This window comes from Thamnophis elegans, chromosome 10, assembly GCF_009769535.1.
Source record: "Thamnophis elegans isolate rThaEle1 chromosome 10, rThaEle1.pri, whole genome shotgun sequence".
NCBI classification, from domain to species: Eukaryota; Metazoa; Chordata; class Lepidosauria; order Squamata; family Colubridae; genus Thamnophis; species Thamnophis elegans.
In genome coordinates this window covers 38,308,382-38,380,470 of record NC_045550.1, presented here as the reverse complement: position 1 = coordinate 38,380,470, position 72,089 = coordinate 38,308,382, and the positions used below count along the sequence as shown (strand labels likewise).

General features: G+C 37.3%; 1 protein-coding gene across 1 annotated transcript; it reads left to right on the top strand.

The window, feature by feature from the left end:
• The first annotated feature begins 38,685 nt into the window (after positions 1-38,685).
• Positions 38,686-71,601, top strand: SERPINE2 (serpin family E member 2). Its single transcript, XM_032225985.1, has 9 exons — positions 38,686-39,088; positions 57,075-57,349; positions 59,331-59,558; positions 60,504-60,701; positions 62,702-62,900; positions 62,987-63,087; positions 65,282-65,368; positions 66,191-66,274; positions 71,008-71,601. Exons 2-9 carry the CDS (start codon positions 57,094-57,096, stop codon positions 71,043-71,045), a joined length of 1,191 nt encoding a protein of 396 aa, XP_032081876.1. The 5' UTR covers positions 38,686-39,088; positions 57,075-57,093; the 3' UTR covers positions 71,046-71,601.
• The last annotated feature ends 488 nt before the right edge of the window (positions 71,602-72,089 follow it).

The window sequence follows — 72,089 nt, the reverse complement described above, 5'->3', positions numbered from 1 at the left end:
GAGATATGAATTAGTTGAAGTGAACAAGCTATTTGTATTGACTAAACTCCAATAACATGCTTTGTTGAAGTCTTATGTGAATATTCTCTTAAGAAAGCTGCAAATGAAATCTGATGAAGATTTATTTGTTGTTATTGCAATAAAGTTGCATCTGTGATCAAGCAACACTTGGGCATTTAAATAAGGCAAGACATTTAACCAAAGAAGACTGGATGGAAATATATACAAATGAATTACTTCCGTGCAAGAATACAGAACCAAGATTCTCCAAATATTTTTAACTGTATAAGTATAATCTTTATTGTCATTGTACTTAAATACAACAAAATTGGTTTTAACCTCACTGTAACAGAAACGAAAAAAGAAAGAAAAAGGGAAAAAACTAGTGTATGCATGGAGTGATTGTGGTTGTATTTAAAAGTCTCACACCCCAAGAATAGAAACTATCTTTAAACCTGTTTGCTTGGCTGGTTATACTTTGATGTCTTCTGCCTGATGGTAGAAGTGCAAAGAGACACTGACCAGGGTGTGAATCATCTCTGAGTATCTTCCTTACTCTACTAAAGCAGCAAGATCTGGAGAAGTCATCCAGTGGTGTCAGAGGGCAACCAATGGTTTCTTGTGCCGAATTGATCACTCTCTGTAGTGCCTTCCTGTCTGGAGCTGTTAAACCAGCATACCATACTGTAATACAATACTCTAGCACTCATTTTTCCTAATGGCCATGTAGGCCTGTAGGCAGTTGATATTTCAGGGAAAATTAAACATTTTAAGCAAGAAGTTGTTGGACAAGAGGAAGCATTCCTGAGCATGGTATCTGTTTTAAATTATGGAACTGAATTGTTCCAAACATGAAAAAAGCAGAGCAAATTATGCAAGAAAGAAAATATAGAAAAATTATACTCAAGCCCCAATGGATTATTTCCATCAATTCCAGCCAACATAAGATGATGGGACTTGTTGCCATGCCTTGTATTTTTGAATGGTACATAGCCGGAGAATTTTGCTATAGTAAAATTTGTTCCATATTTACATACAATTTGACTGGAGTCTAATTGTATATTTTATGCAGCTGAATCTCTGCTAGCTGAATGTATCTCTCTATCCTACCAAGATGAGAGTGGGTGAAAATATTCTGTTTAAAAAGCAACAGCCAAAAGCTCCATCAAAATGTAACCAGGTCTATGCCAACTGGTGAATGGAAGGCTTGCCTGCATTCATTAGAATGTAGATCTGCTTGTTACCATATACTTCCCAGAAAAATGGACCTTTTTTTTTTTTTTTAGTTTGGTGGGCTTTCCATAAAGGTCATTCTATCCATTAACACTACATAATTTTTTTGAAAATAAATGAGATGACATAATCTCCTAAACAAAACTTAACAAAGTAAAATGTTCTCACTGTGGTTGAAATGTTTTGTTAACAAGAAGTGTTTCAGAAAGAAAAGTTCTCACAGAAATGTCAAAAAGGTCGGAATGGAAATAAGTGTTTTTTTCCCCACTTCCAGGATTGCTTCATTTAATATTTCCATAGACATAATTTTCATGAAGTTTTTTCCACATTCCTAACAATTCTGTTCATTGGCTCATTTGGAAATGAAGCCACTGATCTAAAGTGACTTCAGTTTAGAATATACACCATTATGCTATTAAATATCAGTAGGTTCTGGGAAATGAGGAGGTTTCAGTGACATATTTCTAACAGCTATAACTATTCAGATGATGAAAGTCTGTTTCCATTCATTAAACATTACAGTAAAGTTCCCATTAAGGCACATTCATTCTTTTTCTCTTGTCTATAATTTGTCCCAGCTACCCATTTCAAGCAATTTAAATTAAGTTGCCAAAGTTTAAATTGTACTAGGCTGCCAAAGTAGCTTTAACTGGCCAGAAATTACACTTGCTGGAGGAAGTTGGGTGAGAAGGATGGTTTGTTCCATTGAAGACATTAATTATTGCATATGCAATAGAAGATCCAGTCTACAATGGATATACCAACAATATAGCCACTTTTTCTTTATTTTTTTAATTAAAGAAGAAACTAAAATATGTGTTTTCCTGTTGGTTGGTTGGTTGATTGATTTGATTGATTGGCCAGCCTGAAAATCAGTTGAACATGTGTGAGCTTAACCATTTGTATATTTATCCTGTCCAATATTATGAAATATAGCAAGCTTAGGCAGCTTCAGTTGTGACTTTTACCAATAAGAGGGAAACAAGCTATGGAAATACAAAAGTATGGATACAATTCCTAATACTTTTCTAAAGTTGTCATTAAATGGCTTTTTTTTCAAATGAGAGAAAATAGGAATGGTTTAAGACATGTAACATAATCAGATAAGTTACAATTAATTGATTGATCTGTTTACAGCTAATAAAATCAAATATTGTTTTTTTCCTGATCCTATCCATTTTTTGGAAAATGTATCACAACATAATGGTCAAAAATGCAGTATGGCTCTCTGATAGGAAAGGTTATTTACCCTGTTCTTCATTCTCATGACTAGGAAGTCCCTTAATCAATGTCTACATTTACCTCCATTTCCCATTTCCAAGCAATTTTAAATTAAAGATAAGCATTAAATTGATAAGATAAGTCACTGCATTCAGTAGCTATAAGAGATTTCTCTTCCTCCCAGCTTTCCTTGTCTTTTATGACACATAATAATTATATCAGGCATTAGACTGTGTAATAATCAAAACTCAACTTGTATATAATTTTTCTTATTTCAAATTAGAGTTCTTGTTCTATGGTTTATGACTGTTCCTTGTTATAATTCCAAGATTTAAGCTATGTAAACGCTAAATCAATTTTATAAGCTTGTAATTTATAAGTTATCTACGGATAACTTTAGATCTGTATTATAGGACAGAAATATAGTGCTCAGAAATGTAATGTCAAGTAATGAAGAGCTATATATAATGAACAAAGAAACTAAAGACACATTGATCGTAAAAGTACTATATATTATTTTCTCTTCTACCATATACTTAGGATCAGGGGTGAAATTCAGCAGGTTCTGACAGGTTCTGGAGAATTGGTAGTGGACATTTTGAGTAATTTGGAGAACCAGCAAATACCACCTCTTCCTGGCCCCGAGTGGGGTGGGAATAGAGATTTTGCAATATCCTTCCCCTGCTACGACCACCAAACCACACCCACAAAACCGGTAGTAAAAAAAATTGAATTTCACCAATGCTTAGGATGGCAATACCAGTAATTAAGTTTCAAGAGGATTTGTTTTAACAGATAACAGAGTCCAGGAAGATTTTTTTTAATAGTTTGTAGGGTTTTTTTCAGTCTAACAATGTTTGATAGGGCAGTGCAAGGAGAGGAATGAATGACAGAATGACGTTTTAAGACTGTTCACAAAGGAATACTTCCAGAAACCTGTAGACCAGTTAAATGGACTCAAGCTACATGTTGAGAAGAAGATATATTTCTAGTTATTACTTGGGTCTGGGTTCTATGGTTTACTGAAAGAAGTGACAAAATCAACCAAATATGTTCTTCTCAATTGCAAACTGATTTAAACATGAAAAAGATGAAGCTTTCTCCTCACAAATAGCTTTTGTTTTTCCTCAATTCACCCATGGATGGGCCTCATTATTCATCAAATAATTACAGTTGCCATTAACTCAATGGGCAGGAAATAATGCAGCAATGATTATACAGCAAGGACTTCATAGATGCAGCATAATCTTCCCACATTAAGTAAAAGCTAGCATTCATTTATATCTAACAGCCCATCCCTACTCATTTCCTTGTCTCTGTGATATGTTAGACATTTTGGAAAACAAAAGATTCTGGATAGATTGTCAGACACTTTCCTGTACTTGGTGCCTTTATGATGTGTATTGGACTCCCATAATGCTCAAATATCATAACATGAACAAGCTGTTGTGGATTATGAAAACTGAAGCAAACATATACAAAGGGTGCTAGTTAAGGAAGTCAGTTGTGCTCCTGGCATCATTCATTACTTTGTGTGTGTGTGTGTGTGTGTGTGTGAGAGAGAGAGAGAGAGAGAGAGAGACATATATTTCATTGGCCTTGTATGCTACAGGTAGTCCTCAACTTACAATTATAATGAAGCCTGCCCCTACTTAGTGTGTGATCCTCAATGTAACTACATCTATTTGGAGGGAAGCATGCAGTGAGGAACCCCAAGATTTTGTCTTGGGCCCAGTGCTCTTCAACATTTTCATAAATGACCTGGATGGGGGGATTGAAGGACACTCATCAAATTTGTAGATGATAGCAAGCTATTTAATCAAAACAAAAAGCCCACATTGTGTTTTCCTGACTCTTTGAATTATCTTGAGTTAGAACAGCTTTAAGGGCTGGGACCACATTTTGAACCAAAAGACTGATCTATTGTTGAGCAAGTAATTAATTACAGTTTCAGTGAACGTAGCAGGAAATTTTATAAAAGACTAGTAACTATTGGCTGGCTTCCAAAAATGGCTCAAGCAGCTTTGAAATAAGATCACTATGATGAACTATGACTAGGCTGGTGCTCCTTTTTTAGAAGCCAAATATATCTAATTTGACCTCTCTAAAATGGATTTCTACCAGAACATAAATGAAGTGCTTGCCAACAACAAAATAAATCACTTTCTAGATTTCTGCTTTTCTACATTTTGGTAGCTGTTCTTTCAGTGAATCAAGATTCTTCCCCCCACCCCTCCTTACTTCAAGGACAATATATGCAAACTCTCACATATTCTAAAAGAATTACTCGTGCAAACTTGTATTATCTGACAGTTACAGGAAGGCATTTCAAAGAGCACTGATTAATATTAAAATCTATATTGGACTTTTTCAATTTCACGTTTAAATATTCATTTTCCTATTTGAGCAACTATCATTTATAACAGCTGTGTTGGATGTGGGAGTAGTGTGAGCAGTCAAATGTTGGCATTTCTCCAATTTTAAATGTGTTTGGGAGAAGCAAACAAGTAGAATGATAAACCTTCAAAACATATCACATGAAAAAAAACATTTTCCTATTTTTTTTAAACAAAATAAGCCTATATGGCAAGAAAACTCTGCTCCAGCTGTTCCATTCATCAGTATACCATCACTTCTTCATTAATATATTATTATGCAGCTTATTTTTCCCTCTGTTTTTCCTTATTGATTGCTACATTGAAAAAGCAAAGTCTATGATTCTGATGCTGCCAAGCATCAGGCAGTCTGATCACATCCTGTCACAAGGTGTATTGGTGGGAAATGAGATCTACGGTATTATTATCATAGCTAAATTTGTTGACTTTGAGTGGGACCATAGATTTTTCTCCCTTCTACTTAGCTGTGAGTGGAAGTTATGAAGCTGTAAATGGGCAAATATGAAGTTTTTGGCTTCTGGACTAGTTTACAAGAACTTTTGAGTTTATCATTAACTGGAAGGTGGGAAATTGTTCCATTTGTCCCTCTAAATAAGTTTTCTGGTGAAGGTAGCTTACATCCTAGCCTTTTGAATTCTAATTACAGATATGAATACCTCCCAATGCATGATTAAAAGGGTCTCTAATGTGTCCAGTTCATTTAGAGTTTTGATTAAAATCATTTGAGCTAACCACATGTAGAGCATCTTTACTTCTTGATTATTTCTTTTGGACCTGGAAGTGGCTGTTAAGCTTTATAACTGAACAGTTTGTTGGAAAGTCACTAACATAATGACAAATTACAGGCAAAACAAGAATTGTGGAACAAAGAAATGGAAAATGCATTTTTCAGAATAGAACAAAATGTGCTCCATGTGCATTCAGAACTTTTTTTTTGCTGGAGTTAAATTGCAGAGTCATATAAGAAAAATCACTGTATTCTGCTTTCTATACACCCACACACACATGTGCAAATCACTTGTTTGAAAAGCACAGAAAACTCTCTAGAAGATCTTGGCACACCAAAAGGCCTCAAAGTCCTCAAATCTACATGGTATGATATTGTTTAATTGTAATCATGCCTGCCCTAACTTGGTTTGCAATCCACTTTTTTACTGACTGCTCAATAAAAATGGACTTTCTTGCAAATAGCTAGGTCAAAAATGGTACATGTGGATGAGACTAGAGTTCTAACTGAAAATTGGGAAACTACTGTTTTGTGCTTTCCTTCAATGGGGATAATGGCTTATCAAAACAATATACAATACTATCATGCAGCAATGGGCAAAATCCAGCTCTTGGTTCTAAACTAGTCTGAGGCCATGCATTGATCTATGGGGCCTTGTTTTTCTAAAACTCTTCCCATCTTCCTCACGTGATCTTCTTTCATGCAATGTGGCCAATACAATGTCGTCAGTGTTCCTAAGAGACTGATCTTTCACCACCTAACCCGCCTCCTTTCTTATAAGGGAGACTCTTGATCATTTGAGAGAAGGAAATTGCTCCTTCAAAATGGATTATACTGTATGAGGGGAGATAAAGGAGAAATTAACTTTTGGATCACCTGGATTCAACATTATAGTATTTTCCCATTGAACCCAACAGATATATTTATTCCTTGGAACTTGTGTACTTCTTGCATCATTACTATAAAATCTGTGTAAAGAATAAAGATTCAATAATCCTCAGGATAAAAAGCAAAACTTGTAGAATTAAGATAGGAGTTTTGTTGCACATTCTGCATTAAATTCAATATTGTTTTGCCTACTTGAAACCATGTACTTATGACTCTCTCTTTATATAAGGCTGAAATATTGAAAACAGAAGAGTTGTCAATCAAACTTATATTGATAATTTATAAAGGAAATAATGGTTTATACATTTCCAGTCCAGTCTCTGTTTTATTTCTCTCTGCTTAAACTATTACTGAAATCTTTATTCTTTGTTATAGAAAAACTATCTGTAAGAACCATTTGAAATAAATTAATTCTTTACGGCCAATTCAGACAAATATATAATTGTTTCACTTATTCTGGATGATTTAGAATGTTCAACTTGTAAAGTAGCTCTCTGGGTTCATTTTTTTCAACTTGTGTTTTGGTTCTCAGAAATATAAATATGATCTGAAAATAAATAATTTGTACCATTCTGGGGAAAAAATTGCCAGTTCTTGCTTATTATGATGAAATAAGTTGCTTTTGAAATTTCTTTCCAGGAAGAAGATGGGTTAATAGAAATGTTCATGGTAGAATGTAATGTTCTGATTGCATTACGAAGTGACCAATCTGTTTTCATGGATATTCTATTTGATTATACAATCATCTGTCTTGTGATATGAAGACTTCCTGTCTTCCCATGTTTCAATTAGATCTTAACAGAATTCATAAAGAAGAATTTCCCTCATTGCCTTATTGATATTACAAAATGCGGATAGCAAGAAGCCTTTAGAGTGATGGAACAGTGTGTAACAGAAAACAAAAGTTCTACCCATCTTCAACAATAAAGTAAAAATTTAAAAAATATAACTAAGAGGAATTTGGAAATATCCTCAAGCAACCTGAAAATAGTATAGAAAAACAGAAACTGTTTTTCTGGAGAAGGAAATGTCTTAGATAATTTGATATTGCATATAATAAACACATTATATTTTGGTATCAAAAAAATATTTTTCTTTACAGCTTAATCCAGAGTATGTTTATTGAAAAGTCCATCTGTATATTCTCAAGTAAGTCTGTTTGGAGTTATGGCCTATTCCCCCCCTTCCTCTGGGTGTGTTCTCCTTTAGATTTCAAATAATGTTGACAATTGATTAGATTAATAATAAAGCCAAAGCAACTATCTGCAAAGAGATTTGAGCTAATACGTTTTTGGAGCTTCTGGAAAATTTAGATCAGTATGTATCATAATATGCTTTATATCTAAATGTGAAAGTGTTTTCTTGTCCTGTGAATGGTTTTGTAGTTCATGTGGAGTATTTTATATAAAATGTTTATAAACTGTAAGAAAAATTATTTATTCACTTGCATATATAAATGAAAATTCAGCATGTGAAGTAAAGGTGACAGATGCCAGAGGGAGGTTGTTCATGATTGACAGGTTCAGTTTCATACTTTCCTTTGAATTACTAGTGACTTTAATGGGCTTCTCAGAATTTTAAATTAAAGCTCTTATATAGCAAATGGTTTAAAAGTTTATTTAAACCACTAGCACTGATTTTAAACTATATAGATTAAAAGGATTTTTTCCCTTTAATATAGTGAACAATAAACAGCTGATCATCCACAATGCTGCGCTACAGGACTTGAAGGACAAAACCCTCATTTCTGAGCCCAAATCATGTCCTTCTCCTTATCACATTGTGCCTTCTGTTTGCAACATCATAAGATTTAGACTCAGTTCTCCGTCCTCTATCACTTGTCAAGTATAGAGGAAAGGAGAAGATTCTGATTGGATAGCTACTTCCAATGTCTTCTAAGGTGATCCAAACTACATAGATCAGATCAGGGGTGGGTTCCACCTTCTGTTACTGCTGGTTCGCTCAGGGACATGCTTTGTGCATGTGTTTGATGTGCGCAGGCTTGATGTGTGCTACGCGCACATGTGTAGTAGTAAAAAATGCTTCTATGCATGCAGAGAAGGAAAAGATAAGATGGCTGCATCTATGGTGCCGTCAATTGAATCAGTTTGGGAGTGTGGCCAGCTGAGTTACTACCTAATTGGCCAAGGTTCATCGACAAATGTGCGCTCGACAAAAGCGCGCCGATGAAACCGCAGAGAGAAAACCACGAGTTCAAAATCGCACTGACAAATGAGCGCAGAAGCGCGCCAACAACAGCGCGCCGACAAAAGCGTGCCTTCAACAAACAAGTAATAACAACCTAATAACCCTAATCCTAATCCTAACCCTAACCATAAACCTAACCCTAAACCTAACCCTAAATCTAACCCTAACCCTAACCCTAAACCTAACCCTAGACCTAACCCTAGACCTAACCCTGAACCTAACCCTTACCTTAACTTAAATTGCGCTTTTGTGGGCGTGTTTTTGTCAGCGCATTGTTGTGGGTGCATTTATGACATCGCGGTTTTGTTGGCGTGGTTTTGTTGTGCATGCATTTGTCGGGTCACGCTTGGGTCACGCTCGGCCAAACCATTCCAAAGCAGTAGGAACTCACCTTTGAATCAGATGCAGAAAACAATATTTCAGAATGAATAGTTATAGAAGAAAAGAATAAATGAAGGCAATAACAGGTTCAGCCCACCTGCAGCTGAGACTCTAAAATTCAAAAACTCTGGGGAGCCACTTCCAATCAATACCAGCAATATTGAGTTGAATAATTCAGTTAGTTAAATTTATAATACAAGAATATCCAACACATATTTTGTGTGAACTCAGCCCTTATGGTTTGTTCAACAGACCCAGTTTTAAAACTAATCATGCTTAGCTCAATATGCAGTGCAAGTAATTCCATTTTAAATATAAAAGCTTCAGTATTCTGGTCCTCTACTTTATCCACTCAAAATACTAATTTTGAGATAATGTCTGTTATCACCCATATTCTTTTTCTTCTTTCTATTGGAATATTGGAAATAAATTCTGCATGATTTCCCTGTGTTTTCATGATTGGTTGTTTTCATTTCTAAGCAAAAATGTTGCGGTTCTATTATATTATGCATTAATGAAAAATGTTTATTTTAATGATAAATATTTCAGTATTTATAATATATTTAATATCAGTGGATCTTGGACAGCGAAAAAATAATAGCATACTCAAATCCTCCCATTGAAAGAGCACATTATATAATCCACTATATAGAAACAGTAAATTTAGGCAAACCTATGGATATTAAGAAACAAAAATTACATCAATAGTCAGATCATCACTTTCATTCACAAAATAAAACCAATTCTGGAACTAATTTTGGAAAAATACTTCTATCTGGAGTTAAACTTAAAAATCGCTTACTTTTATGTTCCTTGAATTGCGTGCATTTTAATGCTTTTAATCATTCTGCATAAATTAAAATCACCTCTCACTGCACATTTGTTTTTCTACTTCCACTTCAGCAATTTTATCAATATTGATGGTCTACTAAGTATGTTCTAGAAAGGAACAGCCAAAGCTGTTCAAAACTTCAAATTAACAGAACCAGGCAAGAAGAACATAATCACCCACATCACCAGCAAATGTCCATCTGCTACTGTGATAATTAGTTCAGTGTGTGTTTTGTACATCAAGAACATAGCAATTAATATATTTCATGAGCTGATGAGCATGAACTCTTTCAAATACTGAGAGATTCTAAGCCTGCACCTTCCCACCTTCTAAGCCTGCACCTTGTAGTGGCTCTCACCTTTATAAGGGATTTCACACACAATATTAAAACCTTCCAGAATTCAAGCTACTAATGAATATATTCACAGAACGTGATAAATCACATTTAGTGTTAGTTGTGGTTATGAAATTCAAAAAAATAAATCTTCCATACATGGCAGAGCACATGGAGAATACTTGTGGATTTTCATGTACTCTGTTGCTTACTATTCCCACTTTGCATGTTATGTAATTATCTGATATTTCCTGGAAGGCAGGTATTGGGCTGGCTTTTTTTTAATGTTGGAATTATTTTTAAAATGTGATGCCTCAAATTAAATTTGAGTCACAATGGGATGCGTAATTAATTCCCTAATATTTTTGTTTTCCAAAGACCTCCTTCATGTGTGTGTGTGTGTGTGTGTGTGCATGTGTGTGTATTCACATTTCACAAGCAACATAAAATACTATTACAAGGACAGCTGTTCTTTACAATTATTCATATCTGCTTTGGTTTAATAAATCATTGGTGCTTTAGCAATAAATTATGCTGTTTATTGTTCAACCCTTCATATCTGATTACAAAAAGGTATGCTGCAGGAACAGAAAAGCAATCAATAACATTTTAAAGCAGTTCCATCTTTCCCTGGGATCATCATTTGAAAGCATCTTTATGGAACTGAAACCATTTGTTCTAATTAAGATGGCACACCTGACTATGGCTTAATCAAGCTAACCTACAGCAAACCATTGACATAAATTGTTAAAGACATTTCTAGGTTAAATGTAACTTAACCCAAGCTCTGGGTTTCAACAAAACAATAAATAAACCACAGTTTATTAATATGCCATACAAATCCATTCTCTGTGTTGGGAGGAGGGTGTTAAAATGCTCTGAAAAAGCACTTCTTGGAACAATGTGCTTGGAACTATCCAAAGTCCTGTAATTCCAGCCCAATGTCATTCACCTGTTTGATTAATCCACCCAGATATCAGTGCTTGGGGTCCTGTTCTCAAAACAAGATTTTAAAAAAGAAATATATTAATGAAATTGAATTAAGAAAAATAAATATGCAATGATTCATTTTTATAGTTGTATGTTATGTAATTGCACATAAAATTATATTAAATAATCAAAATTTTAATAAGCTATAGAACTGTAGAAACTATAGTAGTTTATATTAGTTTTTAAAGTTTTATATAAGTTTTAATACAAATACAAATGCACATGTATATGTGTATGTATCTATACGTACGTACGTACAGACAGACGGACAGACAGACAGACAGATAGATAGATATAGATGATTAGATATAGATATAGATATAGATATAGATATAGATATAGATATAGATATAGATATAGATATAGATATAGATATAGATATAGATATAGATATAGATATATAGATAGATACACACACACACACACACACATACATACATACATACATACATACATACGTACATACGTACGTACGTAACAGAATTTGAAGGGACCTTGGAGTTCTTCTAGTTCAACCCCCTGCTCAAGCAGAAAACTCTATACTATTACAGACAAATGGTTGTCCAATCTGTTCTTAAAAACCTCCAGTGTGGAAGCACCTACAATTTCTGAGAGCAAGTCGTTCCACTGATTAATTATTCTGATTGTCAGGAAATTTCTCCTTAGTTCTAGGTTGCTTCTGATCTTGATTAGTTTCCTTGCTTCTTGTTCTGTCTTCAGGTGCTTTGGAAAAAGGTTGACCCTTCTTCTTTGTGGCAGCCCCTTAGATATTGGAACACTGTTAACAGAAGGACTATAGTTATTCTTCATTAAAATATTTCGATTCCTGCAATTGTTCTTCATATGTTTTAGCCTTCAGTTCACCTAATCATCTAGCAATAACAAAAGCCATTAGACTTATATACCACTTCACAATGCTTTACAGCCCTCTCTAAGCAGTTTACGGAGTCAGCCAATTATTACTCCCAATAATCTGGGTCCTCATTTTATTGACCTCAGAAGGATAGAAGGTGGAGTCAACTTTGAGCTGGTAAGAATGAAACTGCTGTCAGTCAGCAGAATTAGCTTGCAATACTGCATTCTAACCACTGCACTACCACGGCTCTTCAATTTAATCCCTTTAAATATGTGTGTGTTTGTGTACACACATGTACATACATGTGTATGTATATATGACATTTGGTTTGAATTATAGTAGCTACTTTATGTAGTCAGCAATACAGCAGAGTCAAACAACCAGGTATCATCCAGAAGAACTGAGCTATCGCTCTCATGAATAACATGTATGCTGTCAATAATCAGGAATGGTGAGAATTACTATTACTGCCATTATGAACTAGGCTCTGTGATAAAGAGTCATATGGGACCATATGGGACCATTTACTTATCTATTTATTGCATTTATATGGCCATCCAGCTTAGACAATGGGGTAAAGAGAGAAAAGAAAGAGGGAAAAATAAGGCCAATAAATACAAACCCAACACATTTTGTTAAACTAAGTAGACCATACTGTAAATGGTCTACTGAAATTTATTATAATTCCTAAAATGGAGATTCTGGTTATTCTGGCACAATGGCCCAGGGGGAAAAACAGATCTTAACCACTTTCCTAAAGGCCTGCAAGGTCCAGTTCACCCGTATACCAGGTAAAAAAGTGGTCTAAACGATAAAAGCTGCACTGAGAAGTCATGGCTGTTGAGTAATAAGAAGTCCCATTACTTCAAGGAAGGACTTGAAGTGTAACCTTTATATTGGAGCATATGGGATAAGAAAATACTCTTGGAAGCAGATACTGGTATGTTCTACTCCAGGTATCAGATAAACAGCCCTTTGAATTGCATTAGAGAGCAAAGGTGGGCATAATGAGAAATGGCCATAGCTATTTGTACTGCTTTATTTTGGAACAATTGCAGCTTCTGGATGATCTTTAAGGACAATCCTGCGTAGACTATATTGCAATAATCCAGTCTAAATGTCAAAGGTATCAATGATCATGAGCAAGGCACCATGGTCCAGGAATAGGCACAGATGGCACGCTAAATGCATTTGTGCAAAGGCCCCTGACTACAGCTACCATGTGCTATTGAAGAAGGAGCCATGAGTCTTGGTAAACCTCTAAATAGCAAACTGAATAAGAGCACAAAACGAGGCTACCCTACTCAGAGTAAAGGATTAGTACTTCTCTTCTAGAATTTGAAGGCACTCACATAGCACCTAACTAATGAAGTAGAACTGCAATTGTATATTAAATGCATTCAAACAGCCTGATTCCTTTCAAAACTTTTTCACCCAAAATCGCTCTCTATTTTATACAATTCTGCCTGTGAAAATTGTTGTCTACCACAAAGCCAGGTAGTCCCCGACTTAAAACAGTTCATTTAGTGGCCATTCAAAGTTACAACAGCACTCAAAAAAGTGACTTGGGACCATTTTTTACACAAATGGCCATTGCAGCATCCCCATGGTCATGTGATCAAAATTCAGATGCTTGGCAATTGACTCATGAGGTCATGTCCCAAGGTCATATGATCGGTTCACCGACAAATGCGCGCACAACAATACCGCGCTGACAAAACTGCGGCGATTAAAACCGCGATGTTGAAATCGCGCCCACATAGGCGCGCCGACAAAAGAGCACTGACAGAAGCAAGCCATCAACAAACAACGTGAAAACAACGTAAGAACCCTAAACCTAACCCTAACCCTAACCCAAACCCTAACCCTAACCCTAACCCTTACCCTAACCCTAACCCTAACCCTAACCCTTACCCTTACCCTTACCGTAACCCTTACCCTAACCCTTACCTTAACCCTAATTGCGCTTCTGTCGGCACTCTTTCGTGGGCACGCCTTTGTGGGCGCGCTGTCAACATCACGGTTTTATCGCCGCAGTTTTGTCAGTGCGCTGTTGGGCGCGCATTTGTCGAGTCACTCACATGATCGCCTTTTACAACATTCTGATGAGTAAAGTCAATGGGAAAACCTGATTCACTTAACAACCGTGTTAATAACTTAACAACTGCAGTGATTCACTTAACAACTGTGGCAAGAAAGGTCACAAAATGGGTGCAAAACTCACTTAACAAATGTCTCAGCAACTGAAATTTTGAGCTTGATTGTGGTCATATGTTGAGGACTGCCTGTATGTTTATTCAAAACTACATCCCCAAATTTAGAAAGTTTTACTCCCTAGTATGTGTTTAAGTGAATGCAACTATTATACCTTATGTAAAAAGTGGTAACCTTTCCTAGATCCACTATTTAAAACAGTATGGGGCAAGTATGGAAACAAAATGAAAATCATTGAAGACATGCAACTATAATTATAGCAAAGATTATCACTTGCCTATAACTGCAACATAAACCCTTCCATGTAAGGGATATTATATAGAGGAGAGCCCATTTTCAGGAAACAAAAGCTATGTGGGTGTATTTAACTTGCCTTAAGGGATCAAAATGCAGCCTTGGGCTATTCAGAGAAGTTGTTAAAGTATTCTGACTCATATTAAGGTTGCAGGAAGTACAAAGGTTACAGCAACACACTGATTTATTTTGCTTTGGCATAACAACTACCTTGGAAATTACACACATACTGGATTTTTAAAATGACTCTTGCTTTAAGACTAAGATCAACAGTTTGATATCAGCAGTGGGATTCACTTATCTTCCCTACAAGCTCACAAATGTGAGCACACACATCGCATCTGCACATGTGCACCTCCTTCTGCACATGCAGAGTTCTCGCGCATTATGTCAGGGCGGGCGGGTGGAGCTTCCTGCAGCCTCCGCTACCAGTTAACCCAAACTGGAGAGAACTGGCTGAATACCACCTCTGTTTGATATGCTTTCTTCAGAGATGATGTGTTTTGTGTATCATTATCTAGTGTGACATAAACAAATTAGCAATCTTAGTAAATGGATACTTTCACTTTTAAATCCCAATATCCTAAATGCAATTGAAAGTTCTATATATCAAAGGGAACAATTTTACTTTACTTAAACATTTTTTCTGGAATTTCTTTTTTTTTTGAGGGGAGAAGGATTACATATAGTTTTTGCAATTCAGTAATACAATTCAGAATAACCTAATTTAGGAAATAAATAATGGAAGCATAAGAGAAATCAATGCAACTGTATTGTTGTACATCCGGAAGTATTTAAAACTAAAAAAATTAAAGAACTGGAACTGCAGTCATGGATGGAAAAATCCATGCAATTATACAATAAAAGGATAATTGTTTCTATAATTACATGCTCCTCCTTCCTTTCTTCCAAATAAGCTTCATTAAATCATAATAGTTCAGATTTTAAATTATTTTTATTTATCCCTTGAAAGAATGGGCAACAATTTGGTGGGGACTTTTTGGAGGCATCTGGTTAGCTTTTATGGCAAAACAAAATAATGAAATAGGAGTGGAATTGTCTCACTCAGTAGATCTCTTTTTGCTTCCTTTCACTTAAGTTAATTTGTCATGCAAAGAAATAGAATTTTTTCTATTATGCAAGGATACTTCTAAATATGCTGATTATTCAGCCTCTTTAAGCTCAAAGATGCTGAGTAAATACGCACAAAATGAATTTATAGCAGCTTCTGCAATGTGTTATTTTCTAAGGATGCTGAATGATAATTCCCAGAATTCCAGGTTGCCATAGCACGGACTAGATATTCTAATACAGGGTTGTCAAACTCAAGGCCCATGGGCTGGATGTGTCACACACTGGCCACGCCCATTCCCAGCTTAGCAAGGGGGGGGGAGATGCAATACGTCATGTGACAACAACGTGACACCACAAATTTGACACTCCACTGGCTACCTGTCGATCTCCGGGTACGCTTCAAGGTGCTACTTGTCACCCATAAAGCCCTTCATGGTAGTGGATCTGGGTACTTGAGAGACCACCTACTGCCAATCACCTCCACTCGACCTATTAGATCCCATAGACTAGGCCTCCTCCGAGTTCCATCTGCCGGTCAATGTCGACTGGCAACCACGCGGAGGAGAGCCTTCTTGGTGGCAGCTCCGACCCTATGGAACGATCTCCCCGTGGAGATTCGTACCCTCACCACCCTCCAGACCTTCCGCACAGCCCTCAAAATCTGGCTATCCCGCCAGGCCTGGGGCTAAAGACTGTAACCCACCCGAATGGTACGAATGTTGTGTTTTTTAATGACGTATTGTCCTATGTGTTAAATGTTTGTTTCCCCCCCTTTTTGAGTTGTAAGCCGCCCTGAGTCCCCCCAGGGAAAAGGGCGGCATATAAATAAACTTCAAATACAAATACTCCTGTTTTAGCACATGTATAACTGCAACATGTTTGGGACATTCTGGACAAAAGACATTTTTTAACAGAGGCAATTTAAAACAAGATCCCTGCCTTATTTTTCCTTTACAACTCAAACGAAGACAATGCTTGTCATAGTATATGCAAACAGCTTGACAAACAGCAGTGAATATTCACATTCTGAGTCCATTTAGATGTTAATATTTTACAAGCAAACCATCAATCTGTTTTCCCCCTTCAAGATTGTCATAGACACTACACAAAACTTATTTCCCTGATTAATTGCATTTTCTGTATTCAGTGAATGAAGTTATTGGAAGACTCATCCTTGATATACGTACTCCTAAAGGTAGTGTGTTTACTTATTTATTAAATTTATACATCACCCATCTTACCATTGAAAGCAACATTTATCAAATCAGAATGGACTAGAGGCCTATTTGGTCATCACTGGACTTTCAATTTCTGTAAGACAGAGATTGCATGGACCTTTAGATTACTACTGCATGGAAATATGCTGGAAGAAACAGAAGTGAGTACATGATAGAGGCCAGTTAGAAAACAAAGGCCACAACAGTGAACAAAAATGCCTTTAAGAAGTCAGAGGAACATATATAATTCAGACCAAGCATATAAGGTTACCAAAGGTGTCATTAAAAAAAAGCCAGGGAACAACAAACTCCAGAGCAGTGGCTGACTTTTACGAGAATCACATTGTGAGAAACAGAGCCTGAGGGGAAAAGTAAGCAAGGACAGCCATATCCACAAGGCTTTCAAGATCAGATTTTCAGACTCAATCACCATGAGAATCATATGAGATCATGTTCATTAGTGCAAGGGCCATGATGCTCAAACCTTTTCAGCTGATTGATATCAATATCTAGTGAATAAAAAAATAAAACATAAAGATTTCACATTAAACTGTTAAATACAAATACATTTTTTAAAAACTAGGAAAAAACCTGTTTTCCCTATTTCCTGTGACCATTTATCTGATAGGATTTTCATTAAATAGAATATCCATATTTGGTTTGGTTGTTGTGAAATGAAAATATAAAATCCTTGAACTTAATTTGTTGAATTTTAAAAGGATTTATTCTGTCAAAACTATGCCTGATAATAATTTCCAATTCTGCTAAGAAATATAGATGTTATTGGCAGTTCTCACAGAAAAAAAAAACACATTTGTCTAACTTGGTATATGTTGATCTATCATAGCGATATGATTCTTGCAAATTTAACTCCATTTAGATTAGCTAAATGTTGATTAAACAAAAACTTTCTAACATAGAGGAAAAAAGAAATCACTTTTGATGTTTCTAGCTTTAATTAGTGGAAAGTATGGAAGCTTGCAATTTCAAATTGTTTTAGTTTTAAGTGGTCTCACAGAGTGGTCTCACAGAGCTACATTATAGTATTTATTCATTTATTTATTTTGTCAAAACAGGTACAGGTAACAGGTATAGGTGCACTTATGCACGCCCCCTTACAGACCTCTCAGATTTTAGATCTTAAATCTGGTCAAAACAGTCAGATCAGATGGATTGGTTCAGTTTTTGGCAAAGTGGTACCAAATATATCCTATTTAACTCCCAATTCATTATTCAAATTGGTGTGTTAAAGTATGCTAATTCACAAATATTAACTGATTTCAGGAGGTTCAAACAAAAAGGCAAGGAATTTACTGAAATTCTATACAGTAGAGACGTCAACATCCAAGATACCTTGGAAGATATTACCCACCTACATGAACCTCTAATATTATGAGATGAAGTTAAATCAGCACTTTAGTTAATACCAAATTGGCAGGAATTGATGAAATATCTACAGAAATATGGCAAGCAATAAAAGAAGGATCAGTAAAGATTCTAGCCAAACTGACCAGCAAGTCTGAAGTACAACACAATAGTAACAGATTTGAAAAGATATTCTACATAAAATATTAAAGAAAGGAGATATAACAGAGTGTGCAAACTATCACACAATATGCTTAATTTCATGTGCTAGGAAAATAATATTTTGGATCATTCCCTACAGATTAGAGCCCTATAGAGAATGGGCACTGCCAATTATTTGATTGGCTTTATTTTAAAAAAAGCAGAAGAGTATAAGGTATTATTGATGATTCATGCTAGATAGTTGAAGGAAAAAATGGGATACGCCCAGTGGTGGGATTCAAATAATTTAACAACCAGTTCTCTGCCTTAAAGATTTCTTCCAACAACCAGTTCACTAAACTGTTCAGAAAGTTAACAACCAGTTCTCATGAAGTGGTGTGAACTGTGTATGCCACCTTGTTTAAATTTGTTTAGAGATCTATATCGTAAATTTGTTGATGATAGTATTAAACCTATATGCTGAATATATACTGAAGGAAGCAGGATTAGAAGTTTTGTGCTTCTTTAAAACTAGGTCAGTAATTGGTGCTATGCCAATGACAGTACTGTACTCTGATATTTCAAAATGCAAGTGACCTGCAAGTTTTAATTATGAAAGTCAAGAAACACACTAAAATAATGGAACTAATACTAAATTAAAGACAATACCAATAAATACCACAATCATCCTTAAAATTGATAATAAAGATGCTGAAACAGATAGCTTCTGCTTTTCAGGATTGACTATCAACAATAAAGAAACCCGAAGCTAAGTAATATGCTGCAGATTAGCACACGGTAGAGTAACAATGAAGATCTTGGAAAAGATTATTCAGATGCCATGATCAGTCTATGTCTAGATCAGAATCATGCAGGTGATAACTACCCATGGATATTCCTCTATGGAAGTGATTTTGAAGAAGCAGGCTTTGAACTTTGGTGTTGAAGAAGACTTCTGAGAATAACAAGGATAGTCAAGAAAACAAATGAATCCACATGTACAAATTATCAGTTTCAAATTATTGTACAAATTATTCATACATTATATGAAGAATTAGATTTCTTTTAAAAATATATAATGCTGGAAAAGATGGAAAGAAAAAAAGGATAACCCAAGGAGCAAGGTAGATGCATTTGAAGATATAAATGAAGGTGTAGGTAAAAATGACCTGGAGAAACTCTATCCACATGGTGATTAAAAATAGCTATTGGCTTGAAGGCACATAATAAACCCGGCAGTCCTACTGGGGTGTTTATTGTAGTAGAAATAGTTCTTGCCCTTGAATACTCGCAACAGTCTAATGAGGTAAATTAATATAAATCAATTGCCACAAGAATGTTCAATGAATTCTGTGCCACAATTAGGATTTGAAACCTGGTCTCCCCCATGCAAAACTCAACTGCTCCAGTTTTCAGTGTTAGCAAGAAATGTCTTTTGTCAATTACATGGCTTTCTTTTTCCTTAGCTCTCGTAATTCAAACCTTAATTAAAGCACTAATTTTTAAGAATTTTTAAAGCACTAATTTTCAAACATTGGGGGTGGGTGGGTGGAGAATATGTCCTAGCAGTGGTGAGTTGGCAATTTTTTTTGCTTCTGCGCTGGCTCCCACCCATGCACGATGCCTCTGTGCATGCACGGAAGCATCCAGGAGGGTGGGCAGAGCCTCCTGCTGCCACTACTACTGGTTCACCTGATCCAGGCCGAACTAGGAGCAACCTACCTCTGTGTCCTAGGTATTCATGTAAATGATTGCTGTAGTCAGGAGCTTGCCCGCGCACAGAATAACTCCCAGCAAATCCAAATAAGGCAGAAATGATCATGTGGCACATGCTTTCTGGTAATCAATGTTACTAATTCATTAGCTCAAGAGAACAAAGTTACAGTTTGCAGCGGCCACAGTCAAGAAACTGATTACTAAGAAAAAGAAGAAAGTGTAAAGCAATGTTCACCTTACTTTCCAAAAGACCTCTGACTGGCAGAAAGGTTAATGAGGCAATATGACTCATTGGCACAGACTGCAATGATATAAACAAGGTCAAGTTCAGAAATCAGCCCATGCAAAGTAATAACCTTTTTTGGGCATTGTTAAATGCAGACTAAAACATATGCAGAGTTCAGTAATAATAAATGAGATAACAATTCACAAGCCAAAAGAGGCAGGCAAGCAACGACATGTGGTCAGTTGATCCTCAACTTTCCTTTCTGTTCTGTGGGAAGTTATCATCCAGCCCTCTCCCAGAAAAATAAAATATCCTAGGAAATATTGAAAAGGCAAAATATTTCTCTGGATGTAAAAAGAAACATGTTTGAAAAGACAGAATAGTTGCCTATAGCTTTCTGCCCATCCCCAGCTAATGGGCCATTAAGATGGCCAGGCTAGCCCACTTTACATAATAAAGACTTATCCTCACTGCAGCTGTAGGGGGAAGGGATATTACTCAACTGACCACAAGGCAACTGAGAACTCATCACAGCCTAGAGAGTAGTCCCCTGCATGGCACCATGGGAGTCTGACAACCAGTCAGAATACATTTCTTACACAGGAACAGGAAACAGAGAGGTGGGACTGAACAGGGTATAAAAGCCTAGCAAGCCCCTTCCTCAGCCCTTCTCTTCTTCTCCATCAACATTGAAACATGTGATCCCCTTTTCTGGTCAGGGCTCAAGCCATGTGGCCCTGTCCAACAATAAACCATCTTTCCAAGCAGCCTCCATGTCTCTAGTGTCTTCTTCCCCGCTTGGAGCTGAACCCAGAAGGACATTTCTTTCAACAGTTCTGTCAGGACTTTGAAGTTGTTGGCCAGAGCATCCATATTGCCAGGGTGGGGTTTTGTTTTGTTTTTTGAATTAGTACACTTCGTAGGGCCAAACAGGATGAGTGACTGGGCCCATCGTTTAATGCAGTGGTCCCCAACCTTTTTATCGCCGCGGACCAGTCAGCCTTTGATAATTTTACCGTGGCCCGCTGAGCGCGCGCAGGGGTGGGGGGGCATTGTTCGCGACGACACATTGATTGTTTATATATCAGATTGTTTTGATTAAACAACTTTTATTTTATTGTATTTAAACATGCCTTACAAAATAAAATACAAGAGCGCGGAGCACGCGAATGCCGTGGAGAGAGAGAAAATAAATATATATATAAATATATAACTGTTTGGGAGTAAAAGCGGGGGGGGGGCGCACCCGGCCGGGGGGGAGGGGGAGGAGGAGGAAGGAGGGTGGGAAGGAAGCTGGCAAGCGAAGAACAGAAAGTAATTAGCAAGGATTAAAACGACCTGCCGGAAAAAGGAGAGGGGGGGAAAAAAACACCAGATCTGACGGCTAGTGTAGCCTCCACCGTAGGGGCTGCAGAAACACACACCGCCAGTCCTGTCCTTCCTTTCCAACCAGTCTCTCTCCGCGCGCGCATACACACATACACACACACACACCACACAAACACACACCCGCCGGCAGATATGCACGCACACACACTTTTTTTTTTTTGCAATTGGCAGAACTACGGTTTTCTTTCTTTTAAAAAAAAATAATTAAATGGAGGTGGGGGGTGTGTGGAGAGAAAGGGAGAGAAGCGGACACATAAAACCGAGCCGCACTCGCGAACCACAGCATGCATCTGGGTGACAAAATTGCAGGGAGAAAGCAGGAAAAGCCGAGGAGAGAGCAAAAAAAGAAAAGAGCCAGACCAAGCGCGGCAGGGCGGGTAGGAAGGCGATGATGATTGGGGGAGGTTTGAAAAAGCAGATCCAAGCGCAAAAGTTACTGAGTCATTTCAGCGGCGGCTGGAACAGTTTTCTTGACTCCCTCCCTCTCTCCCTCTCTCTCTCCTCTCTCACTCTCTCACTCTCTCTTTCCCTGGCGATGGATCGGTGCGGGAGGGGGGAGAGAGAAGGGAGGAGACAGCGAGGGAGGGAGGGAGAGAGAGCCGAGGGTGGGACCAAAGGGGGGGGGAGAGAAATGCATTTAAGAGGAGCGGATTTAAAAGAGCGATCATGGCCCCCGCCGCTGCGCGGCCCGGTGCCAGGTACTCCACGGCCCGGCACAGGTCCGCGGACCGGGGGTTGGGGACCACTGGTTTAATGTACATCTGCATCATTTTTTGTAAGAGGTTGTAAACCTTCATTTATTGTTGAGTTTTAGTATCTGATTTTTGTAATGATTTCAGTAAGAGTCAAAAGTATGTCTTGACAAAATGCAAGTAAAAAATTAAGATTCCCCCCCCCCACCTGAACTTATGTTGCTTATGTCAGTAGTCCAGGTTCACAGCTGAACAGGACAAAAAGTTTATTTAACTATGGAAACTGTGGAAGGAATAAATGCCAGAATTAAACTATGATCAGTGAATATAAAAAGCAAATTTTGTCACAGTGAAGCAATTTTTTCCTAGTATGAAATAAAGATTCTTATATAGCTCTGTTTTCATATTAGACAGTCTTTAAAAATATTTTGAATTAAATCCTTGTCAAGCCATGATGAGTTGAACTGAAATAGGCCCAGGAAATGCTGCCAAGATCTGGTCAGCACTCCTGACAGACAAATCACTATTGTATTTTTTTGACCACAAGTTCTCCAATAATATACAATCATCAGTTGCTGGGATCAGGGTTGATAGCTGCAAAACATAAAATATAATAGCTGTTTTATTTAAGCATACCATCAATTCTCCAAGGTAGATCAGACTAGGAAATCAAAGCTACACATACTAATATTGCTTTTGGTATAAAATTATAGTTACAGAATCTTGCTTCCTACAGATGAAATTCCCTCATAGAGAAAAACAGAATTATCTTTATTTCTTATTATTTCATTCCTGAGTGTTAGAAAGAATCCTAATCCAGTGAACATACATACAGATTTGTAAAAAGCACTAGAAGAGACAGACCCATATCTCAACCCAAGGAAAAATAGCTTCCTGATGAAGGTAAGAAGGCCTTCCTCATGACACACTCCCCTGGCTCCTTAGCTTGCCTACTTGCAGTTCCTACTTTGCCCTCTAGCTGCTATAACAGAGCCTTGAGTCAAGGCCCTTCCCGTCATTAGTCACAGTGGTATATGCCCCTTCCACTTCCCCATGCTGTACAATTATGCAGCAACCAAGGACATAGAATCTCTTTGTTCTGCCAAGGTCCCCAACACCCTACATTTATAGTTAGCAGTGAATCTGAGACTGCCAATAAGACACGATGGGTGGGATTAGCCTTGGACCAGACTTGAAAAGTTCTGCTGCCATCTCTTCTGAGCAAGGAAGCTGGAAGACCCTGGTAAAAGGCCAAGTTTGCTCAGTAATAGCTAACCCTCAGGTAAATACTTCGGCAATGTTAGAAAGCTCTTCATCCAACTTTCTTCCTAGCTTTAGCTATATATGGAATTGCAACAGATATTTTGTATTTTTACCACTTTATTGTATTACTTATTTTGTGTGTGTGTGTGTGTGTGTGTGTGTGTACTACGAACTGCTTAGAGTCTGGTATAATTGAAGCAGTATAAAAATTCATCCCTAAGTAACTGAACAAATTTCTACTGTTATTTACAACAATCTCACAAAAGCCACCACATCTGTGAAGAATTTCATAGTCCTCTGATTTCATTTCCTGCACCAAAGTAGTCTTTGCTTAATTCGTTAATCTGCTTCAGTGGAATAATTCAACTGAAGTGGCATCAAAACAAAAGACCCTTTGAAGTTTTGCATGGTTCTATTTGCCATTCTAGGAAATCTGCTTTATCTTTTTCATTCTTTTTCAGCACCAGGTGAGTGGTGAAAGCCATTTCTTTTTACAATGATGAGGCTGTGTATCCTAAACTCTCATTCCATACAGCTTCAACTTCTGTTTCCTGTTCAGGAAATGCCCTAAAATAGTTTTGTTGGCATTGTGCTCCACAAGGTTGTTGCCATGCCACTTTAAGTTCTGGATATGCTGGGATCATGCATTTCATAGAGGCGTTAATCTATTACCATAGTGAGCAGAATGCTTTGAAGTTTCTCTTCAATTGCTGTTAGTGTCAAAAAAACATCCTTTCCCTGGTATCCTTGTACCAGTTGCAGTCAATCCCTTATAATTTATCAGGATGATTTGCAACTAGTTTTGCAAATCACTAGTGGAATATTCATAAACACTTTTGAAGAAATGTATGGGCATTTCTTTGTGGGGAAAGGGAGAAAGGCTATTTGTTAATTCAGATGATTGGAAGCTGTGGGAAAGCACTGAAGCTAGCAATTGGCATTTCAGAAGCACAAAGAATGATTGGCTGATAATCCTGATGCTCATTTATTGGCCAGTTTAGTTTTAGAAATGATTGAAGTGTTGATAGCAGTTTCAGACAACAAGTATGTAAGTAGACAGTGGTAGAATGCAGAAATAGTCTAAAGGAGATATCATTGCTTTCTGAATATCAGAAAAGAAGCCATTAGAAAGAAATGGGAGAATTGGGATGCGGGAGAGCCACTCTCCAATGGGTGTATTAGGGCAAAGGAAATGAGCATCTTATTGTTTTCTAGAACTAAGATTGAAACAGCAGTTGCAAAAATGGTGCTTAGGAATAAAATAAAATAAAGGGACATGTTGAACTAAATATTTTAGAGGCCTTAATTATAAACATTGGTTCAGACCCAGATAATTTTCATCCATTATTTGGCTTTTGATTATTATTTTTTTGTGACCTAAGTCACAGAACCACTGATATAAACAGGTTTACAATCTACACCAGGAAAACAATGCGGGAAAGTGCAAACAGTTTTTTTTAAATTCTGTTAAGAATATTTAACAAAACAGCAGCTGAAAGTAGAGCAATGCTTAGTATGTGTAAATCAAACCAATTGATGATGCCCCACATCACTTTATATACTTTCGCCAAGCAATGAAAATTGGTAGATAAATATTTTGGTGGTGGTGTTCCATTTATAAGAAATGTGAGATTCATGAATTAGCGCAACATGGGTTTCCAATAGCAGCTAACCCTATGAGATAAATTCTCTGTTCTGAGAGTTTTTCTACACTGCAACATTTCACTGCTTGTTCCCTATATACTGTTATAAATGATATAAAAGTGAAGCCAGCTAAAGAAATATAATTCTGGATTTCAATGTCTTTGTTTACTTTGGTCACAATGATGAATTATGCTTCTGTGGAAATTTATCTCTCTTAACATAGAGAAAGGAAAGAAGGAAGGAAGGAAAACATCACAGTTTTATTGAAAAAATAGGTATTTTTCTCTTTTTCGTGTGTCTTTTTAACATTTTTACACTGTTTCTATCAATAAATATGTAAAACACAGTAACATTTGAAGCAGAGGTATTTACTTTAACCAATCTGGAAACATGTGCAGAATTTTTATTAACTATTTACCAGGACTAGGCAAGAGGATGGTCCTTTCCCCCAGAAATGGGGAACTGCTGATCTTCATGCTGGGGTAAACTACAGGTGTAGATCTGTCCATGTATACTAATCCTGCATCATTTGGGAAGCCATTTCAATCCTTTATATTAAAACAGCCATCCACAAATTCAGTGATAAGATTGTATGAAAAGGTGAAAGATATCGTGCAGAAATCTCAAATCTATGATTACCATTTTTTCTCATCTTTTAAAAATTTCATTCTACCATATTCTCATCTTGTGTTTTTTTTATAATTCTAGTTTTTTCTCTATTACATATTTTTAAAACAGAGTTGAGATTCTAAAGATACTTTAAAGTTTTATGGTGGTGGAAAAAGACCCTGAGGCTGATCAGAATCTCAAAGAGACCATGTTCAAAGGCTTGAATTTGTTATCTTTATAATAACATTAATGGTATATCCAGTATCAACAAATGAACAAGGAAGGCCAATAGTTTTGTTCATTCCAATAGTACAAAACCAAATTTAAAGGCACTGTGAATCATTTTTGCACTTAAATTTGCCAAAATTATTAATGTTAATGCAAATATTGAAGTTTTTATAGAGCTAGAAGTATATTATCAATTCATGGGAAGCAAAATTGAGACACAGGTATTCAGATTCAGTGCCACAATTACTGTTTATGTGGTCTCTCTACAATAAACATTACCAACTTCATGCAAAAGAATGAAAATTCTCCCTAAGAACTGATACTTTAATATAAATTTGAACATACTACAATATTGTACTATGTACAATATATACTACTGTATTGTAGTATGTACTGTATATAAACTATACATGTACACATGTACAAATAAAACAACCTGTATAATTAATTTACAGTTTTTCCTCTGAGAGGAGCTGGTCTGAATTATAACTATAAAGATACTTTTATTAATTTTAATCTAGGATGATGCATGGATTTAATACTAATGTATTGGCTAACTGCAATGTACAAAATAAATAAAATAAACATCTATATTTTTCAGCTGTTTTTACATATAATTTCTTTATATTTAATGTTCTGTTTTTGCCCTCATCTGCCAAAAGCCTATTTTATATTCTGTCTTCCAGTTCTGAATATGGTCCTTTTAGGTCAACTGTTTCAAATTTCTCACCATTTTAGTCTTGAACCTAGTTTGTTGATAGAATGTTTAAATGAATTTTAGTCTGACATGTTCCTACTGTTTCTACTGACATTTGAATCTATTTTCTTGACTACTCACAAAACTGGTGATATGAAACCACTAAATCCTCCCCTCTTTTTTTTTCTTTAAAGATCCTGGAACTCTTAAAAATCATACTCCTGAAATTTAGCAACAAACTACTGTATCTACTCTACTTTCCTGTTGTTTTTGGAAGACAAGAAATAAAAAACATTGTGTAAAGTCATTAAATACATCTACAAAATCTCAGAAATATTTTTCTACAATCACCCAAACCGTACAATCACAAAATAAGATTTCCTCAAAATCTCAGGCCCAGCTGCTTCCGCGACATTTATTCTTGTATACCCATTTTGGTCTATGGCTGTTCCTTTTAGCTTGCTCTCTCCAGTGGTGGGTTGCAGGCGATACGCCCCGGTACAGGCGTACCGGTGCCTACCTGGAGCACCGGGTACCATTCCAGTACAGTGCTCCAGAGGGCCGACCCACCCACCCATCGTCCTTACCTGTCTTTAAACTCTTCGGCGCTTCCATGCACGCACACGACACATACAGCACTGCACAACGCTCTGCCGAGCAGCTGGAGCGTCATGGAAGCTCGCAGAGGCATTGCTGGATGATAGGAGGCATGTGTGCACTGCGCATGTGTGTGTGAGTGCTGCGTGTGTTCATGTGGAGGATGCCTATCCAGAACCCACCACTGGTTCTCTCCCAAATAGTTTAAAATAACTCCTCCTGCAAAACATTTCCTACCAAAATTAAAACATAAGTCATGTTGGTTGACTGGTCCAATGGTCTACACAATCTAGCATTCTGTCCGACAAAACTAGATACATTCATCATAAGCCCTGACAGAATGGCCTTAACCTTACAGTCCCAGAGTGGTATCATCTCTTTGACATTCTCCAACAAGGATTTGCAGTATATTTAAACATAACATGCAATTTCTGGTAACATATTAAATGAAACCCCACCCAATCCCTACAACTTAGTCATGTTGCTTAATTTATAGTGATACATGATAATTTTTTTATATGCAAGTATTAAACTAAATATTAGAATATATGCAGGACTGAAGGACTGAATGTGGTTATCCTATTAAGCCTATCATTCCCAACTCTAGAGGGCAGTGCTCATCTCCGTTTCAAAGCCAAAGAGCCAGCGCTGTCTGAAGACATTTCCATGGTCATGTGGCCAGCATGACTAAACACTGAAGGTGCATGGAACGTTATTATCTTCCCACCAAAGGTGGTTCCTATATTACTGCTTGCATTTTTACATGCTTTCGAACTGCTAGGTTGGCAGAAACTGGGACAAGTAACAGGAACTCAATCTGTTACACAGTACTTGGGATTCAAATCTCTGAACTGCTGACTTTTTGATCGACAAGCTTAGGATCTTAGCCACTGAGCCAACATGTCCAAATATATTGAGTATGGTCTATTGTAAAATGGGCATCCAAAAAAGGATATCATAATATTGATTAACAAGAGGAACCTGATATGCTCCACATGGCCCAAAGCAGTTAAATTGTGCACTGAAACAATGAAACCTTGAAAAAAAACATCCACCACAATTCAGCCAAAGGGCCACTTGTACCCTCTACCTAATCTATTTTTTACCCCTACAGTGTCCTTAATATTCACTGTGAGAAGAAATATTTCATAATGTTGCTGCGCAACAAAGATCAACTTTATCCTTGTCTACTGGAGAAAAGAGAAACAATTTCTCACATGTTATTGCAACGCTTCTCCTACAAAGTGTGGTTAAGTAAATTAATGCTTTACTTATTCCATAGCCCAGCAGTTTGGCATAGGAGATTATATGCCTGCCCTAAAATGACAGTTCTTAAGAAGAGTTATTAAATTTGTTGCAGCTGCACCAGCTGTTAGATCTTTAATGGCCTAGCAATTTTGATGATTTGCTTCTACCTTTAAATTGATCTGCACTTTTAAATATATATTTTTTTTTATGGTTGGCTGTTTTAATCTGAGCATTTCTCTTTCTTTTTTATTTTGGTTTATATGCTTTAATCATTGACTATAAAATCAAATTAACAATAAGAACTAATTGGAATAACAATAAGAATAACATTGGAATAAAAAATATGATTTTTCTAATATCGATGCTCAGCAGATCATTATAGTTCTATCAAGGTCTCTGAGAACAATACAGTATTCAATCCCAATTTCTAGCAACATATGGCAAATTTGCTTGTAAATGAGTGATCTTATCCTAAGGACTTGTACTGACACTGTGAAAAAAATAATGGCTTCTCTTGGCTTCTGGCTAATTGAGCAATTCCCAAGAAGAGCAGGAATGTTTCTTGGAATTTAATTGCCTTTCAGGAAGCATTTCTATAACTGCTCAATAACAGTTTGCCAACAACAGCATTTTCCTGATGCTCCAGACTATAATCCAATAAAAATATGCCTCTAATGTGCTATTTGGATTTCTTCACACATCAGTTGCACTTTCCATTTGGAATGCATGATGAGAGCAGTATGTTTGTATGCACGTGTGTGTGTGTGTGTGTGTGTGTGTGTGTGTGTGTGTGTGTGCCAAAAATATTGGGCTTGGGAGGCTCATTTGCATTCATTTAGAAGCTGATCAAATATTTTGAACTTCCTTTTGTTATGTTTGAACAGCATCCCATATAGAATGATAATAAACCTGACATCTGTTAGATAGTACAATCTGGATAATTATTTAGAAATTGTGCATACTCTTCCAGCAACAACCCACCCCACCCTATGTTTATGTTGTTGTTGTTGTAGATTATCTACTAGCTATATTTCAATAGGTCAAAACTTCATTACTGATTGACAAACTATAAATTTGCAACTTCTTCTGTGACGTTATTGGTACTGTGTGAAGCTGCTCCACATTTCTAGTCAAAATGCATTTCAAAGTGAAGCAACCTAATCTCTATCAACAAAAGTGCACCTGTTGTTGAGATAGCGCACTTCAGAAAATATCGCAATACTTTTTGCTTTGCAAATATACTAATCTACCATAGATATTTTAATATGCATTTTCAGGCAGATTTTTTTAATGTCCATTTAACCTGAAGATTGGAGTAAATTATTTTATTAATTTATATGATCAAACTGAACAGACATCACTGTTTCTAGGTGTTCCTGAGAGACACTATATTTATATTCTACCAGCCTCAAAACTGTTGGTAAATCTAAAGCATTGCACAGCTATACTATTGTTGGAAGAAATATTCTTCTGGGTTCTGCTCCAAGTGGGGAAAAAGACACTGGAGACATGGAGGTTGCTTGGAAATATGGTTTATTGGTGGACAGGACCACATGGCTTGAGCTCCTGAACAGAAAAGGTGATCACATGCTTCAATATTGGTGGAGAAGAAGAGAAGGGAAGGGAAGGGCGGAAGAGAAGCCGAGTGTCTGGTTTTATCCCCCTCTGGTCTTTGATCTTGAGCTTGTGTTCTGATTGGTTGTGAGACTCCCATGGAGCCATGCGGGGGCAACTCTCTAGGCTGCGTTTTGAAACCAGGGTTGGTTGAGTTCTCAGATGCCATGTGGTGAGTTGGGTAAAGGGTCAATATCATCATGCCTTAATCCCATCACTCTGGACCTGAAGGGGACTCTTTATTATGTAAAGTGGACTAGCTCAGGGTTTAATGGTTCATTGACAAAGCGGGATGGGCAGGAAGCTGCAGGCAGCTATTCTTTTAAAACATGTTTCTTTCTTTTCACATCCAGAGAAATATTCTGCCTTTTCAATATTGCCTAGGATATTTCATTTTTTCTGGGAGATGGCTGGTTGATAACTTCTTACACTATAAAAAAAGCTTGATTGTTGCCTAGTTCTGTACATCTCAAATCTTGACTGCTAATTTTTAAGAGACTTAAAAATGGTATAACAGATACGTCTTGAGCTGAGTTATATACATTTGCTACATGATCACCAAGGATTTGTCTTGCTGTCTTCTCTTTTCCAGAGTTTCAATATCATTTTTAAAGAAGGTACAGAAATTGGTTATCAGACATGAAGGAGACAAATTACTGTACTGAGTGGTAATTCTGGAGTTACTCCCAGGGCCATGCAATTATTCTTCCTTTGGAATTTGGCTCTCCCTTAGGAAGACAAAAGTCTTCAGTAGATAACATATTTTATTGCAGACACAAGCAACCATAGTTACAATTTAACACATCTTCTACCCAATATTGTAGTGATGTATCTGGTTTACAGATACGTATGTATACTGCAAGAGAGCTTCTTTTTCTCACACATTTGTAACTGCTTGCTTTCCATTTCTTATGTTAGCCAATTGGTGGCATTTGGCCTATGCTCACTGAATAGTCATGTCTGATCCCAGGTTCCTTGTTAGTTCCAGCCCTTTATGTGGAAGGCTCCTTGCCTACATTCTAATAAACATAAAATAGGTCAGCTATAGGTTGATTTAATGTATTGATATTATAGAATACCAGTCCTGAAAGTTCTGCACAGATTGTTTACTGTCTTCCAGATACAATGCAAGATATTGGACTTAACTTATAAAGCCATAAACAACTTTGATTCTTTCAGAGGATCTGCCTGTCCAGTTACAGGCCTGACCATGAAGTTTTCATCCTCTGAGAATTCCCTTCTTTTAAGACTTAGCCATGCATGAGAAGATCTTCACTTCCATATATCTGTGGAAATTCTCAATCATCCAGGTCAAAGTAATGTTCTGCTGGTTTTCGTGTGTAGCTCAGTAAAATAAAGGCAGAATCCAAATGTTTGCCTCAATAAGCTATACACATTTATTCAGCTGAATAAATACGGATATCTCTAAGCAGGAGGGAACCCTGAACAGAAGGTGAGACATATATTTATACCTTTACTTTCCTGTCACTTTGTCGCCCAGAGAAGCTGGCACCCAGGAAATAAGATAAAGAAGTACAGAAATATCCAAGCATACCCTTCGTGGCTTTGGGTGGTTCCCAGGGACTTTCCAGGACCTTCAAGGTCCCCTGAGGTAATTGTACCATCTGAACATATGTTTCTTCAAGGCAACGATCAGAATTATTGAATTCATGATCACCAAAAGGTGCTTTCAAAATACAATTGGACATTCTTAGTTTTTTTCTTGAAAACATTTCACTTTTCATCCAGAAAGCCTCTTCAGGTCTGGCTTGGTTCTACCTCTCTCTGCCTTTAGAAGATCTAAAACAAATGTGTGGTGTCCAACTTTGGCAACTTTAAGACTTGTGGGCTTCAGCTCCCAAAATTCCCCAGCCAGCAGGGAAATTAATCCTGATGTTAAAAGAAGCATCACTTCAACCAAACTTTAAATATTAATGATTTTATTGTTCAAGTATTAATGTATTTTTTTCATTCTGTTTCTTTGTATAATTTAAAATTGTAAGCTTTATAATTTAAAATTGTAAGCCTAAACAGAGGAGTGACATATACATCCCATAAGTAAATGCAACTGTCACTTTTTTAAAGTTTTTAATCTAATTATTTTATCCACAACATTCATCTCTAAAAACTACTACAGAATTTTAGAAAACCCAGTAAAATGTAAGTATTATAACCTTTTTTACATTAAAGGAAGACAAGTCCCTTTATGATATACATAAACCTTCTGATGAAACACTGAAATGGTGTAGCAAAAGTTGTAATAAAATAACACTGAAAAGCAAAGTGTATTTGACCTTGGAAAAGTTACAAGATTGAAAACCAATTCAGTTTAAAAGTAGGGCACTATCTATAGAGAATGAGATAAATGGAAGTTCAAGATCTAGAACCAAAAGTAGCAAATCTACTGGAAGGTTAACAATTCTGTGCAAAGTCAAAATAATTCTTAATTAAATGTTTTATCAAGCAGTGAGGAACAATTGAACAGTATAATTCATTGTTATATACCATTAGCTAAATTTTGCTATAATATATATAATAAGTGCCAGTTACATAGAAGTAACATTATAATGAGCATGTGGATTTTCAGAAGCAAAATCAAAAACTATAGTTCAATAATTTCTGGCATCTCCACTGCTAGTCATAATTTGACTTCATTATGGAATCATTACATTGCCTGTGAATAAGGAGGCATACATTAATATGCAATAATGGTGGGACTGATCTCATGTGAGGTAGGAAGTTACAAGGTGGAAGTTACTTCCACCCTGGGGGGGGGGGTTTACACTGATTTCCACTTTCTACAGAAATTGGTGTCTTAAGTCAGAAACAGGATGTGGTTTTAGAGATGCTGCTTCCATTAGAGATGCCTGTTAGCATTAGAGGTCTTGAGGTCCATTAATTATTGGGACTGTTTAAGATATGTCACTTGTTACATGTTGCACTAAATTGCAGCTTGTAAATGGCTGCATCTACTGCAATGACTACTGCAATGAGCTCTACATGGGGCAGCCCTTGAAGAGCATTCGGAGACTTCAACTTGTCCAGAATGCAGCCACGTGAGCGACTGTGGGTGTACCTCGATACACCCACGTTACACCTATCCTCCGCGAGCTGCACTGGCTTCCAATCGGTCTCTGGATACGCTTCAAGGTGCTAGTTATTACTTATAAAGCCCTTCATGGTATTGGACCTGGGTATTTGAGAGACTGCCTGCTGTCAATTACCTCCCAAAGACCCATTAGATCGCACAGGGTTGGCCTCCTCTGGGTTCCATCCACCAGCCAATGCCATCTGGCTACAACCTGGGGGAGGGCCTTCTCTGTTGCAGCTCCGGCCCTTTGGAATGAACTCCCCGCAGAGATTCAGACCCTCACTTCTCCCCTGGCTTTCCGAAAAGCCGTTAAGACCTGGCTATGTCGGCAGGCCTGGGGTTGATGAGCTCCCTTCCCCTCTCGACATGTGTGGTTGTTGGTTATTTTAAATGTTTATTTTGTATTTGTATGTTTCCCTTCCCTTTGGAGTTGTTCGCCGCCCTGAGACACTTTTAGGGAATAGGGCGGCATATAAATAAAATAAACTTCAAACTTCAAACTTCAAACTGCATCTGTACAACACACAAACCATGGTTTATAAACTATTCATGCAATATGTTTAATCAACCATATGGCTTTAACACCATGTGTGAACCCAATATTTGTGTAACATAAAGTTCTTATACTGATTTCCTCATATTGGGGAGGAGTACATAGAAAATACTATGACCAATAAAAGATTTTTATTCATAACTTTTCTTTTTCAGACATAGCATTATGTCAGGTTTAAGACGAGCACAAATACTTGAATAAACATATTGTTCTGGTTAAGTCTGTTCTGGAGATCATCCTTCAGTAAACAGTTTTGAAATACTCTAATATGGTATAGTGTAGTATAGTGTAATGTAGTGTAGTGTAGTTTAGTGTAGTTTAGTGTAGTGTAATATAATATAGAATGGAATAGAATAGAATAGAATTCTTTATTGGACACACAAGGAATTTGTCTTTGGTGCATATGCTCTCAATGTACATAAAGAAAAAGTAAAATATATTCATCAAGAATCATAAGATACAACACTTAGTGATAGTAATAAGCAATCAAATCATACTCGGAAACAATAAAACAATATAAATTGTAAAGATACAAACAACATGGATTTAGCCTAAGTGGGAAGAGATAGGTACTAGGAAGGATTAGAAGAATAATAGTAATTCAGTCTTAGTAGCTAATTTGACAGTGTTGTGGGAATTAATTGTTTAGTAGAGTGATGGCATTCAGTAAAACTATCCTTGTGTCTTGTTGTTCTGGTGTGCAGTGCCATATAGTGTCATTTTGAGGGTAGAGGTTGAGGATGTCCGGGATATTAGAGGTATATAGATATTTTCACAGTCCTCTTTTTGACTCCTGCAGTATACAGCAATTTGTATAGAATATGTAGCAATTTGACTTCGGGGGCTTCAACTGGATTTCCCTCTGTCAGTTCTCCTTGTGGAGAGAGGGGCTGAAATTGTCCATGCAGGTCACTGGAGCCTTTTGAGTGTTTTTGTTCTCATGGGTGAGGAAGGTCTTGAGTATAGCAACATGTTATAGACAGGAACATTAATTTAGTCAATTGAATTTTATTTGCAATGGATACATTTAGCAATTTTATCAGTATTTCTTATTAGTCTCCCATCCAACTACTAACCAAATCCAAACCTGTTTTGTTGCTGAGATCAACTAAGGTTGACTAGAAACAAGTACACGGAAACGTATGACCCCTAACAAGCCTAACCCTTACCCACTGCACGTAAAGGAACAGCAAACTCAGAGGATAAATGCTAATGAGCTTCTGGCCAGGGAATGAACCTTAGTGCATGGCTGACATTGCTGGTCCCTGAGATTAGCTTTGATGTGGTAGAACACATACCTTGCACTCAGCATGTCCTAAATTTAATATCTGGCATTTTCAGCTAATTGTGAAAATAAGGTTCTTGAAATTCTAAAGGGGCCGGGCCACTTGAGGTAGATAAATTTGAGATGAACTAGCAAAAAGGTTATGACAATTCCTATGTTTCTAAAAATGTAGCTATTAGCATCACTTATTTTCAACATTGCAATACTGAATTAAATTGAGCCAACAAATGATTTGATATCATTTCAAAGCAACACAAATCAGCAGAGCTTCATACAACCAATATGTTGATTCTGCCATCAGGGTAACTAAACATTCTGAAATGCCTCTTTCAGTATGTTCCCAGCCCAGAGTTCCTTTACTCCCACATCAGAACAAATTTCTTTGGGGTTTTTCATGACAGTTGTTCCTGAACAATTGGCATTGATTGACTTCAGTTCCTGCTTTAAAATAGAAGAAACTCAACAATTCTGTAGTTCATCACAGCAGATGAATATCCAGTCTCTATTTCTGCTCAGTAAAGTGCAGTTTAACACAGTAAAATCACATCTTGCCAGATCTTAAATTGTCTCTTAAAATGTCAACCAAAACTCTTTTGTTGCTAATGTAAATACGGGTAGGAAAGATTGCAGGGTCTTTTTGCCAATAACATTTTTGTGCAATAGTAATTTTTCTCTGCCTTAAATTTCTTCCTTGTTCCCTTTTATACCAAAAGATTAAGCTAATGCCACCCCATTGCTGCACTTCTTGAATTTAAAGACATGCTGGCCAAGTGACTATAGAATAGGATTATGCCCTTCAATGGGGTGTTTTTCTTTAACAAAGGGGTGAACAAAGCATCCTTATAAGGCTGCTCTATGATTCATGGGGCCCTAACTTTTAACAGAAAAATGATACATTTGTTGCCTCTCTTTTTGGGGTTTACTTTTCTTCATTATTTGCAAAGGCTACATACAAGGCTCTTGCAGGGTCCCCAAACTTGGCAACTTTAAGACTTGTGGACTTCAACTCCCAGAATTTTCCAGCCAGCATAGCTCATATGAGATCATGGGAGTTGAAGTCCACAAGTCTTAAAGTTGCCAAGTTTGAAGACCTCTGCAAGTTTTAGGGCTGTTCTAAATAATGGAGGACATGGTACGGAGGCTGCAAAACATCTTCTCAAGAAGGAACACGGTTCTGCTTCATCTCAACAAAAACAAAATCAAAGTCACCTTATCCTGTATATATATGAATGCTATTTTAAAAAGTATATAAAACCAGGCCAAAAGATGGGCCTTTGTGCAGCAATGCAGAATCAGTTCCAAACATGTATCACTGCACAGCATTGACTGGGTTTGAGAGCTAAGTTGATTTTTTTCTCTGGCTCCTCATGGCTAATTTAATGCCAGAGGAAAGCTAATTTTCTCCCTTTTGCAATGTTGCAATTCTGCTGACCTTGTTGATGGCTTATTCTCCTTTGGTAGGAACTCTTGAATCACCCTGTGTCTGGGTGTCAAGGCAACCATTATCATTGGGGTTCAGGGCCCTCATTCTGGTGATTGGTGGTAGCATTGTTTCTCCCTCGGTCCTCTTTCTAGCTGCCATAGCAGTTGGCAACTATGGTTACAATACAGAGAGAAGTGCTTGATTACTAAAATGCTGACATGTTATTTTTTTCATTTGTTGCAGTTATCAAACTCTTCATAGCAACCTTTCTGGGGAAGGGAGGCAGTGGAGTGGCTGGTTGAACGTGTCGGAAAAAATGTATGCAACATGGGTGCTGTATTGAAACAAGTATTGTGGCGTGGAGGTCTTAGAGGCCTTACGTGGTTCATTTTAAGTGAACAACTATGGTTACTTGTTGCATTAATGAATTGCAACTAGCCTGGGAATCCTGTAGTTAGCAACTTTTTCCTTCTGTTTTGCATATCAGAGAAGGAATCTCAGCTTCATGCAATGTACTTTAAATTCTGCTTGGTAAGAACAAATGAAAATACAAGCTATAATTTTAGGTCTGATTTTTTTTTTTAAATGAACTCAAATAATGAGAATTTTTATTTATTTATTTGTTGTGGGAAGCGCAACACTTCTTCAAACAGATAGAAGATGGGACGGAATTTTGCATTAAAATATAAACTGAACAAATTTCTTTCTTGTTTGTGCTAGTAAAGGATATAGAAATTAAGTCTGAAAGTGCATTTGCAATCCAACACATTTAGCAATGCGATGCAGTATGCACAGAAGTGTAGAACATTTTAATTTGAAAATATTTTTCAGACGGTTACCTATTAATATTTGATTAGAAGATTAAGAATTGTAGTGGATGAGGCTAGAGTCAAAAGTGGGTAGTCTCTATTTCTTCTATGACAATCTTATTTTCCTAGTCTAGCTAAACTTGAATATCATATTATGACATATGCATGACATATGCATGACTTTGCATGTCTTAGTGTGCTGGTTTCTTTTGTTTCTGCTTAATGTGACTGCAGATGTTCCCTGTATAGCCAAACGATATTGTTCATACGCACCAGGGAAGTTTATCTCTGATCAGCCTATTTCTACTTTCACTAGGGATGTTTACCAATTGCGGAGTCAACCCAACCCAACAAAAACCTCAACAGGAAAATCTTTTTAACAGTTACTCAGGGAGACTGAGCAACTGGCCAAGTTATGCGGCTCCGGGGGAGAAAAGGGAAATCGGGAGAGGCTGGAAGAAACGGCGTATGCAAGATACGTCTTTCATCTTGGACAGGTGTAGGACATAACAACATTTTCTGGCTGTACGGGAGTGGCGGGGTTCAATTTTTTTTTTTTACTACTGGTTCTGTGGGCGTGGTTTGGTGAGCGTGGTATGGCTTGGTGGGCGTGACAGGGAAAGGATACTGTAAAATCTCCATTCCTTCCCCACTCCAGGGAAGATTACTGCAAAATCCACATTCCCTCCCGATCAGCTGGGACTCGAGAGGATGGAGATGGAGGCAGGGGCAGCCAGAGGTGGTATTTACCGGTTCTCCAAAGTACTCACAATTTCCGCTACTAGTTGTCCAAAACTAGCCAGAACCTGCTGAATACCACTTTTGCTGTAGGGCTATTAATTTAAAACGGAGGTCCTCCAACTTGTCAATTTTAAGACTTGTGGACTTCAACTCCCAGAATTCTCCAGCCAGCAGAGTTGGCTGGAGAATTCTGGGAGTTGAAGTCCACAAGTCTTAAAGTTGACAAGTTTGGGGGTGGGGGCTGATTTAAACCATCATTCAGATCACTTGAGGTTTTTGTTTCTCCCTTTGGTATTTTTTTTTAAGATACGGCTGCTATCTGTTAATTTTTTTAAAAAAAGATATAGTTGCTATCAGTGAAAGCAACTACAATTCTCTCTCAAGTCCACCCTGAGGCAAGGAAGCAAGAATTCCGCCTGTAAGCGAAACAGAGCAGGAGCCACACCGACAGAGCTAAGTGGCTTTGGCGCCGGAGCCCGAAGACGCCCTCCTGCTTTCTCTCTTGGGTGAAGTGGGGGAGGCGGCGGCGAAGAAAGAGCCAGCGGCGACCGGGCTTTCCTGCCGGGGAGGGCTGCTCGCTTGGAAAGGGATCAGGACCAGCGAGTTCCCCCTCCCTTTTTTTTTTCTCTCTCTCTACGTTTTCTGGCGGCTCGGAAGAAAGTGAAAGCTTGGAACGCGGCGGAGAAAGTGGAAGCGAGGAGGCGGATGTTGCGGAGAGGGGCGAGAGAGAGAGAGAGAGAGAGAAGTGGGCGCCGCCTGGTCGCTTCTGCGCGCTCTCGACCGCGGCGGGATAAATGCTGGATTCGGAGCGGCTCGCTTTAGTCGCTGAGCCGAGCGGTGGGAGGACGAGGCGGAGCTGCAGCCGTTTTTTTTCGGCCGTTTTCGAGGGGAGGTACGTCTCAAGCGGGAGCCTTTTGCCTTTCCCAGGGATGAGTTCTCCGGGGAAGCGAGTTTCCAAAGCGCGCGCCCTTCCCCTCCCCTTCTTCTCCCTTCTTTTGTTTCTCCCTCTGGTTTGAATTGGGTTTCTCTCCTCCCTTCGGCTTCTTCCATATGGGCGCGATTGGCTTTCTTTCTTTCCCTTTTCTTCCTTTCCACCCCACCCTCCCTCGGGGGTCTCCCCAAGCGTCCCCCCCACACCCGCGCCCTCACTGCTCTTCCTTTGCCCCCGACTGCCCGCGGCTGGGAGAGAGAGGTTGGTTCAAATTCTTGCATGCCGGATGACAGCCCGGGAGTTTGTTAAGACTGGCCCGCCAGCAAATGGGCTGAAATGTAATTGCTGGGGAGAAAATTGAGTTTGCGGAACAGAAATAACTCTGGGGCTTGAAAAGTTTGTGTGTGTGTGTGTGTGTGCAGCGAAGTGTGTTTCTCACGAATTTGATGAGTTAAATTTGCAATTTTCGAACAAGGCAGTTCGCCTCCCTCTGATGGAACAGAGGATGTTGGCTACTGCGAACCGTTTGAGGATGGTAAGCAAGAAAGCAAGCAAGCGAGCAATTCTTAATTTCGGCCAAGGGTCAGGATAAAAGCAAGAATAAAAACAAAGCAAAACCGAAACGATTTAGACAGCAGCACAGAAAAGTCTATGTTCTGATTACTTTCTGCCTATGGGGGTAAAGTGCTATGGTTAATTCTAAACTCAAAACAAGTAGAAGTTGAGCTAAGAATAATCTAAAAACGAAGAGTAAAATCCTGGTATTTTTTTTAAAACGGATACTCTGTCCGATCCATAGGCAGAGCTACATGGCAGGAGTCTGGAAAATATTATCCTTGGAAGTTGTTAGTTCCTGTCTAGATTTAGTATCTGTATGGCAGAATTTAGCAGCAGCCAAAAGAAGTAGAGGTGTCTGGTCCAAGAGGAGGATTTGCATGTAAAAAGCTTCTGTGTGCCAGGAGTATTTGTTGTATCAGGGTAAATAAAAGGAGCCCTGGAATCCCTGTAAAAGCTATATGTATCTCCAGCAGCATCTACATGACAAAGACCCAGTGTCCAATGGGTTCTGGGTAACTTTTTGGCACGTTTTAAATCTAGGAATAGGAGAACTTCTTCAGACTCTATACAGCTTCTCAGATAGATCCCTTCTCCATATAGTATTAAAATTATCTGCTAGTGTAAGAGGTCAAGTCTGTGAGCAGAAATTTACCTACAATCAATAGATGAAAAGCTGAATATTTCTTTCAATCTTATTTACACCACCTTCTGGAGAACTATATTTGAGACACTGGTGGAAATTTGATACTTTGTAGAACTTTAAATAGAATAGAATAGAATTCTTTATTGGCCAAGTTTGATTGGACACATAAGGAATTTGTCTGTGATGCATATGCTCTTAGTGTACATAAAAAGACAAGATACATTTATCAAGAATCATAAGGTACAACACTTAATGATAGTCATAGGGTACAAATAAGCAATCAGGAAATATCAATATAAATCGTAAGGATAACAACCAACATGTTACAATCCTGTAGGCATAAGTGGGAGGAGATGGATGATAGGAACAATGAGAAGACTAATAGTAATAGTAATATTACTATAGTAGTTTAGATAGAAGTTTTTGAGTAGTTACCATAGGGCCTAGCGGACAACCACTGAGGAGCTGAGACCACAACTGGACATAGAATAACTTTAAAGCATCAAGGATTAGTATGGCATCCCTTGATCAATGGAAAATTTGATATAAATTCTAGACTACATGGTCTGAATGAGCCCTTCTCTCATCAGAGACTTGAAAATTGATTCTAAGGTATTTTAAAATATTGGTTTCGTCAATTCTGTGATCATTTAACTAGGCATCTGTAAATTCTGGGACGTTTAGCAAGTACTGGGACTTTCTCTTTTTTACACAATTATTCCTAATTATTTGATAAATGCTTTTGGCCAGTCAAACAATTTTGTCTTCAGATGTTTGGTGTACAGATGATCCTTCTATAAATTAATTGGATGGTCATTCAATTTTTTTCCTACTGTTATAGCGAATATTACTGCTGTGCCCCAATGATCTGGCACTATTGCAATTAGAAAGGGTGAATGATACTGGGGTTTACCATTCTAAGGTCTTACAGTTCTGCTATTAGGTAATCCTTGCTTGGTGCGTTTTCTGGTTTAGGTTTCTAAGCTTAATTTTTTAATTTCTGGAGTTGTTACTGGTAGCTATGGGGAAGAGGCTTTCAGATCAATTTGATTTGGCTTTTTCTTTATGTGTTAAGAGAACTAAAATGTGCCTCTCAGATGTTAGCTGGAGTTGTAAAAGTGGGGCAAAGTGGATGTTTTAATGATAGAGTTGCCCGAGTGGAGTTTCTGGCTTCAGTGGCTACTATCAGAAAGCCATTTCCCTTGTCTTCCCACAAAGCAATTGCTTCTAATGCCTTCTCTGCATTCTTAAATTGCTAATAGGACATGGCTGCACAATATTTCTGATATTTATTAAAAAGCCAAATCAAACCTTTCTTGGCTTCCAGGCAATGTACATCAAAATACCTTTTGGGACTGAGGATGATCCAAGAACAAGTTGGAGTCACTGAAGTAGTTTAGAGCAGTGGCAAATAATTGACTCACCTGAACTGTTAGTTCTTATAATTTTGATGTGCTGACTCGGAATTTCAGATTTTAGTAAGTGTTTCTTCCTGTTATAATAATCCACTTAATCCAAGTAGAGCAGAGTCCATCTGATCCCATAGTTACAATTCTTAGGACAAGCAGTTTGCCAGGCACCTGCAAGATTAAAATTCCCAGGAAATGATCACCGTCACGCCAGCTCAGTATAGAAGAGCTCTGTATGAAGGGAATTGCAGTTTGTGAAACTCCATAGTCTATTAGGAAAGGTCTCAATGCCAGTCCTGTGGGAAAATTTTGTGGGATAGTCAATAGGAGTTGAGCAAGTCATCAAGGTTAAATTCAGTTTGTAGAAAACCTAAAGCAAGCAGAGCCTACAGAATCTTTGGACTGATGAATAAGTGGAAAAACTAGAGTCAGTAATTGCTATCAATGCATCCCATTTGGCAAATGGAAAAATACATTGCTTTATTCAATTGAAACATAAGGTAACATATGAATATAAGCAGTGCCCTGTTGGATTGGATGGCCGGCCCATCTACTCCATCTGTCTGTTCTCAGAGTGGCCAACCAATTGCACAAGGAAACCCACAAATCTCCCAGCACATGATCTTCAAAGGTAGCAACGGTGACATCAAGGCTTGCTTTCCTGTGACTTTCAGGAATTGGTCCAACTCTTTTTTTTTTTTTTTTTTTGCAGCCAGCCAGGCTTAATAGCTCTACATCTCATGGTAGCAGATTCCAAATTTATTTATATGTTGTTTTAAATGTTTTGTTCTCCCAGATTCAATTTTATTGGTTTACCTCAATTTTACTAATCCAGGAAGGGGAAATTAACTTCTCCTTTGCTATTCTATCCATACCGTGCAAACTTTTGTACTTTTTAACTCTCTCATTCACTTGCTTTCTATATTAAAAAGTCTCAGATGTTACACTCTTTCCTCTTATGGAGGTTGCATTAGCCCCCTGGTCATCTTTGTTGAAGTCCAAACCCTCTCTAATTCAGCAAACTTCTTTAACTCTGCAAACAAATCCAATAAATAAATAAATTTCCACTGCATCCTTTTTGAGACGCAGTGAGAGAACTGCCCACAATATTCCAGCTGTGACCTAACAATTCATTAGGTAGAAATTGACTGCATTCACAGGTAATGCTGAACCATAATTTGGTTAACCACTATGAAAGTATAAAAATATGATTGTATGGATCATATAGACAGGAGCTTAACCTGGGTACCAAATCTTGGTGTTGCCATTGTATTTATTAGATGTTATCTGTATGTTTTGCCTTCTCTCAATTTGATCCTGGCATCTCTTCACTTTGCTGAGTCAGAACACTCTTGAAAATAAATACAAATTATTCATTTCTACAATAATAGCATTAGCACTTAGACTTATATATCACTTCACAATGCTTTTAAAGTCCTCTCTAAGCAGTTTACAGAATCAGCATATTTCTCCCAACAATCTGGGTCCTCATTTTACTGACCTTGGAAGGATGGAAGGCTGAGTCAAACCTTGAACCGGTGGGAACTGAACTCCTGGAGTGAGCAGTTAGGTAGCCTGCAGTACTGCATTCTAACCACTAGGCCAGCACGGCTTTTATTTGTAACCTCATTTTCCCATGTGTATTTACTTGCAGTGCTCTATTTTTCTTACATTTCTACTGTTGGGAAGAATTTATCCTCATCTGGTAGGAGTTTGCCTATTTTCTCATCTGAAGACTCCTATGATTTGCTGTAACTGAGGAACATCAAGGATCTATGCATGTTCATGTGGGACACAGGTTATGATTATCAGCATTCTAAAAGTCATAATTCCTAGTGCAACAATGAATCTCCCATATTGCAGCAATTTTTCCTGACTGAGGTATTGTCATGCTGCTTGCTGGTTTTTAATAGTGGTAGCAATAGCACTTAGAGTTCTATATCACAGCCTCTATACAGTGCTTTACAGCCTTCTTTAAGTGGTTTACAGTGCATATTGCCCCCAATAGTCTAGATCCTCATTTTACCCACCTCAGAAGGATGGAAGGCTGTGTCAACCTTGAGCTGGTCAGGATAGGAGGAATTGAACTCTTGGCAGTGAGCAGAATTAGCCTGCAATATAGCATTCTAACCACTGTGTTTCTCCAAATGACTCCAATTTCCAGTGGAAATCCTATTGCATACTTAAACTTGTTTTAATAAACTAATGAATAAAGCTTTTACATGGAAGACTTGGTTTATCCCAATTCCGCTAACACCACCTCTAAATACAGAGTAGTTTTCTTGGTATAGGACTTTCTTAAGACAGATTTAGAATAAAACAGATGTTTGTAGCCTTAATATTATTATGCCTCTGGAAGTTCCTTGTATCACAGAATGAAAAATGCATTGTAATTATATAGCTTAATCAGTACATAGTTTATATAGGCATCTTTGTATAAATTTAAAACATCATAAAAAGACATGTTAAAAATGACTATTTGCATGCAATGTTAAGTAATTGGGAAATTACTTGCAAATAGCTTTATTAGCTGTAGTGTTTGAGTTTGGTAATAAGCATTGTACTGCTGAATCTAATATTTTATTTTATGTAGTTAGTCAAACATGTACGAGATAACAGGTATAAGTATAAACATGGACATGAGCACATGAAATGAATACAAATAAATGGGGACAGTAGTGCAGGGACGGTAGGCACGCTGGTGCACTTATGCATGCCCCCTTACAGATCTCTTAAGAATGGTGTGAGATCCACGGTAGACAGTTTAAGGTTAAAGCTATGAGGTTAGAGGAAGTAACAACGGAGTCAGGTAGAGCATTCCAGGCATTGACCACTCTATTGCTGAAGTCATATTTTCTGCAATCGAGTTTGGAGTGGTTTATCTTGAGTTTGTATCTATTGTTTGCTATTTGTTATTGAGGTTGAAGCTGAAGTAGTCGTTGACAGGTAGGATGTTGTAGCAGACAATTTTGTGTAGTATGCTTAGGTCAGACTGTAGGCGACGTAGTTCAAGGTTGTCCAAGCCCAAAATTTCAAGTCTAGTGGCATAAGGTATTATATTGTGAGCAGAAGAGTATTCTTTTCATGAAATACCTCTGAACCTGCTTGATGTCCGATACACAGTATGGATTCCAGGCAGAAGAGCTGTACTCAAGGATTGGCCTGGCAAAGGTTTTGTATGCCCTAGTTAGCAGTACAGTGTTACTGGAGAAAAATTAGGTTAACAATTCTTAATGAATTTTTGGCAATGCTGTTACAGTGAACTCTGAGGCTTAGATCATTTGAGATGAGTACTCCTAAGTCCTTGACAGAGTGAGGGTCATCTATGAGGTCTTATCCGCCTAGCTTGTATTTGGTGTTCTGATTTTTGTTGCCAATGTGTAAGACAGAGCATTTATTGGTTGAGATTTGGAGTTGCCAATAGTTGGAAAAAATTATCAACTTGAGTGAATAGAAAGTAATACTTGACCTGAGGTTTGAAATATTTATTTTATTTATTTTAAATAAATAAAATAAATATTTTCTAAAAGAACATGCCAATAATTTGTGTGTGTGTTCACTTTTCACAAACAGAAAAGCACAAGCTAATTATGTTGCGGTTCACTTAAGCTTACCTAAAATGTAATACTTGAAAACAACATCCTGAAGGCACAGCAAATGCAGACACATGTCAGTATGGGTTGAATGCACTTTTCTTAAATCAGGTGTGGAATTACATTTGTGCCAAATGGAGTCACTTTTTTTTCTACTTGTCTCTTTATATTCTCACCTATACTGAACTGAGTGACTTTTCTACCAGTGGAAATTTAAACAACCGGAAATGGAAGTGAACCTTTTGTTCACTCCATTCTGGAAGTGGAATGTCTATCCCAGTTAAAGCTTGCCAAAGCATTTGGCTCTCTAATGAGTAGTTGCTGACAACATCCTTTCAGAAACTGCTCAGAATGAAGAATTAGGTCAGTGACAAAATGCATGCTCTGGAAACAGAACACCCCCCACCCCAAAGAGGTTTAGAGACTATTTGAATAATTCAAGATAATATGAACAAATGATAGGCATGGAATAAAACAAGTAAAACTTATTTACAACTTGTCCAGAACTTTGGCTGTGTATATTCTGGCCCCAAAATAAAGGTTTAAGCAAATTTGTTGAACTTTATAGGTGCAATATTGTCATACCTCTTGTATTTGTGGGCAGTAACGTATTAACTTTGGTAGCCTAACAGAACTCTGGGTGAATGTTTTGGAAGTTTCAGTAATGTTAAATGAGGCTCATATAAATACACTGGAATACCTTGAGAACTAAAAATGTAGCTTTCCTAAAATATAAAGTATTATGTACAGTGTCATTCTAAGTTCTGGTTTTTACTCTGTACTCATTAATTTTTAATTAAGTATATAACATTGTAGGTAACCGTGTCTTATAAAATATAACCCTATACTCTTGATGTGCTAAACACAAAGTCCTGTAAATATTATATTAGTGATAATCAATGAATTCTCATAGGTAGCAAATAGATGACTACAGTATATTAATTAAATAAGTATGGTATTCTCACTAGTTAATTCTAAATTATCATTAACAGCTCACTGCCATTAAAAACAGTGTATTTCATAGGATAGTACACAATTAAATAGGCGAATATATGTGTCCCAGGATAATGTTGCAGCATACATTTGGATCGGTTACTAGGACCAGCAGTTTAGTCTTCTGAGCTTTCAGACAGCCACATATAAATATCACACAGAATAGCCCAAAGCACACACTCTGCCAGAGACAAGTTCCTGAGGATGGGCTCCAGCACAAGTCCGAAAGCTCAGAAGACTAAACCTCTGGTTCCAGCGACCAACCCAGATTGGATCTTGAAGCAATTAAACAGTATGATGATAGTGGCCCATGTTTGAGGAAGTGAAGACTTAAGTGATTAATATTTCTTAATATGTAAAAGGGATATAGTTTGTGCTACAACAGCGATGCTGCACATGGTCAAGTACAATTTAGGTTGGCAACTTTTTCACCCCTTCCTAAAAAAACATGTTGAGACCTCTGTGTTACCTGTGACTACATATTAACCCCATTCTGATGCTCTGCTGCATATCTTAAAAATACTGGGCCAAGTTGTCCATGATTATGCTGGCTGGGGATGATGATAGCCTTTTATTGACCCTTCTGGAGAATAGCAGAGTAGAGAAGACTGGGTTGAATGGATTTTTTTTGTAAGAAGTAAATGAGGCCTTTAGAATATTTTGGATAAAATAATTTATCACTAATAAACCAGAACAGTGGAATTTATTCTAGTAAATGGAGAAACAATCATTTTTTTTTATTTTAAAAGATTTTAATCTTTAATAGGTGTCTTTATCTGGAAGTAAGTGCCCCCTCTGCTGTCTATAAATTGAATAAAAGAAGAAATCTTAGCTCTTTTGATCTGTTCTAACTTGTCTATTTCAAAGCCAATTACAATGAGAAGAGAGAAACGCTTATGACTTCCAGGGAGAGAGGGGAGATTGTTACACCACCACCACCACCCCAAAAAAACCCACAAAGACTGTAGAAAGTGTGTGTAAAGGTTTCAGGCAGCTATAAAAAAGAAAGGAAGAGGAACACAATCAGACTTGCAAGATAATGTTCTTACAGCCAGCCAAATAAAAGGAGTCTCTAGTCTCCTTTTTAAAAAATAATGAAGAATGCAAAAGTAAGATGTTTGAATATGGGACAGACTATTATTTGATATTGTCAAGAGTGAATTCTGGGGGGAAATGTTCTGGGGGGAAAAGGAAAGTAGTGAAAAAATTACTTGGACACTAGAATGACTTAAGAAAAGAAGGTGCAGGTTATACATGAAAAATATTTAAAGATAAAGTAATTTCCAAATTGAATGACAGGGTCGTAAAAAGGAAGAGGTGGAGTCCAGCAGCCATGACAAAAAGGATACCATTAGCACTCTAATTCTCCCATTTACTTTGGAGACCTAGCGTTTATATATATTGTGTCTTTCCCAATATTGTGTCCAATGACTTTCTTTTTTGCAATCATTTATTAAAGTTTATAAATGCACAGATAAAACAATACAAACTAAAAAAATTTAAACAGTTCAGATAGAAAAAAAGAAGATATATATAAAAATTATTCCCCCCTATTTCTACACAAGTCTACAATTTACAAGTTTACAAAGTAAACAATTTCAGTAATTTAACACCTCTAGTGTAGGTAGTCCTCAAGATATGACAGGTCACTTAATGACCAAAGTTATGACACCCCCCCCCCAAACTATATACAATCATACATCATGTTTCAAAGTTAGGAGACACCCTGCAGCACCACACAGTCATTTGCCCTTATAATTCCCTCCCTCTTTAGGTATTGAAAATAAATTATACCTCTGCCTTCCAATCTCGATCCTTTTTGACCATTTAATTTGTTAAGTTTTCTGTATACCTAGAAAGAGAATAACAAGATCTGTAAGTTACTTAGAGATGACTCACTGCCAGGCTGAAGATACAGGAAAGGAAGCAAGCAAGCAAGCAAGCAAGCAAGCAAGCAAGCAAGCAAAGAAAATCTTCCTGAAGCTTTTATCTTTGAGAGTCCAAGAAAAAGTTCTTCTCTAAAAAAGAGAAGTATGCCAGGGTAGAAGTTGGGTCCTAAAGGAGTCAAGATAGGCAAGCAAATAGCTTGGAAACCTGAAACCTCTTTCCAAAGGTTTCTAAGCTTTCTGCTGTCTAACTGCCTTTAGGACCCGGCTTCTGCCTTGAACGTTCGCTGTGTGTTTGTGCTTTACACGCTTATGCACTTTTTCTTCATCTCCGCCGCACACACTGCAGAAGGTTTTTCTTTGCTTGCTTGCTTTCTTTCCTCTACTCTTCAACCTGCAGTCAAGGTAAGTACAGATTCTGGCATCTTTTTCCAGACGTGGAGTAAATTTAACAAATGAGAAATAGAGATTGGAGCTCAGAGGTGGAAAGTTTACTTTTAGCACCTAATGGATGGAGGGGAGAAGTCACAGTGGTGGGATTCAAATTTTTTTACTATTGGTTCTGTGGGCGTGGCGTGACATGGCTTTGTGGGTGTGGCTTTGTGGGCCTGGCAAGGGGCGGATACTGCAAAATCCCCATTTTCTCCCTCCCCCACTTACCTGCTTTCCAGCTCCTTTCCACTGTTCAGAGCAACAAATGCCCAAAAGAAAATCAGCTGGGAGGCAGTGGGGGTGGGGCCAGCCTATTTGCCCATTCTCCGAACTACTCAAATTTTCTGCTACTGGTTCTCCAGAACCTGTCAGAACTGGCTGAATACCACCCCTGGGGGAAGATCAACAAGTCTATCCCTCCCAACTATTTGTTTTTATTTATAGAAGAAATGTGAGTTTTTGAAGGAGGAAGGGGATTAAGTAAGGGAAAGGCTTTGGGAAACTTGTCCTGAACCTGATGACTTTCCATAGAGTAGGCAGGTATCACCAAAGCTAGCAAGAGCCAGGAGAGGTTTTCAATCTCCCAATGGCCAGTGCATTGGGGCTGAGGTACAGTCCACAAAAAGGGTTTCAATGTCCAAGGATGAAGGCTTCTTTGGAAGCCTCTCTGGCATTGGAACATGGTGCTGTGCCCAAATCTATCTGAGCTCTTATTTTTGCTGTCCTGTTTTGGGGTTTGCAAAACTTTCTGCTCCTTGTCTACCTTCTTTATGGATCTATTTGGATGGTGGGCCTCCCAAGGCTTTCCTCATCCACAAGGTACCTCATATTCACTTAATGTCCCTGGGGTTCCTGTAACAGTAGTAATCAGGGAGAGCAGAGGCTGGGATTATGAAGAAGGCTATCTCAATGATTGTCACTACTTGTAATGGCCAGGCTCCATTATCGTCATAAATTGAGGGTGACCTGTATTTCAATTTTTAAAAAATACTCTTCTTCCTTTACAGTATCTCATACTTTTATCATATTTCACCATTCAGTCCTAATTAGCAAATGTATCTTAATAGCTGTGAGAAATAGTAATCTATATTTTAACCTTATTTTTTTTAAATGAATTTTATAATCCAATTTATCACTTCCTTTAACAAATAAAGCAAGAGAATTCTCTCCCCACTTACAAACAAATCCTTAAAACCTCATCACTAAGTCCTGATCAAAAGGAAATCCTGCTGACAGTTATCAGAAACCACAAAATACTTATTTTAACCTTGATTAAGCTCATTTTGAAGACCACTTTACTTTTAAAAACCTTTGACCCATCAAAAAATATCCCACAACTGAATTTACTAATCAATTTTCTACATTTCCATTTAGTAAGAGCTGAATAGTTTCTCTTTGTTTTCTCTCAAAAACTGTTTCCTTGATTTCACATATTCCTTTTGTAAATTCAAGATAAGAAAGCTTTCCAAGTCACTCTTTTGATTTATTATTTGTATAATTATTAAGGCACCATCTGGTTTTATCTGTAAATCTGTTTTGGCATCTTTTTCCATAGCACTCTTATACTTGGCATTTTAAAGTCTATCTTCAGACCTTTTTTTATTTTTGTGATTTAAACTCCAATTTGAATCCACATTCAAATCAATCTCAGTCTCCATTTTATCCAACAAAATCTGTTATTCTTCCATGTCCTGCATTATAGTATCAGACAATCTTGTAAGTAATTTCAGTGTACATTGTTGTTCTTCTATAGTCAATAATATAGTGTTCTATTGTATTAATTGGTCTCTTCTCCTTTAATTAGAATTTAAGTATAATTGTTCCCCCTTCTAGGATAGCCTTCAAGTCTGCTCTTATCATCTGTTTATTTTTCTAATCAACAAAACTTTCCCTTGGGAGAATTTCATACAATTATATTTAGAAACTTTATAAATTATTATATAAATTTTTAAACAGCCCACAAGAAATATTCTTTCAAGTTCATCTAGCCTGTTGAGTTTTCAAAATCAACATTTTAATTTCCATTTTGTTGTTTCTAAAAAAAAAAAGCTTTTCTTTTTAATACTTAAAGTTGTATTAAAATACTTAATACATGGTACTTCTTTCATTGGGATAAAAAGAGATTTCCACAGCAACTTAATGAAACCTGCCCTTTGAAGGTTTAATAAGCAGCTTTCTAAAATAGTTAAGAAAAAAAGTAGGTGAACCCAGTGACTTTTTGAAAGGTGCTGAACTGTAGATTAGGCATAATGATTCCCACCCCAACAATTGGAGTTCTCAAGCTTGCTGGTAATTTGCTGGTTCTTGACTGAATAAATAAATATTTAAACATGTTACAAAGTGTTATTTTACTATCTCCTTGCAAGACATTATGTATGGAGCAAATTTATGGGTGATCCATGTCATCTCCTTAATCTGGAGATGAGTACCGAGAAGCTGATTGGCTCTTAACTTCACTAGTTGTTGGCTCTGTGAAAAGCAGAGCTGTGTTCAATTCGCCATTGCTCTCCCTGGTAGTCCTTTCACCTTACATACATGATTGGGCCTTCTTTCTTATTTTTTGTAATCTAGATGTACATTATTGTTATTTTAACAATTAGAATTGGTTGTATCGTCTGGGGATGAGATTTGTTGGACCAGGATTAATTTGAAAACTGCTCTGCCATTTTGTTGTTAATTGCTAATGGATTATATAACATTACTGAGCCGCAGTGGCGCAGTGGTTAAAGAGCAGTACTGCGGGCTACTTCTGATCACTGGCTGCCAGCAGTTTGGCAGATCGAATCTCACCAGGCTCAAGGTTGACTCCGCCTTCCATCCTTCTGAAGTCGGTAAAATGAGGGCCCAGCATATTGGGGGCAATATGCTGACTCTATAAACTGCTTAGAGAGGGCTGTAAAGCATTATGAAGCATTATATAAGTCTAAGTGCTATTGCTATTGCTACATTCTGGTTCAAGTAGAATTCATACTTTTGTACAGGTCTGTATTACTTTAAAATATTATACAATGTTTCACAAATTTACTTCTCCTTGATGTAGGATCATTAACAGCCATGCATAAGTACTATTTAGCTCTGCCTATTAATTGATGCTGAGGAAGAAATAGATAGAATTTTAATGAAAGCCATGTTTTATTATAAGATGTAGAAAAGTTTTCTAAAAGATACATTTTTAAGAGTAAATATTCTTGACTCTGTCCTGTTAGGTACTTATGTGAAACAAATTGTTGCATTGCCATCTAGTCCTGGAAAGCAGCTATCCATTTATAGTCCCAATAGGCAGCCTGTTCTAGAACCTTCTTCAGCCTGCTGCTTCAGTGTTGGATTACATTTCCCATCATTCCAGGCTGAGTGAAGGTGTTTCATTGTACATTTGAATTGTTTTATTATTTTGTGTCTATTTTATTTTAAAACTAAAAGTAATTAGGAATTTTAAAATTTTAGGATAAGAAAAACAATTCCAAGAATATTTTTATGGCTGTTACATAATTGTTTGTGAAAGGCATTTAGACATTGCTGCCTTTTTAAAAAGAAAAGCTGATCCAGGGACTTTTACGAAAGCTTAAATGTTGAAAACTTTTCTCAGTAAGCTATGGACCAATTTTATTTTTTCCAGAATGTGGACTGAAATTTTGTTAAAACTTCATAGTTTTATCTCCCAGTAGGTTAGCTCTATGAAAGAACATAATGGGGCAAATTTGATAAGGCAGGAGGAAGAGTTTGAAAATGGACCAGATCAATGTGGAGGCTGTAGAGAAAAACACTGCTTCCCCCATGCTTATATGAGAGGCGTTTGGGCAGCTGCTTAAAATGTTTGCAGCTGCTCCTTTCTAAGCCCTCCCACCTGGAAGACACGTGACTCAGAGAAGACCATCTGCAGCCTGCCCTCTGCTTCCCAGTGCACACTATTATGTAAACGCACAGAGAAACAACACAAAGGAAAAGAAGAAACACTACCACAGGTGCAACACATTTTCCCCTCATACAGAAGAAAGAGCAGATGCTTTTGTGGCCATTGCAGATAGAGGGATTGGAAAATGTTCTAGAAGATATGCACTGTGTGCTTACCCTACTTTATTTATCTTTTCCAACCAACTGAATTCTGAGAAGAAATTATCCAAAAAGCATTAGAATGCTGTCTAACTGCCTATATGTAGAATAGAATAGAATAGAATAGAATAGAATAGAATAGAATAGAACAACAGAGTTGGAAAGGACTTCTAGTCCAACCCCCTAAACCTAGGCAGGAAACCCTAAACCCTAAACTACTTAATATGTGGTATATTATCAGTGGAGATAATATCTTGCCATTATCTCCACTGTAAACTCCCCTTTTTAATCATATGACTCAGAAAGAACTAAACACCTTCCCTCTCCATGATTCCCAAGGTACACTTGTACAAACACACATAGATGCAACGGGAAGGCAGAGAAGGAACATATGCATATACACAGGAGCATACATATACCACCTTCACATACAAATAAGCAGGCAATGACAACGTATATGTACATCATGATTAGTTTCCTGAGATAAAATTGCATGCTCAAACTTTTCTGTTAACTCTATTATTTTGAATGAAAACGTTTACTTCTAATGATTGAACTGATAGATGCCTTCTGATTGATTGGGCATAACTGATGATAAGGTTGGAAACAGTTCTAGAAGCCATGTTTTGCATAATTGAGTTTTCTTTTTTTAACTTTGGGGAACTGAATATTGCTTTAGAAATACCCATCTGCCATCTTTTAACGAAATATTAGCATATGCACTGAAAAAGAGATAAAGCGTTATTGTTTTGCATAGCATGAGCTTGCTTTAGACAAATGTCGCTCTCCACAGGAGATGGGTAATTCAAAAATGTGAAAAGTAAATAAAATCTGAGCAGTATTTCAATAGTATAGTATTTCATTGTATTAATGGGCATAAGCTTAGTTAAATTAATATTCTAAATACATAATTATATTTGAATTGCATTTGTAAAATTATCAAGCATTGTTCACTGAAATGCAAATGAAAAAGCAGGAAAGCAAGAGCTAAACTGTGAAGTCGGCACAGTTCTTCCTATTTTGCTAAAAGTATTGTGAACTAGTTAATTGAATAATTGTTTCAGCTTATTAAAAAGCTGTGATTTTTTTTCTAGATCAGTGGTTCTCAACCTTCCCAATGCCATGACCCTTTAATACAGTTCCTCATGTTGTGGTGACCCCCAACCATAAATTTATTTTTGTTGCTACTTCAAAACTGTAATTTTGCTACTGTTATGAATCGTAATGTAAATATATGATATGCAGGATGTATTTTCATTATTACAAATTTAACATAATTAAACTCAATGAAGCGGTGGACGTGATGAACCAGGGTCTTGAGGCCGTTAAGAACTGGATGAGAGCTAACAAACTGGTACTCAACCCAGACAAGACCGAATGGCTGTTGTGTTTCCCTCCCAATAATTTGGCCAGTGTTCCATCGCTCAGGCTGGGGGGTCAAATTCTACACCCCTCAGATAGGGTTCGCAACTTGGGAATCCTCCTGGACCCACAGCTGACTTTTGACCACCATCTGTCGGCTGTGACCAGGGGGGCATTTGCCCAGGTTCACCTGGTACGCCAGTTGCGACCCTACCTGAACCGGGAGGCTCTCACAACAGTCACTCGAGCCCTTGTGATCTCCAGGCTGGAATACTGCAATGTGCTCTACATGGGGCTGCCCTTGAAGAGCATCCGGCGACTTCAGCTAGTCCAGAATGCGGCCGCGCGAGTGATAGTGGGCGCACCGCGGTACGCCCACATAACACCCATCCTCCGCAAGCTGCGCTGGCTACCTGTTGATCTCCGGGTGCGCTTCAAGGTGCTACTTACCACCCATAAAGCCCTTCATGGTAGTGGATCTGAGTACTTGAGAGACCGCCTTCTGCCGATTACCTCCCTTCGTCCCATCAGATCGCACAGAGTGGGCCTCCTCCGAGTTCCATCCGCCAGTCAGTGCCGACTGGCGACTACGCGGAGGAGAGCCTTCTCATAGCAGCTCCGACCCTTTGGAACGATCTCCCCGTAGAGATTCGCACCCTCACCACAGTCCAGAGCTTCCGCACAGCCCTTAAGATCTGGCTATCCCGTCAGGCCTGGGGATAAGATCTTCATACACCCCACCCGAATGTTGAATGAATGTTGTGTTTTATTGCTATTATTATTTGTACTCACATATTATTTTACGTTCTGTCTTGCACCCCCTTCCCATGAGTTGTAAGCCGCCCTGAGTCCCCTCAGGGAAAAGGGCGGCCTATAAGTGACAATAAAATACTAAAAAAAATACTAAAGCATAGAGATTAATCTCAAAAAGAATATGTAATTATATATTGTGAGAACCACTATTCTAGATGAATTAAAAACCTGTATTTACTGAAAAAAGAGTACTTTTTGAGCTATGCTGAGCCCCTTCTGATCAAATGCATTGGTGGCTTTCTAATTTCTAGGTTGCTTTATTCTTATAAAATTAAAATATAAGGATGAAAAAGTACATATTATAGCTAAAGGAGGTGCTTTTTGGGACATGTTAGTACCAAGAAAACGTTTCTTTTTGAAGTATTAAGACATGTTCCTTGTGAGACTTGTGCACTATGTTAAAAACTATCTCTACCTTTATTCTGATTTTTCATTGACTTCTAGGTCCTAATCAAAGTCCTAGTCCTTTAAATCCAGTACAGCACTTACATCAGGAATTTTCCCATAAAATAAATCACTCCATATATTGGATTCAATTATCCTGAGAGTTCCTACTTAGAAACCTTCCTTCTGTAATTAATGGGAGTTAGTCAAAACTAGTTGGCCTTGTCCATGGTAGCCTCTATACTATTGAACAAGCTTACCATAGAGATTCAAACAGTGCCCTCCATTCTCACTTTCTGGAAGTTTGTAACTATTGGGATGATATTGTACAGCAGTGTTTTCTCAACCTCAAAAACTTTCCCACCCAACATGCCTCTGGAGAATTCAGGGAGTTGAAGTCTACATATCTTAAAGTTGCTGAGATTGAGAAAATACTATTGTAGACTGACTCCCAGTGAAAGAAATTGCTGTGGGGAATGACCATATTTTTTTGCAGTATAAGACGCACTGGAGTATAAGATGTGTCAAGATTTTGAAGAGGCAAATTTTTAAAAAGTTTTTGCACTCTGTAGACCCCTGCAAAAACGGTCCCATTTTTTGTCCAAAAAAAGAGCATGCATAGCGTATAGAGTGCTCCTGGGGACTGGGGAAGGCAAAACTGAGCAAAAAATGGCCCATTTTTTCACTCATTTTGCCCTTTCCAGCCCTCAGCAGCACCCTAGAAGCTCCTAAGGCTATGCACGGCCATTTTGGTGAAAGGGGAGGCCAAAAATGCTGTGTTCAATGTATAAGATGTGTCCAGATTTTCACCCTCATTTTGAAGGAAAAAGTTGTGTCTTATACTCTGAAAAATATGTTACATTTCAGAGCAGCTTTGAAAATGTGGTGTTTGCCTTAACATTTCAGACAGAGGAGCTGTGTTTGCACAGCAGTTAGATTATTCGCTTATCCTATTAGAATACTCAAGGTGTTATTTCTGTTAGGATACTTATAGCAATTTTTATGCCTACTAAAGCATGATGTGAATGAATAAGTCTTTAAACAAAAGATCTTAAGTTTTTCTCCTGCTCTAAATTATTCATTTTGTTTCAATTTCTTACTGTCTCCTCTTCTGAGAACATACACAAATTGATGCCTGTCCTTGATCAGTGTTGCTTATTGACTGAAAAATAAAATTTTATCCTTTGAACAATGCCCAGAAAAGCAAGAGAAGATGATTAAAGAATGCACAGTGTTTGTGTAACCAGCATCCCCAAAGATAACCCACAGTGTTTCCAGTGCATTCAAGCTAAAGGGGTGAAAGTGCTTCAACATTTGATTTATTCTGTATCAACTTGAAGTTCAGAAGTAAAATAAGATTTTCTCAGATTTTATTCTAGGGAACAAAAAATGAGTAGAATTAAGATGCAATTAGATTAATAGGCAAATTATGGCTTCAGAACTATAAAAATGCTTTTCCTGTAAAAGGCTATTCTTAGAAGCAAGTATAAAAAGTTAGCAAACTTTAAAATATATTGTCATTAAAGCTGCTGCATTGCTCAGCATGGGATCATGGAGATAGTGACACAATAGCATAAATAATCATGCACTGAATCTGGATTTATTTTACTTCCATTAACAATTATCTGCAAATAACTGGAAGCTTCTCCTCTTCTGATAGTGTAGTTTATATGAGTGAGGGGTATTGATTTAAAATTTGAATCCATGAAGCTGGGTAAAGTGCTATGAGCCCTAGTAGTTAGGAGTTTTAGAAGAAGTATCTGCACACCACACTCACATGCTCCGGGTCATTTCATGTCATATACATTCTTTGTTCTCTTTCAGGTTATTCTAGATTGGAACCATGTACTGGCATTTCCCTCTCCTCTTTGCTGCCTTGACGTCCACCTATGTATGTTTTCCTCAAAACCATTTGTCATTGGAGGAATTGGGATCGGACATTGGAATCCAAGTTTTCAATCAGCTGGTCAAAACCAGAGCTGGTGATAATGTTGTGGTTTCTCCACATGGAATTGCATCGGTGCTTGGGATGCTTCAGCTAGGAGCCGACGGCAAGACAAAGAAGGAGCTGACTACAGTGATGAGATACAGTGTAAATGGTCAGTGGTTTGGATCTATGATTTCAAGATCCATCCAAGCTTTTTGTATTGATTTCTGAAATAAATTCATCTGTGCCCTAACTCTTCCATAAACACACAAAGAAATCTGTAGGAAAACAGTGGTTACTGTTACTCAGTACATTAAGCAGTTATCATGTCCTAATGCATACTAAGTAGATGACAGTGAAGCATTATCTGTCATACCAGAAGGCATTCTTGGCTCCGGTGTTTGGCACGAATGCTAAGCACAGTAAATATAACAAGAACTGATTTCTTGGTTCCAGAGTAAGCAGGATTGAATTTCATTGCCAAAAATGTGCCGAAAGCACAAAATACCACCTGCCTCTTGCTCCTGATGCAGGATGCATACATATCCGTGTGAGCATTTACATGATATTTATAAAATATTATTGTGCTTCCTGGTAATTTAATGGTATAATCTGCCTGTTGGGGAGAGCAGGAGAGCAGTTGCTATATCATTTGTTCTTGCCATATCAAACTTTATGGAGTTTTACTTTTCTAATCAGCTGAGTGCTTTTTTCAGCCCACTTCCTTGTTGTTTTTCCCATCCAGAAACTTTGCCTTTAATTGCATTGCAGCTTACCAAAAAATCACCAGCATGTCAGAGATTGCTTCAATGACTAGTTGAACTATGTAGTGATCTTTTTGTTTACTATGGAATGCCCTTTTCAAACTTGAGGACTTTATTACCTATGAAATATGTGAGCAGGGAAATAGAACCATGGTTTAAGTAGTCAATATATGTAGGCTTGACAAAGCTTTGATTATCACATTTGCATTAGATTTTTCCTAGGTATGTTCTAGGATGTATAATCCTCAGTTAGCCTTGAAATTTCCTAAATCAGTCTTCCTGAAACAATAAATCTTCAGATGTTTTAGGACTACTACTTCTAGTATTTCTATTTCCAGCATAGCCATTGGCCCCAAGAATTCTAGATTGTATAGTATGCAACATACTAAGGCATAAGTTGGATAAGATTTTGAAAAACAATTTTTTTTTAGATAGAGCCCATGGAAACTATTAGAGCTGCTTTTGTTTGTGATTTAAGGCTTTCCCCTGAAGAGAGTGCTAGTCATAATAAATAAGCCTGTAGTATGCAACAAAAACCTTTGTTTTTGTTTCAACTGACCTGTTTGAGTCTAGAAAATCATGAGTGAACAGCAGCAAATTGGCATCTACTGATGGATGATGAGCTATAATAGATCACAAAGAATTCCTGCTTCCTAGATTTGTTTTTAAGCATTGTCAAAACTCAGAAAGTTCTTCCATAGATTCTTAATTGGGAAGAAAGCTACTATTATCCAGTTTATAATGGTCAACTTATAGGGGAAGATGGACAGTACAAAAATGAAATAAATAAATAATATCAAATAAAATTATGATTTTATTTACAAATAAAATTTAATGTTTGAACATTTGCTTAGATGTTCCTTCATTGCTGATCCCCTTCTGATCCACTATTGGAGAATTCTAGAGTTCTAGTTTCACCTTAGGCATTAAAGCCTGCTGGGTGACTTTGGTCCAATCACCTTTTTTCAGCTCAACCCACTTCACAGGGTCATTGTTGTGAGGAAAATAGAAGGAAAAAAAGATGATTATGTATGTTCACTGCCTTGAGTTATTTATAAAGTAATAAAGGTGGGATAAGTTAGATTCTGAAAACCAAGTGTGCTTACCTTTCTCTTAATTGACTTCTCTAACCCCCAAAAATGTTGGTTTTATTTATCTCACTTATTAATTAGTTCATCATTCAAACTATCAATACAACAAAACAGATCAGGAGCGAAATCTCACATAAAGAGAAGTGAAAACTTAAGTGATATCACTGTACCACATAATCTTCTAACAAGGCTGAGCAAACGATTTATAAATGAGAAGGCCTTTTAGCCACTGAATGCTTTCAATTGTTTAAAATGTCTGTGTATATATGTGTCATATTCTCTTTTGTCTTTCAATTAGGAGTTGGTAAAGTATTGAAGAAGATAAACAAAGCTATCGTGTCAAGGAGGAATAAAGATATTGTTAAAATTGCAAATATAGTTTTTGCAAACAGCGGGCTGAAAATGGAAACACCTTTTGTTTCTAGAAACAGTGAGGTGTTTCAGTGCCCTGTTAAAAATATAAATTTCAAGGATCCAAATGCTGCTTCTGACACTATAAACCTGTGGGTCAAAAATAAAACTGAGGGTAAGTGATAATTTTCTTTTTCTTACTTTCCTCTTTCTTCTCTAGTATAGTATAGCCTTTATTGTCATTGTACATCATGTTTACAATGCAATTGGTTTTAGCCTCACTGGTGCAATCCATGACAATATATAAACAATATAAATAGCAAAAAGAATAATCCCGATGCATGTAATTAGGAAAAAAGAAAAAAGAAAAGAAAGACTAATCATAGGTTTCCACATGTACTTGGAGTGGTTGTGTTTAAGAGTCTGACAGCCCAAGGATAGAAACTATTTTTAAACCTATCTGTTTGGCTGGCTATGCATCAATGTCTTCTGCCCAATGGTAGAAGTGCGAAGAGACACTGACCACTGACACTTCTCTACTTTAATTTCTTGTCTCTTTTCCCCAATGGCTAAAATTTTGGTTTTTGAGCATCATGTAGTGGCATACGAATATAGCTCACCATGTGATTCAGTGGTGGGATTCAAATAATTTACCAACCAGTTCTCTGCCCTAATGACCAGCTGGGTAGGCGGGGCTCAGTGGTCATGTGATCATGTGGGCGTGACCAAGTCAATGTCACTCAGGTTGATGGGCACTTCACCTTAGTTGTTACAATGGTAACAAGGGTTAACTGGAGAGGCAGTTTCTGTAAGCAGGGCAATAAAGATTAGGCTAGAAACAACACCAGAATGTTTCCTTCCTGCCTCCCTTACAGGATTAGCCCTGTAAAGTGGGAAAAAACAAAAGGAGATTTCTTCCAACAACCAATTCTCCAAACTGCTTAGAAAGTTACCAACCGGTTCTCCTGAACAGGTGCGAACTGGCTGAATCCCACCACTGATGTGATTCCTCTTAAGTTGCTTCAGTTTTTACTTAATATAATAACATGTCAAAATACTGTATGTCCTTTATTTTCTACTTTTGAATTGAGGTTGGGTTTTGTTTTTTGTTTTTGTTTAGGTATGATTGACAGTGTCCTAACCCCAAGTGATATTGACAGTGTTCTGACCAGACTAGTAGTGATAAATGCAGTATATTTTAAGGGATTATGGAGATCCCGATTTCAACCTGAAAACACAAAAATGCGAACGTTCAATGAAGGTGATGGAAAGGCTTACCAAGTACCTATGCTGGCTCAGTTGTCAGTGTTCCGATGTGGTATGTTCAATAGCATTTTAAAATTCTGAAATTTACCCTTCTTTACAATTCTGTAGACTAAGATTAAGTAAAATATTTAGTAGAATTATGCAGATCATTTAGAAAATACTTTCATAAAGCTACCCAAGAAAGTGTTCCTCAAAAAATCAAGGTTTGGTTTGGTTTATTAGATTTATATGCTGCCCTTCTCCCAAGGACTCAGGGCGGTGTACAACATTAAAAGAAACACATAATACAAAATTTAAAAAAATATTGAATAGAATATCCCAAACAAACCCAATTAGAATTGACAATAACATTTTTTAAAAAAATTCAAATTCAAATTAACAATGATCAATAATTTATTTTGTTTTGTTCAAGCCAGGCTGGCTTGCTGGAAAAGCCAACTTTTTAGGGCGCGTCGGAAGGACCGGAGGTCGGGGAATATACGAAGCTCCGGGGGCAGCTTATTCCAGAGGGAAGACGCTCCCACAGAGAAGGCTCTCCCCCTGGGGGTCCCTAGCCGACACTGTCTGGCTGACGGCACCCTGAGGAAGCCAACTCTGTGGGATCGCACTAGATGGTGGGAGGCTAACGGTGGCAGTAGATGGTCTCGCAGGTAGCGCTTTAAAGGTCATAATTAGTACCTTGAATCGCACCCAGAAGACAACCGACAACCAGTGCAGGCCGCCTAAAAGGGGTGTAACATGGGAGCACCTAGGTGCCCCCATGATAACCCGTGCAGCCGCATTCTGGACCAGTTGAAGCCCCCGGGTGTTCTTTAAGGGCAGCCCCATGTAGAGAGTGTTACTGTAGTCCAGGCGAGAAAGGACGAGGGCATGAGTGACTGTGCACAGAGCATCCCGATCCAGGAAGGTAATCACATTCTCTTGAGGTTTACACGTCCATTCGGAGTCTTCTCTTATCTCCTCAGCATCTTTGAACATTATAAAGATACTGTCATTGCCTTTGTTATGAAACATGTATTCCTGACATCAAATCCTGTATACTTTGTAATGAAAGAATGGACAATGTATAAGTTAATATTTTTGGTAGGGGATCCAATGCTAAAGCTTTTTCCAGTTGCACAATCATATCAAACTTTTGACTAAAGTCATACTGAATATTATAGTAATACAGGTAGTCCTCAACTTACAACAGCTCATTTAGTGACTGTTCAAGGTTTATGAACATTTATGACACTTACAACCATTGCAGCATCCCTGTGGTAATGTGATCAAGATCCAGACACTTGGTAACTGAGTCATATTTATGACGGTTGCTGTGTCCTGGGGTCATGAGATTACCTTTTGTGACCTGACAAGCAAAGTCAATGGGGAACCCAGATTCACTTAACAATCCTGTTACAACTGCAATGGTTCACTTAACAACTGTGGCAAGAAAAGTGATAAATCGGGGCAAAGTTCACTTAACAAATGTCTCGCTTAGTAACAGAAATTGTGGGCTCAATTGTGGTCATAAGTTGAAAGCTACCTGTAGTCTAATTCTGTAAATATCTGGGTTCTTCCTGGTGGTAGCTTTTGTTTCTGATCATGGAAGCAAATTTGAAGAGTAAATTGATCTTGATTAGCATAGTTCACATGTTAGTCTGTGGTGTTGAAACTAATAAACCATTCTGACATTGCTGATTTAAATGTCCCAATTAGGTTCTCTTAGGCCAGTGTTTCTCAACCTTGGCGACTTTAAGTCCTGTGGACTTCAACTCCCAGAATTCCCCAGCCAGCGCTGGCTGGGGGATTCTGGGAGTTGAAGTCCACAGGACTTAAAGTCGCCAAGGTTGAGAAACACTGTCTTAGGCTTTCTCCTCCATTCTATTCTTAGATTTTACCACCTGCATTTCATATCCATTTGATCTTGTCAAAATACAAAGTTTTTGTACAAAAGTAGCATTTATATTGCCTCCCCCACGTGTCCACATCTGTAGGCTGACTGAGAATAACACTACATGATTCCAATCCATATGTATTTTAAAGTATTTTTATTTACTTCCTATTTTATAGGCACAACAAGCACTCCTAATGACTTGTGGTATAATACTATAGAATTGCCATATCACGGTGAAAGTATAAGCATGTTGATTGCTTTGCCTGCACAAAGTTCAACTCCCTTGTCTGCTATTATTCCTCACATTAGCACAAAAACTATACAGAGCTGGATGACAACTATGGTTCAAAAGAGGGTACAGGTCATTTTGCCCAAGTATGTAATTTTTTCTAATTTTAATGGAAAAAAACACGATTGCTAGTTTTGCAGGCATTCTCATACATTTCATATGGCTCCCCTAGGTTTACAGCAGAAGCAGAAACAGATTTAAAAGGACCTCTCAAGGAGCTTGGCATTCGAGATATGTTTCATAAATCAAAGGCAAACTTTGCAAAAATAACAAGTGAGTCACCATCTATTGCTCTTGTTTATGCCTTCGGGAATTACAGATAAATAGAACATTGATGCTTTGACTTTATGCATATTATTCTTGAATATGAATTTGAAAAGCAAAGCTGGGGTGCTACATTATTTCCCAGTACATACTGTAGGTCTCCATATATTGAACCACAGCCCTTGTTTTTATTGACTATTGCTGTGTTGATTGGGGCTAGTGAGAATTATACTTCAACAGTCTGAAGAACATCAGGCTACATAAGACTGATGTATGGTCAAAGGTGTATGTTTTGCTATGTTCTATGTTTTGTTTTCATCAGTAATGTGAAAATACATGTATATATATATATGGCACTGTGTGTGTGTGTAATGCCTCAAGCAATTTCAACCAAACTTAGTAAACAGATGACTTACTCTATGGAAACAAATACTGTGGGGTAAGACACTCCTAACACCTCTTGGGGTGTGGTTTCTGTTATGATACAACCTATTGAATTGGCTTAAAATGACTTCTATTGTACAGCGCAGTGGAGTTGCCATGGTAATGGCTTCACAGTACTCCACAAGAGGGCTCCCTCTGGTAAAGGGGAAAATCCAACATTTAGAAATTACGTTTGGTCCAGACATTTTCCCCCTATAAATAAATCCCAGGCAATGCCAGGTTATCACCTAATCTGATACATAAAAAAAAATAGCAGAACATACTAGCTTTGTGTACCTGACTCTTGAGACAAAAAATTAGGGAACTCCATTTTAGCCTAGTCCAGTTCTCAGATCCATATATTTTTTATTTATCTATCAAATTTGTGTAACCTCCCACCTCACCTGTGGGTGGTACATAATAATGTTGTAATTTTGAGCAAAAATAGTTTCTCAACAATGCATGAACCCAAAAAGATGGGTTGAATATGCTATGGTTGGAAAGCTGATACTGGTTTCTGCTACATGTATATATTTCTTTAATTCTGAATTTGAATATATGTCAAAATTGTAGTCATGTAACATATTATGATAGTTCTTAATGGCAATGGTAAAAAGGAGCCATGAATGTAGTATTGCACGTTAACTCTGCCTACTGTTAGGAGTTTCATCCTGATAAAGGAGAATATTTGTAGCTCAGGGCACATGAGGGGTCTCTTTACTAGCATTGATGATGTTACCTAGTTTGGGTAATGAAACATCTGCAAGAAAACAAGCAAGAGAAACACACATGGGCCCCTCAATTCAATCCTGACTGGCTCAACGTTGACCCAGTCTTCTTCCAATGTAGATAAAATAAGGAGCCAGATTGTTGGAAGCAATATGCTGACTCTGTAAACTGCTCAACAAGTGTTGTAAAGCAGTGGTCCTCAATCTTTCTGGCTCCTTTTGCTAGTAATGGAGTGGTGGTGGTGGGGAGGGTGGAATGGGACAACTTGTCATAGCCAACGTGCTGTGACCAACTCACCACAACCAACTTGCTGTAGGACAATTTGCTGTGGGACAATTTAGCAATTCTATTTAATTATTTAAAATAAATAAAAAATTATTTTAATTTTTGCAATTCACGTTTAATTCTGTCCCTCCATTTCTTTAATGATTCTATTCCACGATTTCTTTGATATTAATGTAACTCTTGTCCCTCAGCAAGTTGCCCTGCAGCAAGTTGGCCATAGTGAGCTGGCCAAGGGAAGTCAGTCATGGCAAGTTGGCCGTGGCAAATAAATCCTGGGGAAGAATGGTATTGTTAATGCTCATTTGCATTCGTTTTCCCTTTATAAAAGAATAAAAAATAAAGCTTGTGTACTGAATAATTTTGAAAAAAAAAACCAATTCATTCTGCCTGGAACTTGGATCCATTCATACAGACTTTTGGAGTGTTTGAATAAACAAATATAGTAAGTGGTTAATACCTCTTGGTCACTGTTTGCATGTAATTGCTTTGTCTTGCCCTGCAATAATTGTTTTAATTTGTACTAATTCATATCACATGAACATCATCTTTTGAACTTTTTATTACATAAGAAGATAACAATATCTGTAATGAATAAAATCAAAACAACGTAGGAAGTATTTCGATATCAATGAAAGTCACCTGTATGGAATCAGATTTTCATTAACCTCTGTTGCTCTAGGTTTTCTTATCATTGAAAATGAATTTGCTTTTTGAAGGAATGAAACAATGATACATTCACACATGTATATTATGATTGACCCCGTAGGATCAGAAAATATTCATGTATCTCAGCTCTTGCAAAAAGCAAAAATTGAAGTAACTGAAGATGGAACCAAAGCTTCTGCAGCAACAAGTAAGTATTTGTTTGATCTAAATCATTAAAAAGTATACTGAAATAGCATTAAGAATCTATATTTTAATCTATTCCAAAAAGCTCCCCTCATTTTCTTTAAAAGCCTGGTGAATTTATTCATATATAAAGAAAAAAAATTAATAAAGAGGCATTTGGAATTTGGCCTGAACAATATAACATAGCATATTATTTCCGAAATATTACAATCGGTCCAAAATACAATTTAAGGATTCCATGTTTAATTCTGCCAACAAAATAAACTTTGCTGCATCCTGGCCAACAACCCTGATTTAAATGATTCTCCACAGAGCTCTTATATAACCATGTATGCAGATCTGAGCACTTAAATATAGGAATTTAGAATTTAATACTGCATTTCATAACATTTCTACTTGTAATCCTTTTTCAAGTAATGATGTATATTGATTTAGAAAACATTTTACTGTCTAACTTGGCACACGTAACTTAATTATATGTGCACACAATATGGTTGGTATATTGTACTGAAATCTTAAATGTGACATTTTTGCTTCATATTTAAAAAAACATTGGTTGTGCTTACAATATAATCTTTTTAAAATATGCGTTCTTAAAAGATCTGTATTCAGTATCAAAAGTATGTATGACACTGTCCTGTTTTTCCTGTTAAAATTTTCATGTTCTTCCTTGGAGCCTTTCGGAATACATGAATTTTATCCATTTATAATTAAATATTGATATTTGAATTTGAATATGGTCCTTAGAACACTGTACAAAATTAAATAAATGTGACTGGCAGGGGGAAAAACATAATCATTCAAGTTTTTGTTCTGCTTTGTGTAGCTGCAATTGTAACAGCTCGGTCATCACCTCCTTGGTTTGTAGTGGATCGACCATTTTTATTCTTCATACGACACAACCCTACAGGTAATTCTATGTCAAAATGTATATAAATATATGTATGTATGTATGTATGTATGCATGCATGCATGCATGCATGCATGCATGCTGGATTGTTGTATTCGGGTATTTTCCCATGTAAGATTGAGATTGTCTTGGCAACGTTTTGGCGAAATAGAGAAACACCCCTACAACATGAATAAACATGATGATACCTCCCGCCTACCAGACATCTGGAAAACAGCCCTAGTCAACAAACGAGCCCCACCCACCACCCAGGCCGTTACAACACAAAACAACAACGGAAACACAGCCAGCACCAATCAGCACCAATCTACCAATCATGATACAACTATCAATCCACTTACTGAAACAAAGCCAGCACTCCCCACTCTCCCCCCCAAGATTTATAGAAAGATGGCAGCTCTGACCATGCTTCACTCACACAAACATGAAGTCGAAAACACCAGCCTGAAGATGGCGAGTGAGACCTCGTCGAAATGTTACCAAGACAATCTCAATCTTACACGGGAAAAGACCCGAATACAATAATACCAGCATTCCTACACCCATGAAAATCTACTAAAACATATGTGTGTGTGTGCGTGTATGTATGTATATATGTATATATATGTATGTATGTATGTATGTATGTATGTATGTGTATATGTGTATATATATATATAAATTCAGACAGCTTTCCTCCATAGAAAGAACTGAAGCTCAAAAACATTTCAGACTTTCTTCCGTATCTTTCAAAATAAGGTTCCCAAACTCCCTTCTTCTTTATTGTTAATAAGAAATGTCTTTTCTTGACAGCAACAGAGTAATCTGCAGCTGTGCAGGATTTAAACACTTAGGAGTTGTTGCCAGGAACAAATAGATTCTGTGTTTCATTAGTGTATTTCTTAGCTAATCTACATATTATGATGCATGCTTTGAAATAAAATGCCAACTCTTTGGAAGAGCTGAGTTCTGGCATCGATTCCCAGATATGGGCAGCTTAGGACATCAAAGGCACATTATGCAACTCTGAAGATGCACAGTGGCCAATTGTCAGCCACACATCTCAGAGCTTTGATGCATTTCTCATTGATATTCTAAACTAAACATAAGCCAGCTGGTAGGGAAGCCACCGTTTTCTCCTCCAAATATGACTCGGAAGGTGATTCAAATAATGGTACATTTTTAACAACCACCACAAAAAAATACATTGTTTTTTTATCGTTCTTTCTTCCTCTCTACCACAAATTCATATAAAGACCAAATAAAATTAAATCTGCTTTAAAGTAATATTTTAATTATGACATGATTAGGCATATTTAGGGGCATACTATACCTATTCAACAATGACAGAAAATTTGTGAACTCTAGTGCTATCCATACTCATAGTGCATATTCATATCCATAATCTGATCTACAAAGCCAACAAGTTTCATCTTAATCCTCTTAATAGATATAGATTAAAAAACTGGAGTGTGATGTGTGAATTGAATGCACTAAGCCAATATCCAGTGTCGTTGTTGAAAAAAGGAAAAGGAAGTTTAAAAAAAGTTTAAAGTAAATGAGAACCACTCTGAGACCACATTGTGTAAAGCAGTTGTTGGATGTCTCAGTGTCACTCTATTACTTTCACAAGTTCTTTGTGATGTAGTGCTTTTAAGTGGCTAATCATGAAAACTCTTCGATCCCTATACCATACTCTATAAGTCTCTCTGTATGTGTGTGTGTGTGTGTGTGTGTGTGTGTGTGTGTGAGAGAGAGAGAGAGAGAGAGAGAGAGGTGAATTAGAAATTAATTAATGAGAATGAATCAATAGATGAATTACAAATTAATTAACAGTTCCACGATAGAACATATTTTCTGTCTTGTTCCCTTGCTTATCTTGCAGAAAAATTACTCTCCTCCTATTCCTTCTGTCTTTAAGATCTAACTGTTTCTTAATATTACCTTTGCATTAATAAAGACAAATAGAAAAATACTGTTTATAAGTACAAGATAGAAGTTAATTATCCTTATTCATATTACCATTATCAGGATATTGAAGATGAGTTTGTAATGCTTTCAGTTCTTATTCATTCCTATTTATTTATCACCAATTCTCGTTAATATGAATCATCCAAGTCCTTAATAAATCTGCAAAGTTTGTTTATTAGGAAGTTGTTGAGAAATGTAATTTGCCAGCAGGAAGGAAAGAGCATGAAGCATTAAGAATGTTTACATATGGACAAATTAGCATCATAGTACAGTTTAAAGAGCGAAGAAAGCAAAAGAGACATAACACTAAAAACTCGGATAGTAAGTCAGTGATAGTAAGATAACCAAATGGCCATATTACTACCCACAAAATGTCATACATTTGGGAAGTGAAGATACAAAAAAACAAGAAATTATAATATAATGAGTAGTCACATGCCTAGACTCAGCTGTGATAGGACTGATTTTGTGCTATTAAGTCAGCTTCAACTCCCAGTAACCACATAGATTTTTCCAATGACAGTATGTCACTAACCTGGTTCCACAAGTACACCAGAACATCCTTTAGTTTATTATACAACTAAACTACTTTTTTTACCTCTTCAAGTCTAGGCTTCTGCTCTTACATTGTCACAGCGTTTGTTCTTGAATGTTTCTCTATTCATTCACAGTCTTTTTTTTTTCTTGTTCCAACTCCATGATTCTCCATGATGATGTGGCCCACCAGGGGCCTGCGGAGCTGGCAGCAGATTCGGAGAGTGAGGAGGTTGGGGAGGAACATGGGCCAGTCCTGGAGTCTGGGGAAGGCTCTGATGAGGGCTCTGAATTGGAGGCGGGGGGGGAGGGACAGAACCGTATGCCAGTTATCAGCTGTTGTCAGAGTCAGACAGCAGTGAGGCAGACAAACAGCTGGAGCCTTTTTCCAGTGTGCGCATGTGCAGAGTTGCCAGACAAAGGTAACAACTAAAGAGCAGGGGTCGACTTGGGAGTAAGGCCAGATGATGTATGGCCCCTCCAAGAGGAAATAAAAGAGGAGTGAAAGGGGAGTGGAGTTTGCAGGAGACAGTTAGTTTGCTAATTGGTTAGTGACTCTCCGAGAGTTCTTGCCACGTTCTGCAGATATATGCCTGTCAGCTCCCCAAGCCAGATCAGGTGTGTGACTGTAATTCCTCCTTTGAAAAACTTTGCTGGCTGTGAATGAGCAGAATTCACTGTAAATTAATAAAAGGATCTTTTGCCGGGACAAGGAGTTTGTTTCATGCTCTTGGGAAGCCTCAGTTAGAACATAGGAAGTGTCCGACCTTAACATGAAACTGAAGTGAGGCATAGCAGCCTCCTATCTGTAGTTGTGTCCTTATTTACAGACTGTTTCTTTAGCCATTTTATTATTGTGAACAAACTGAATTCCATTTGTCCACTTTGTACATTTTTCTACTAATGCTGCATGTATTCAATAAATCTTAATACAAGAACAAGGCATAGAAAAAGACTAAAAATAAAGTATCCTATTAATATAACGCTTATGCTCCAAAAAATCCAGCTTGGTCTAGTGGTTAAGGAGCTGGGCTAGAAAGCAAGAGACCATGAGTTCAAATCCTGACTTGGCCCTGAAAACTAGCTGAGTGACCTTCGGCCAGTCACACTCTTTGTTAGCCTAACCCACATCACAGGCTTGTTGTTGTGGTGAAAATAGGAGGAAAATGTATGGGTGAATATGCTTTGAATTATTTGTACAAATAATACAGGTGGAATATATAAATACATAATAAAGTCAAATTTGAGAAATAAATTCCTGCAGCATTAGCATCAATGGGATATTTAATCATTCTTAATCACAGTTTTGTATTCTGATATATTTAAAATAAAGATTTATTGAATTGGGCATTTTACATTGGTTTTAGACAAATATTGTTGAGATTTTCAGCAACTAAGTTAATATAACAAATTTAAACATTAAAAAGATATTTGAGCCCTCAAGTAACTTATTAAAAACATCTAAACCTAGTAAGAAGTAAGAGTGCTTATTTTCCATCTGCAAACATTTATGAGAAATAAAAGATTCATTTGTCAGCTATTTTATTAATGGTCTTTTTTTCCCCCTCTATGGTGAGCAGACACAAAAGTTTAATGAATTTCCATGCCCTTGCAGAACATTTAGAAAAATATGTCCCTGATTTTGACATAAGCACATTTTTAAAAAAATATCAAGAATCATTAGAAAATAGAATCTTACTGGGATATTTGTTTTTAAATAAATTGTTCATTGAATTAAAAATATTTTACATGGTTTAAGGGCTTTTTAAATGAAATAAACTTAACAGTTTGAAATATTACAGTATTGCAAGTATTTTATAAGTATTACAGACCGATGGTGGCACAGTGTTAGAAGGCAGTACTGCAGACTAACTCACTGCTCACTGCAGGAGTTCGATTCTAAGCGGCTCATGGTTGACTCAGCCTTTCATCCCTCCGAGGTCGATAAAATGAGGACCCACATGAGGACTCTGTAAACAGTTTAGAGACATCTGTAAAGCACTGTGAAGTAGTGCTTTAAATCTAAGTGCTATTGCTAATGCTATTTGAATCTGCTTACAGTCAAATCGTAACATTTCAAACACTTTGTAGACCTATGAAAATGTAACTGCTAACTGCCATCTACTATTTATATATTAATCAGTAACTTTAGAAATTACTGTTTAGATGAAAACTTTGTCTTAATGTTTTGTAATAATATTTTGTATATGTGAATTAATACAATTTCTGCAATAATATTTCTTGTTTAGGTGCTGTTTTGTTTATGGGACAAATCACCAAACCTTGAGTAAAGGAAGAGATTCTTTCCTTCTGAAGAAAACTAAAGATTGATGCCTTTGTACTGTTTAAATATTTTTGTACCCGGTTTTTCAGCTATGAACTAGCTTTGGAAATGTTGGTCATCTAGTTTTTGAAAAAGAACTTTAAGTAGCTGGAATTCTTTATGGAAGAATAAAATGCCTTTTTGAAAACATTGTAAAGTTCCTTAAAACTACTGATTAGCTCTCTGTGTTAACAACTTTTGAAAATTTGTTGTTCTATTTCATATTGTCTTTAAACCCAGTTGAAATTAAAGAGACAAGTCTGATTTTGGTTGGCTTATGCCTTTCTACTACTACAATTCAGTAGCTGGATGAGGCATTTGCCATTAGAAAGCAATTGAAAGCTTTAGCATTTTTTTAATTTTAGATTGTGCATGTTGCTAAGATTTAAACAACTAATGTGCCAATTAATGCCTTTGCATTGGTGTAATGTAAACTTGTCATTGCTAGTATACACTTTCTGTAGATTTAAATTTTATATTTTTTGTACAAAGGAAAATAAAATCATAATGAAAAGGTGAATCTAGTGCAAGAGTCAAAATAATATTGGAGGAAAACAATTACTCACAGTTCAGAAAGTTGAAGGTAAACTGTTGCTAAGATAAAATTTCCATGTGATGAAATAATTCCTGTAAGGAACGACCTGCATTTTGGAATACTGTTAAGTAAAATTTCAAAATGTTCCATTCTGTCTGGATGTTAGTAATTCATTGTATTGTATTGGACAAGAAGGATATGATGGGTCAGTGGTCAAAGACGCTGAACTTGTCAATTGGAAACTGACAGCCCAGGTTCAAGCTTCTAGTGCCACACAACAAAGTGAGTTCCTATGCTGTTCCCAGTTCCTACCCACCTAGCCATTTGATAGCATGCAACCGCGAGTAGATTAATAGGTACCACATCAATGGGAAGGTAACAAGAACCCTGGTATTTTCTAGGAACTCAATTGAAACAAAATGAATTTTTTTAAAAAATACATTCTGCCAATTTTCTACCAGTAGAGCTTAATG

What these genes read in the sequence shown, in the direction of transcription:
- SERPINE2 (XM_032225985.1), top strand. Translation starts at nt 57,094, where the DNA reads ATGTACTGGCATTTCCCTCTCCTCTTTGCTGCCTTGACGTCCACCTAT. An exon ending in GTTGTCAGTGTTCCGATGTG is followed by an intron (nt 60,702 to 62,701) that starts GTATGTTCAATA and finishes CCTATTTTATAG; the next exon opens with GCACAACAAGCACTCCTAAT. An exon ending in GTACAGGTCATTTTGCCCAA is followed by an intron (nt 62,901 to 62,986) that starts GTATGTAATTTT and finishes TGGCTCCCCTAG; the next exon opens with GTTTACAGCAGAAGCAGAAA.